Source organism: Tyto alba, unplaced genomic scaffold (genome assembly GCF_018691265.1).
Source record: "Tyto alba isolate M040663 unplaced genomic scaffold, T.alba_DEE_v4.0 Super-Scaffold_5, whole genome shotgun sequence".
Lineage (NCBI taxonomy): Eukaryota > Metazoa > Chordata > Aves > Strigiformes > Tytonidae > Tyto > Tyto alba.
In genome coordinates this window covers 13,762,895-13,833,613 of record NW_024881326.1, presented here as the reverse complement: position 1 = coordinate 13,833,613, position 70,719 = coordinate 13,762,895, and the positions used below count along the sequence as shown (strand labels likewise).

At 50.9% G+C, this 70,719-nt stretch overlaps 1 long non-coding RNA gene across 2 annotated transcripts; it reads right to left on the bottom strand.

Moving 5' to 3' along the window:
- Positions 1-29,907: 29,907 nt before the first annotated feature.
- On the bottom strand, positions 29,908-48,330 carry LOC116962428. 2 transcript variants are annotated; one of them, XR_004407594.2, is made up of 3 exons: positions 47,947-48,330; positions 43,320-43,456; positions 29,908-30,096 (listed from the first exon to the last, which is right to left on the bottom strand). It is a non-coding gene; the product is annotated as an uncharacterized LOC116962428 (long non-coding RNA). The 2 variants fall into 2 exon arrangements; XR_004407593.2 differs by lacking the exon at positions 29,908-30,096 and adding an exon at positions 37,485-38,796.
- Between the last annotated feature and the right edge of the window lie 22,389 nt (positions 48,331-70,719).

Sequence of the window (70,719 nt, the reverse complement as noted above, 5' to 3'; positions counted from 1 at the left end):
TGAAATCAAAGCCTTTGCACATATATTGAAGACAGAATCTGTCAGTTTAGTTTAAGCTCAAGTGATAGACTTGGACGTATGTTAATGCAAGGTTTAGGAATCAACTTCGCCATCAGTACGAGGAGTGTTTCCAGGAGGCTGTTTGTCTCTGAAAGAAGGAAGTTTTTGGCAGGGGGAAGATTTAAACCTTCCCCTGCAACGCTGGGAGCCTGAGCAGCAGGGCATCATGCAGGTGTGAAGAACAGGAACTGGTGCCGGCTCACTCACTGCCTCACCCGCCCAAAGAATAAGAGAAATACCAGGACAGGACTGGCCTAATATCCTTGCAGAGGCTACTGATGTTTTTTTTTTTTTTTTTTTTTTTTTTTTTACCTTCCTGGATCAGAGTTCAAGGTCTTGGTTCCCCCTCATGAAATGAAGAGACTCAGTATAGGTAAACTATGCATAAGGTCCCTGAGACAGCCTCATCTTACAAACTCAGGAACCTGATTACATGTCTCAGCAGTAAATTAGAAATAACGCCACACATACACACAGACACCACACCCCCCTAAACCCCAATTTTTCAATTACTTTGTTTTAAATCTGCTATCTAATAGTAGTCACAAATAAAGCTGGCTGCTGTGGGAGATCAGAGGCACTTTCAAAGTTTCACAGAATGTCTTTGGAGGATCAAGGTGAAGGTAAAATTGAGTATTAGGCGAGAAGTACTTACTTTTACAGACAATGAAACGAGACCAGAAAGAAAAAATCAGATTAGCTTGTCACCACATGTAACGGTAAGCGCACACTGCTCGAGCGCTCTGAGGACTGTGCAGACACTAAGGGGCAGGCTGCCTTCACCAGTGTGAAACTGCTCCACAGCTAAAGTCCAGCCCTGCCACAAGCAGGATGGCTCTGATGCAGAACACCATGTGCTTCAGGGTTTGGTTACACTCAGCCTTGCAAAGCTGGGCCAGGCGAGGAACCAGAGACCCCCTGTCCTCTGTTCCAACCACCATGTGTCCCCTTCCCCAGTTGTCCCAGCCCTCGCTGACTGGCTTGCTGGCGTTCAGCCCTGTAAACTGGTAGTTTGTGTTTGCAGGATGTGTTCTCACAGCTGCAGTTTGTGCCACCCTGGAAAGGCCAGACATGGTAAATCTCAAGACAACATTTCAGTTGGATTTTTTCTCTTGCTGGGAGCCTCAAAGCTTGTCAGCTGTGCAGCCAAACTGCAACCTTGCTGCTGTGGGGGGCCAAGCCTGTTTTTTTTGACTTGATGAAGACTGAGATGGGAGAGGATCAGAACTGAGGCAGACCTGGGCTTCCTCCTCCTGCTCCTGCTGGGAGAAGGGGAAGATGGAATGACAGTGACCAGCACCGAGCTGCAGCTCCTTCCTCTCCAGTGTGGAGAGTCACCCTGTTCCCACCTCGGAGCAGGACCCCTGACTCTGTTAGAGCACAGACCCCCAGGACTGTATTTGCCCCAGAGTTCACAGCCAAGACATGCTGATGCTGTCAGGTCCCACCACCCGCTTGCCCAGAAGCTCCATTTCACCCCAGACTGCAGCGGGGACAGGCAGGTCCCAGCCCAACCTGGTGCCATCACCACCTAAAGCCTTTGAACATGACTGCTGGTTTTCAGTCTGAAATTCTAGCTTCCAACCAAGTAAATAATTGTACATGTCATGTTTATTTACTACCAATAATTCTTTGCTGGCCCTTTTGGTTTGGACGTGACTTTTAAAAATATATTTTCTCACACTGGTGGCACATAATAAAATAATCGTGTAATTACTGCAGCCATAAATTTGTCACCTTGGTAAGTAATTTTTATGACTTAGAACAAGAAAAGAAAAGTGTGTCCTTTTCTGCAGTGATGTGGTCTGTGGTCACGGGCACTTTAAGGGCTGGGTTAGTTTGTGTCATTCTCCTAATGCAGGCACTTAGAATTTGTTTACACTTTGATCAAGTCTTTCCTCAGCTTCCTGCTCAGTGATATTAAAACGTTTTCAGATTTCAACCCCCTTGCAAATTACTAAAACCCCATCTGGGAAGTGGGCACTGAAGACCAAGGCACAGCAGAGTTGAGAGCATCCTGATCTCAGCTGGTATGCCCAGGAGCAGCGCAGGCAGGAGGGCTGGGTGCCTGGCTCTCAGCCACCGCACACCGTCATTTTCCCGGGAAAAAGGGCATCAGAGTAACCAACTAGTAAAAATCAGTATCGTAAGGGACCCCAAGCAGTCTCACCCCTGCACAGAATCACTCATTCCCTGCTATTTCTGACAAATATTTGCTCTCTCCTCGAAGAGGCACAATGATGAAAAAGCCAACATTTCTCCAGAAAATATAACCTGGAATTTCACTGTCTTCAAAGGTAAGAAGATTTCCCTTTTCTCTAGGATTTACAGTTCTTGGTGCCACTCTCCCAACCCCTCCCAAATAAATCATGCAGAGCTGTGATAACATTTTCAGGTTTCAGAAGACTCAGTGTTTGGAATTAGATTTCACAGCGATACCTCTCATTTACAAAAGTACTGCAAATAGATTGTTTTTTAAAAAGCAACTTTTCATAGTGACCTTATTTTATTACAATATTGTAACAAAATACATTCCAAATGATGAAGTTACAAATAAAAAGAGAACACTAATATTCATTTTGACAAATCAGATCGGAAATTTCCAGCTGTGCTGCACTGCTTCATCAGGAGTATTTTTGTTTGATCTGTAAATTACATTTTTCTTCTCGCAAAGGTATTATTTTGGATAAAATAATGTTTTCCAGGAGGCAAATATTTCATCAGAACTTTCTTAATCACTTGTAGCCCCATGTCAGTGGGGTTGATTTCAATGTCTTGATGCTAGGTGTATGTTTGAGCACTCCATGGCATCAGAGCAGCAGTTTTCAGTTTCCTCCTGTTCTCTTTTCCATCTCAACACAACATATCCCTCTAATTCAAGGAACTATGAACTGGATTCAATGTGCTGCCAATCTGCATCCAAATAGCTGGTAACAGTGAATTTTTCCCATTTCAAAACTCTCCACATGAAAGTCCCAAAGTATTTGAGACATGCAAGTTGTGAGTTACGCTCCAGGATGCAGATCTGTGGGCAAACTGAAGTGCAGAGCAGGTACGTGACTCACCCCAGTTTAACGCTGGAAGCCAGCAGCAGAGCTGCACTCTATAGCTAGAAACCTCTGAACTTAAAGCAGAAGCTTTCAGATCTTTTCAATTTTCAGATCTTTTCAATTTTAGTTTTCCCGGTTGGAACGAAGGATACTGCTGGTGATTCCTGTATCACATATATGAATATGCATTTCTTAGTCACCTTTTGAGGACCTCTGACAAACAGGTCATGACCCCCAGGGGGATCTAATAGCCCTCAGGGGCAAAATGCCTCTCCCCAGGGTGGGTTTTGCTACCAATTCTGGATGATTGCTGCAGAAGAGAGAAAAATCAGATAAGAACAGTCTTTCCTTGTCCAGCAGGATAAATTCCTTACTATAGCAGGAAAGGGGGTAACTGTGATTACACTGCTCCCGAAAGCCGCACAGACAGCGATGCCTTGAAAGACAGGTTCACACATTTTGCCCTGTCATAGTCGGGGGCTCTTCCTGACAAACTAGTTGCTGCTGCTACTCAAGAAGCATGTTTTATTCATGCCAAAGAGTGCTCTTTTGGCCGCGTCAACATCAAGCAAATGCAGCACAGAGTGGGCCAGTTGGGTTCATCCCAGGAAATCATTTATCTCCCTTAGGGAAGTGCTGTGCGATGCCCTTAAGCCCTCACTGATATTTAATGGTGCGATCCTGGTGCTTAAGCACCGTCCCTGCACTGAAGTTGTCTTGCTGCTGCGTTGCTTTAAGGCAACAATCACTAGCATTTGCAAAGGCTGAGGGGAAGGATTTGTTTAATGCAGCCCCAAACCCCTGCCCTAATGGGTTGTTAATCCATACCCAGTGCATCAAATTTGCCAGCTGACTCCCAGGGGTCCCCAACATGCCTCCATCCTCCAGACATTTGCTGGCAGCCTGCGGTTTCCTGGGATCCCCCAGGGAAATGGAACAGTGACTGTAATAATAACCCCCACACAGCCCCCTCCCTCCTGACCCAAAAGCAGTTGGCAGCCAAAGTGATATGCACATTACTGGATTTATATGAAGTGCTGCTGAGCAAGAAAGATTTGAGGGGGTTTAACAGCTAGATGGGACCGAGAGATGATCTCAGTGCATTGGCTTGTGCTTCGACGAAGGGCGAGAGCTTTAAAGTGACAGAACAGGAGAAGCCTGCAGAGCACGGAGGTGCCTCCTCCTGTCCCCACGGGACAGCCAGCACACCCACAGCACTGTCAGAAGCCGCAGAAGAACCATGACTGCGTGAGGCAGTTGGATATGAGCTACCCAGAAGTGGCCCTAGGTGACAAGGCTGCTGGTAAACAATGCGATCTGAAATGATGCTTATGTGCCAGGCCTACCTGGTATGGGGCAGAGAAATTCAGTTCTGTTTTCTCAGGTAGACTCCTATCGTGCTACAGTGCTGGAAAAAGCAAGGTCCTCCTGAACATGGAAGAGGGTTTTCTCCATCCACCCGGCTTGTACCTGATCAAGCCTGGATGGATGTCTTACTGCTGGAATTTACTAGCTCCTTGGTGATGCTTAGAGTGGATGCTCTGTGTTAATTTGACCTGTAATAACAGGGTGAATTTCTGTGCATCTGCAATCTCTGATAACGATGGCCAGAGAAAGACTGCACCCACGGGGACGGCATGCTTTGCCTCTACACAGACCACCAAGACGCCGATTGGGAGCACCCCCTGCTAGCAGCCAATCCCCCAATCTGCCAAAAGCCAAAAACTCACAATAGCCTGTTTCTCCCCCAGTCCTGCTGATGGGTTTTGTGCTGAAGCCCCCTCCCTGCTTCCCCAGGGCAGGGATTTCTTCTCAGGATTCAACTGGATTTCTGTCCGGATCTGCAATACCCTTCACGCCATCTCCGGGTCCCTTTTGGATAAAGTCTGTCAGTCTCATGAACCTGTAGCTCAATTCAGGGCATCTCAACAAAACAAACTAGCACCTACCAGAAGGGAAGTTAAGAGCACCCACTAAACCCCAACCAAGTGATCAAGTCTCAACAGGAGACTTAAATCACATTCATCAGGGGTGAGGAGCTGTGGAATTAACCCCTTTGGTTCCTCCTCACCCTCTTCAGACAGAAAAGCTTTTAATAGGTCAGCAGATAAAAAAGCAGCAGCAAAAACATTCCTTATCTCCCCTGCCATGCCTGGGCTCTGTAATACAACTGATTCCTGCGATGTGCAGACCTACTCAAACAAGTTTATCTTCATTCGAGGAATAGTCATACAGTGAGATTGCAATGTAATTACCTTCTCACAAACCCTAACTGGAAATCTTCACATCCAGTCATTAGCTTTAAGACAGGCAGACAGGCAATTATATCTGAATAAATGACTGAGAAATGAATCCAGGAGACTCTCAGCCCTGGTTCAACCTCCAGTTCACAATGCTAGGCACAACAGCAAGCTGTCCATCAGGCCCACCTGTAGCCAGCACAACCCTTTGCTTGCCCTGCACCAATCATCCTGGTCATCCCAAGAGTCCCACAGGTGGCACGAGACCTCCCTCCCTCTGATCCTGGTGTGGGCAAGCTACCTGCCTGCCTCCCTCATGGACCGGGAAGGGCCTGGGTAACCTTGGCAAGGCCTTGGCCCGAGGCTCCAACACCTCCCGAGTATTTCACTCTTGGCTGAACTCCTCCTTCACCTTTTCCCTTCCTCTCTTTTCTCAGTAGGTTTATAAGCCTCGATGCTGAATGTGTGAAGTCTCCCAAACAGGTGAGCAATAAAATGTCAGAGACCTCATTGCAGGGGAGGCGGCAGCACTGCAGTCTAGCGGTTAGAGCACACAGGCAGCAAGCCAGGACACTTGGGATCGATGCCTGGCTCCAGCATAAGCTTGCTCAGTGGCCCTGGGAAAGTGGCAGAGGGGAGCAGGCTTTCCACAGGAGCTGAGTTTCCCTCCCCGCAGTGCTTCAGTGGGGGTCAGCTTTTCTGAGGGGTCCAGCATCTGCTAGCACCCACAGTGACACAGAAAGTCCCCCAGATGGTTAGGAACAGCTCTCCATCCACTGTGGTCATCAGCCTTCCTCTTCCACACTCCCCTGTAAGACTGGAACTGGCCAGTTTCCAAGCCTTTCCCAACAAGGGTGGGTGAGTTGAACTGAATATATTTCCCAGCCCATGCTCTTTCTGAAAGCTATTTTATAAAGCCAAATGCAGCACTCCCCCACCGCAGACCCCTCTAAAGGCTTTGCATTGAATTGCTCTCCTGCGGGTGCCAGCGTCATCATCTACCTACAGGAGAAAGGGCAGGCGCATAATAGAACGGCCAGCCACCCCACGGTACCCATGATTTTGATTCAGGGGCTGCTGCCTGGTACTCTCCAGGTCTGCATTCTTGCTCCCCTCCCTCCATTTTACCATCAAGATGGATATTTTATCTTGTGTGATTATTTACTTAAGGCAACACAGGTATTTGCAGCCCAGAGGGTATTCCCCACTGGGAGGCTGGAATAACAGTTTTGCACTGCACAGCACATCAGGCTTTGGGAGTACTGACACCATCCTTCACAGGGGGAGATGGCGGTGTTGGGGAGGAGGAGCCGAAGCAGCTGAAGAGGTTGTTTGATTGTTTCCTGGTTGTGAAAAAAGTCAGCTGGTTATAGAGAGAGGAGGAGGGAGAAGGCAGAGAAGGTGGCGGGGGGGGGGGGGGGAAGGAGAGAGGGGTGGCCTGCTGACGATGGGAACAACACTTCTGGCACCAGCTTTGTACATATGGAAGCCTGGATTCCTGGCGAGCCTGGGCTGTGGGTGGCCAGGTCTCCCTTATCTCCCAGGGGAGGGTGCTTCCTGGATGCAGTGCCTCCTCCCACCCCCAAACGAAACAGTTACAACTCCCCCTTTGTCTTCTGCAGAAACCTCAAATTAACATCTTGTTATGATGCACAAGGGAAGGAGCCTTGCCGCATGCTCTCCCTCTCAGTGCTCCCACACCGCCGCCAAGGCAAATTCGCTTGGCTGCGGAGAGTCCCAGCAAGGCCCCTGCAGCAAGGGCTGGAGTTGTGCTCGCTGCTGGGTGACAGCAGCCAGGGCCCTTCCCTCTGCTCTTCCAGGGAGCCCCTTCCCAGCCCTGGCAGCAACCGTGCCAGAGTCCCAGGCACTCCCAAACCGCAGGGAGATCAAAACCAGATGATGGAGATACATGCCCCTCACGAGGAGTCAGTGCCAGGCCTGAGGAACTGCCGTGAACCCACTCTCTCCAAGCAGGGAGCAGCGCCCTGAGCTCCCGGCTGGCCTCCCAAAAAGCTCAACTCCCAAACCACCCGAATTCGGCACCGTGGAACAACAGAGGTGGCCCAGGCTGGGAGGGCGCGGCCCTGAGAGGAAGCGCTGAGCTTGTGCTCGGGCAGGAGGGCGGCTGCGAGCGGGGCGGCGCAGCCCCGCGACTTCCATTGCGACACCCCGATCACGAGCCCCAGCCCCGGCCCTCACGGCAGCCACCCGTTGGGCCTGTCACGTGCCTCGCGTCCTGCCCCCTGATTGGCCGGTGTGGTCTATATAAGCCGCGGAAGGCGCTAGAAGGCGCTGCCTCGCTGAGGGGGGAGCCGGGGTGAGGGGAGGGGGGGAAGGGGAGCGGGAGCTTAGTTCGGCTTTGCTTTGCCTTTTCTGGACCACACAGGCCTTCCCTCAGGCGTCGTTCCTAGCAAAATTAGACCACTGCGAGATTTATTGGCTGAGGGGAGAGCTGGAGTTCAGTTCTCTGTCATCAGGTTCATACGCTGTAACTCCAGTCAGGCGTGTGGCCTAGGGCTGCGTCCCCAGCCCCACTGTGTGAGGGGCAGGCAAGCGTGTTCAGGGCCTTCCCTCCCTCACTGTCTGACAGGGGATGTAGCTGCGTTGTGGTCACCCCCACGTGCAGGTTTTGGGGCTGCTTGTGTGCCTCAGTCAGGGCTGGGTGAGGTGAAGTGGTGGCAGAGCATGAGCAGGGGTGTTTGTAACGAGGGGTATCCGTGTAGATTTGCCAGGGAATAACTTGACCTGTGGGGAGGTGCTGCATTAGCCCACAACAACCTGCCTCTGAAAGGGCAATAAAAAACCTGCAGGGACAGAAAAGTCTATTGCCTGATTTTCTGACCAGGAAAGGGACATGGTAGCCTTGTGACTGGTAATGCTTATCCAGCTGAGTGCCTCTGAATTACCAGCATCAAGCTCCCTGACAAAGCCTGTGTCCTGTGGTTAGTGTTTGGCAGCTAGCAAAGCGTGGTCCTTCGGCATCGCCCTTCCCAGCCTCAGCAGTGGTGGCCCACAGGGCTGCTTGGGGAATGCAGAAGGTCTGCCAGAATCCAGCCATGCCTCTGGGCTTGGCTTGGGAGAAGCAGTGGAAAACAGCCCATGGGAAGATGACAGTGTTTTATATCATGAAAGGAAAGCCTTGCCATATGACCAGAGACAAGCCTGTAAAAGAAAAGTTGATCTTCACAGGCGGTGTCAGACTTTGGAAAGAATGGGGTTGCGGGCTGTGTGGTAGTCTAACCATCTACAGGGAAGAGTAAGATGATGGACTCAGTCTGGTTTTACTCAGCCTGAAAGTGGCTGGTGTTGCTTCAGAGTGGTAAGAGAGCGTGGCATCACGCTGCAGCACATCCTTTGACAGTACCTTACTACCCTGAGCTTCACCTAGCTGCTCCTCGTCTCCTGTTACCTACACTGCTGTGCTTCTGGGCTTGTAGAGTAGCCGCAGCCAGAGGGAGATACCTGTGGACCCCTCTGCATCTGAATGCAGGGGAGTGCTGGTAATGCTGTGGGGACTTTATCTGTCTCCCCTTGCCACCAGGAGCTGATAACTTCACAGCCCAGACAGGCACAGTGCCTTTCAGTCTACCCAGATCCGTGTCTGGACACGAAACGCTCCCGTGTGAAGCCCATCCTCCAGAACCGGCTCAGAAAATAAGCTGGTCTGCTGCTCCTCCATGGCAGCCTGAGCAGGAGGAGGTGGAAGACGGCTCTGTTCCCTGGGGCCTGCTTTTGCACAGGAATTGCTCAGCTCAGGAGGGTTGATTTTAGCACACTGCTGACTGACAGCTGCTTGCCGGTCTGGCCAGAGGGTTTGGGCTGGCTCATTAGGGAGCCACCCTTCTTCCCCCATCCATTAACGTTGTGTCTAGCCCTTTGCTTTCCATGCACCATGCTGCACTGCTGCCTTCCAGCATGCTCCCAGTGCAGGCGCCTGAAACATGACTTCTGTACCCTTGGGCAACTGAGAAATATGTAAATGTCAGTCTTATTTGCAATGCAGTAATGTTTCGAGACATTGAGGTCATTATGTATTAACCTGGCAATGACACTGTTTAATCTTCCCAAGAGGCTGGAATCAAAGAGAAAACATATCGAGCCCATTCCCGGGAGTGTGTCCTGCATTTGTGGTTTTATAATCAGAAGAATGTAGCCTGTGTTTGTACTTCGCTAGGTTAGGAAAGGGCCTTTCTTAGTCGTTTGTTTATTCAGAGGTTAATGCATTAGCTGTAAGGAACCTGCCAGCAAGGGCACAGAACAGGAGCTCTTTTTCTGTCCGTGATGGCTAACCTGTCAAAACAGTGGTGGTTCAGGTTAGCACCCAGAAGTGCAGTTCAGTGCTCTTTTCTGCTTACTTGAACATCCTCCACTGAATAAACAGGTTGGAAAAGCCTGGTGTGCACTCTTGTATCGCTTCTGTGTGCTCACTTCTGGATGGAATAGTAAAACACAGGTGTGGTCCTCATCCTTTAAAGTGGATGAGGCTTTGGTGGTTTCATGGTTGTTTATTCCACACTTACTCATCTGTGGTCCTCTCCGTGCCGGCTCTCGGTTGGCTACGATGGCAGTTTTTGTTTGATTCTGTCAGGTTTTGATTTGACATCTTTTTCCAATTCAACATACTTAGTATGTTATCTGGGCCCAAGCTTAAGTACAAAAGGCTTTGACTGTCCCATTACTAAGTCCCAGAGGTAACTATAACACTTTGAGGACACCCCTTGGCCTCTGCAAGAAATGTGACTGCTTTGCTCTAGCAATTTTTAGGAATTTCATGCTAATTGTTTCATAGCTTGATAATTTTGTTAGTGATGCTGTCACTGACAGTGGGCACAGGGGAGGACAGGGCTTAGAGCCTTGTCACAAAGTCACTATGGAAACAACTGTCATGTATTTAGATGTTTCCATCCACCACTGAGCTGGGATTATAGCTTGTGTGAATGCTCTTCATCAGCTCCAGTGCACAGTAAGCAAGGTTCATTTATGGGGCTGTGAATGAGCACAGTGGACTTTATACTGGGTGACGCTAGAGGTACCCCATGGTTAGGGGTTCCCCCAGCAACCTTCTCTTGAAATTCGTAGTAGAGAGTAGGTAACTTCTACAGTACCTCCAGCTAGGCAGGGGCCTGCCTGTGTTCTGAAGGGCGGAGGGTGGGTGCTGTGTGCAGGCAGGCCCTGCCGTGTGTGAACGGGACTGTATGGGTCCACCCGCTGCTTAATGAGAACAACTTGCGCTTGAAGGAAGAGAAGAACCAAGCAAGTGATGTATCCAATAGTATGCCCAGATTGGGAAAGCACAGAGATGGTAGTCACAGTCCCCTTGCAGAGGCTAAGGCCTTCTCCTCTCTGTTACCAGGCTGCCAAAGCTGCAAGTCCTCCTGTCCCTGCATTTTGCTTTGCTTTCCTCAGAAGCTGTCAAGGCATCAAACTTTCGTGCAAGAGTTGGTTACAGAGGGGCATCAAGTCCTAACACAGGTAACCTGAACTACTACCATAGACATGGCAGAAAGCAGACTGTCTTTTCTCTGTTCCTTTGTATATAATACAGTAAATAAAAGCTTGGAAATTACTGCAGAGGTAAGAAAGGCCTTCAGCATGACTCTGCCTGTGCCTGCAAATTCAAGCTAAATTAGCCAGCCCCTAAAGGAGACTGTACCAATATGAAACAGTTGTAGGGCATGATTTTTGCCAGCCCTTCCGATGCCCTTTGTTGGTTCTCCTCTGTACGTTCATGCCTGTTTTTTAAGGCACAAATGGAAATGATTCTGATCCCATCCTCTGCATAAATACCAAGAGGATTCCTCTGGCTAATGTGATTACGGAGGAGACCAAACAGGGAGATGGACTCCGAGAGACAAAGCTCTTGGTTAAACAACATGGATGTCTTAAATATTTGCCAACACTTGCGAACACAAATATTTACGCCAGCAGCAAGAGCCAAGGCATATTTTTACTTCAAGATGTATTAAATGTTTCCTTGAGTGTGCAGAATCCGGAAAGAGCTCTTATATCACTCGCCGGCTCATTTTCCAGGCCACTGAATGCACTCACTTATTTGGCAAATCTTGCCATTAACAGTTTTTTCTCATCTGATTTTACTGACTCCTGCTTTCCCTGAGAATCTTGTGCAGGGAGAGAGAACAAATGCATTTTTTTTTTTTTTCCTCCAGCAAGCAAAACAGCGTATCAGATTGCAAAACCTCACTGCCAGAGTTGATTATTTGTGGTCCTGTGTATTTCTTGCGACCTGCTCACTCTTGTTGCGGGAGGGGCAGGCTGTGAACAAGGTCACAAGTCCAAGGCGATGCAGGGACCTCGTAAAGGCATTGAGCCTGATGAGTCTGCTGGAGCCACAGCCCAGCCCTTGGCACGTTCCAGAGGCCCTGGGCTGGAGTGACATACCTGAACTTGGGAGGTGCCTGCTGCCCAGTGTGTGCAAACCAAGCTGCCTGATTTCCAGAGGGATGGCCAGCCTGTAATTGTGGCCCCGTGATAAATGGTGCCATTTTTTGGAGGTGTACCTTCACAGGTGGAAAACCACCAGCAGCGCTACTACTGCTAGTATCATTGCTCCTAGGCTTCTTCACAGTCCAAGGAATGCCTCTGATGCTAGGACGCTGCAGGAGAGAGCTCTGATCTTTCTGAGACAGCTGCATTCTCCTTATAAAACAGTATATTGTGCTAACAATAAATGTGAGGCTTATTTACAGTCTCAAACACTGGCAGACTAAAAAGGGGAAGCGGCAGGCAGTTCCCTCACAGGGAATCATGGGGGATTAACATCGGTAGCAATAAAACTTCAGTCTGTTCCCCCAGATGAAAGGGGATTAAGCCAGGCACTGGTCAGTCAAACTTCAGTTGAGGAACAAGGATGTTTGTTGAGGGTGCATGTTGCAGGCCCATCAGAACAGAAACTAAGAGGCAAATTAAGTCTTGGTGTGGTGTAATGCCATGGATGATTATGAAGGGGGGAATATTGTGAATGAATAAAAATCATAATCCTTTGCCAAGCTATTTGGCTTGTATAAACTTAAAAGCTGCACAGATGGTTTTTTTTGTGTGGGTAATGGAGGGCAGATGAGGTTGGCCTTCCTCTGCAAAGACAAAGTGAGCCAAAATGGTGCCTCCAAAGTGCAGAGATGAAGGAGTTCATCCTGTTGGTTGGGGAGCAGGAGTAGATATCCTGGGTCTGGAACAAATGGGTGCAGAAATTCTCTGCAAAGAACTACCTTAACACACAGGCAATGGGAAAAATTTTGTGCGAAATTGTCTAGAAAAGTGGGAAACATTTGGTAGGAGCGCCACGTTTCTCAGAGTGTCAGAAAACCAGAAAGCAGCTTGGACTTCTTTTGGTTTTACTGCAGGTATTTCACACTGTTCTAGCAGAAGCACAGTGGTAAAGCTCTGGTGAGCAGCCTGAGCAGGGGTTGTGGGATGGCAGGAGGCATAGAGGGACATTTTTCAGAGACACAGCAAAGCTGGTTGCGTGGCCAAGACAGAAAATGGGAAGGGGCTGTGCTGAGCCAGGGAAAGGTGAACAGAAATTTGTTGATGCTGAGCATTAGATGTGGAAAGGGTGTGGTGAGGCCTGGGACCAAAAAGTGTTAATAGGGACAGATGGAGGAAGCTTGCCTAACATCTTCCCACTCTTTGGCTGTTTCCGTCTGGCACTATCAACCCTTTGCTTAACAACATAATTCATATTGGCACTCAAATTCACACCCACATATCTACAGGGGAAAGCGCAGCCCTGACCTGTGCTTCCAGTGTGGTTCATCATGTGAGTTGTTTCTGTACCTCAAAGGGCTGGAACAAGGTACTCCCTCGGTGTCATGCATTTCCACACTATGCTCTTAATTAACCCTTTTTGTGCATGACTGAGAACCAAGATATAAATAAAGCAGTAAACAGAAGATACCAGGGTAAATTAGTGGAACATCTCTATGGTCCACTGCCTGGGAAAGGCGAGGGAGGAACGGATACACGGTGCTAGCTTTTGGGCTGTGAAGCTCCCTGGTACCATAACACCCACTGCTAAGTCAGGGTTTGGACAGCCAGTGACTCTTTTCAGACACATGGGTATTTCAGAAGCGGCTTCCCTTGATCCCAGGCATGTTGGAGTGCATTCTGATGGTGTTTCTCATCTTCATACTGTTCTGTGGTTAGGCCCAAGCTATGTTTCCTGGAGAGTGGACCTTTTCCAACCTTGGGGATGGAAGTGCGGGTCTCTATACTACGTTCCTTCTTGCATTTGGCAACAAAAAATTGAGATATTTGGAGGAAAGAATACAGACAAACATTTGACATCAGTGAGACACACACAAAGTATTTTTGGCAGCATGATGTGGGAATTTGGCGTAGACTGTTGCTCATAAGCTCTAGACTCTCTTGTCTACAGCAACAAGTGGCACCTACATCTATTACGTCTGGAGTGTTTGTGGGTCCTAAAAAGGAGGATCTCATAAGAGACTGATAAAGGAACTAACGGTGCTCCAAGATATTTTCTTTAAGGAAGGGTCCTTCTGAGTCCCTAAGAATGGTTAGCAACAGGAGATGTGGATGTTATCCATGGTTTTGTTGGCATAGCACTAGTTTCTTGTGCTTCCTGGAAAGACATGGCTATTTCACACCCAAAAGGGACTACAGCAAACCATGTGCTATCCCAGTTTGCTGAAGTGTCTGAGGAGACAGCCCTTACTGTGGCTATTGCTGCATTTGGAGATTCCTTTGCATCAGCATGGAGCAGCTTCTTGAAGCATTCTCCAGAGACCGTGATTTCCAATGAAAACAACAGCCAAAAGGAGCCAGATCTCAGTCCTGAACTGCAAGGTCCGTAAATTAACATCTCTATTGTTTTCTCCTTGATTTTGGAACTAAAACTGGAGTGTATGGACCCAACTCCTTTCCTCGCCCAGAGGAGTGATAAAGAAAGGATTATTCCCGCCAAAAACATCAGGCCTTGATGGTTCTTTTTTAATGTAGGAAAAGGGAATAAACCAAATATCCAGTTCTCTGCCTCTAGTTCAAGATACACCTTCAAATCTGAAAAGTCGGGAATCTCTGGCAGGGTTTCTTTTTTTGCTAGAAAAACAAACAAAAAATGTTGTTTTCTGGCCAAAAAGCCCAAGCTGTTCATTTCTTCTCTCTCTCTGTTTTTTCCTTTTTTTTTTTTTTTTTTTTTTTTTTTGTTCTAGGGCTGTTTCTGAGCAGCTAGGCGAGGAGGACACGCTGTATAAACATGGTACCAGCAGGGTGTTTGGAATGCTTCTTGCTCCGGACCTCCTCCCCACAGAGGAGGAGGCTGGTGGGGTGGGGGGAGTCTGGGTCATGGAGCAGGGGGCAGGGAGAAGACAGATTTTCTTTTCTGCTTGCGTGTCCAAATCTTCCCAACTGAGGAGAGGAACTGGTGTATGCTGGTCCTTTTATTTAGTGTTCTCTACTTCCCCTTTCATCCCCATGTGTCAAACAGCTTGTAGGCTTTATTTCAGGAGGCCAAGGAATTTGAACTGCAGGCCCAAATACCTCAAGCATCTTTTGAGACACAAAGTCTTGAAGCAAAGTTCAGTAGTGCCTAGAGCTAGCACCCTGGGGGCTGGTAGCTCAGGAGAGCCTGGGGCATGAGATGGTCCTCAACAATTTCTAGATGAGTGAGTAAGTTAAAAAGAGTGGGGAGCCTTACTTGGGGGATGCAGGCATCATTTCAGTCTGAACTGACACAGAGCTTCTTGGTTTCTAGAAGGCACTTGGCCAGGGAGGGAAAAACATTCTGGCAAGGTATGAGAGTCCAAGAGGAGGTACCTGTGTGTGGCCCTGCTCTGGAGATTGAGGGGGGATCATGCCAAATGGCGAGGTAGTCATTGGAGTTTGGCTTGTGAGCGGTGACTCCCTGCTTGGGACCCTCTGCTGAGTCACACTTCCCTGCAGTAAATCCATAACCAGAGCTATGGGAGTTCCAGTAGCGTCCTTCTACTAGGAGCTTTTCACTGCTTCATGCAGAAATGAACACCACATTGCTCTGCAAGGATGTGTTTTACTAATAGGGAAATCAAGGCACAGGAAATGGTGGGGGTCTGTCCAAGGCAGAGGGCACAGAAACACGAGTCCTGTTTTCCAGCCATTCCAGCCATCAGTTTCACCTTCAGGGTAATTATGGTTTCAGCATGACAGTTTGGCCATTCCTGTGAAAATTTGGCCCAGCAGTGAAGCAAAGCATGACTGTTCTGCTACGTATTTCAGACATTTTTGTTTCTGGTTAGATGAAAGAGCAGGAACCTCAGCCCTCTCTGTGGATGAACTTCAGCATGTCAAATTGCTGTTGATGGCTAAAGATGGAGTATAGCATGCTGGGAAATGCAGTCTCCATGGGCCATGCCTCAGTACTGGGCAGGACCAAGGCTACATTATGTTTTCTCTACACAAATTTAGATCCTCCCTTGGTTTCCCAGTAAGTGGCTTCTCACAGGCAATAACAGTCCCAATGAAAGCCCATTGAAGTCAATGGGAGACTTTCTGTTGACGTCAGTAAGTTTGGACCTAGTCCCATGCATACGGCCCTCCTGCTGAAGAAAAATGAGCAGCAAATCTTCTATGTCTGCATGAGGTATTCTGTTGCATCATTCATTGTCTATAACCACAATTCAGCTGTTTTTTTTCTATTGCTAAACTGACAACTGGAAGCATTTAAAAGGGAGGAAAGGAGAAAGGTTTGTCCATGCCCTCTGCTCAGGGCCTGTTATCATGACACAACCTGATCTTCTGGTAGGTGCCTTTAGCAGAGCTGAGCGCCTCATTTTCAGAAGACCTTCTCTTTTCCCCTGGGTTCAGTGGTGTTAGTGTATCTGGGGAGAAGTGGGTAAAAATACTCAGTCTTTCCACCCTTGGGGTGGAAGGCATTGCTGGGGACTCAGAGGACTGTGGGATGCAGTTGTGGCAGCTCTAAATGTTCCTTCCCAGAATGAAACTCACTGCTTCTGCAGAGTCACTATAAAATCAGTGATTGTTGTGTAAATTTTCTGTATCTTCCAAGAGCTCTGGGATTGACAGCCTTTTGGGTATGACATACCGAGTGGTGCCAGCCTTTCCCAAATTAACAAGTTCTTGAGAACCAGCCTTTGAAGAAGGCAAGATGCTGCCCATCAGCTGATCAGTGAAACCGGTCTGTGTGCGTGGCTGTGGCTCCAGGATTCTGCTGAGTTTCAAAACTCGGTGAGACCTGCCTTCTGCTGGGACCTTCCCTCCTGTGCTGTAGCTCCTGGCTGCCAGCCCTGCCTCAGCTCTGCTGGGTGCCATTCTCCATGCTCTCACGTGCCATCCTCCACACCCGTTGGTGGCTGGCTTCTGCTGCAAAGCACTGAAATCCTTCCAAAGCAAACAGAGCACAAAGGCAGAGGCTGTGCTTCAGAGAAGGGTCTTGTAGCTGGCTGAGGGCAAGCCCTCTGCAAACAGAGGAGTTGGCTTCAGGCAGTCAGGAGTTGGTGCAGGTCTGATGACAGTGAGAGTGGGGTGCTAAAACTGTGACCCAGCAGTGCTTCCACTTGGCACATCCCTTTTCAACAATCAAATGGATTTTTTGTTGTTACTTTTTTCATTACAGGGATGTGATGCCTTTCCCCTCAAGTTGACTGATGGATTGAATAGGTGAATGTCCCTTTGAATCTCCGGCAGTGGCCATGAAAAGGCAGAGGCCGGCTGTTCTAGCCCTGGCATGCCAAGTGTTATCCAATAATCCGTTATTACACTCCTGCTTCTCTCCTCTCTCAACACTTGCTTTTCTTCCTTGAACCAAGTGCTACCTTGTGGCCATCAGTGGATTTTAAGTTAACCCTGCCGTCACCTGAAAGGCAGACCCCACTATGGAATAAATATGAGTTCAGTTGGCATATAAGGCAAATAGAGAAGCTTTTGTAAGAATCAAGAACGATGTCTTTAATATATATATACATAAGTTATGTATACACACATATGTATGTATATATGCATGTATGTAGACAGATACAGTGAGTGTGTACATATGCATGTGTGTGTATAGACAAAGGGAGGGGGTACTTTGTACAAAAGGCAAAGGTGTAGAATTTGAGGGTTGCCATGGATACAGGTCAGATGCCTTTGTTCTCGCATTGTGGTGTAGCTTAGGGAGATGAGAGATGCGTGAGCTTCAGAGAAAGATGAGGGAAGAATGCTTTCTAAATTTTTTTTTTGATACGTGGAGAAAAATAACCGTACTTTTTTTATCAAAGTTTGAAACAAAAGGCAGTAAATTAAGGCGATATACAGATGCATATGTGATCGAACTCACAGAGAGTCTGGGAAACGACTCAGTTGAGTGGCATCAAGGGAAATATCATGGTATCGTCATGGTCACAGACAGCCCCTCTGTGGAGCTGCAAAGCCACTTGTCTGCGGTAACTGCACCGCTACGGAGCCTGATGTCTTCATGCACTGCCTGTGTGTACGAGTGTGCACACGTGCATGTGTGCGAGAGTATGTGTGTGCTTCTGCCTTTGTTACTCCTTTTCAAAGTCTCCTCATCGGCTTTGTATAGTCCCAGAGTATTTGATTTGGTGCTGAGGAGGAGGTTTCAAACAAGGATCCATATGGGGCCCGTCAGTTGTGACTGGATTCATTTTAAAGTCCTTGTTAAGTCCAACAAAAAGCCAAAGATTAGAGCTGATATATTGGCTTTTATCCAAATACTGATCCTTGAAAGGCTGTCTTGAGACCACCAGGTGACTCTCTTATTCCCCTTTTTCTTCTTGGTCTTCTTCGTCCTCTCTAATTGCTTCCCAAATTTGGGTTTATTACTGTGATTTTGAAGCCAGGTAATCAGAACCATATATGTTTTTCCCCATCTCTTGCTGGTACCAATCGGATCATGTCTCTTCGTTGGTTCAGAAAGTCCATTTTAGTATCTTGACCACCAACGTCAAAGCCTTGGCAAGGCTGCAGCCCTTTGGGATAATGCTTTAAAACCTGCCGTTAGCTAGCAGATACGTTACCGGCAGCCAAACAGCCATGTCTAAAAGAAAAGTGACGTGGTTCGTGTCTGTTAGCTGAGAACTTTCTTTCCTGTTCTCTAAAGCCAGGGCTAGAGCTTCCCCTTCCTTTGTCGCTGAGGCTCATTGTTCAGGGCTTGTTCTCATCATGGCCAGGGTGCCACAACAGATGGGGGCCATCTCTGCGAGAGAAAGGTCTGGGTCTGAGTACTGGGCTCCACCTGGAAAATGGATATCTCTGTCTCAGAACGTGCTGTCTGTCCTCAGAGATACTAATGCTGAGGTTATGCCTAGGTGATCAGTACAAGGACAACAGGAGCTTTCATGGTCGATTCCTGTTGTCTCCTGTGGTCTAGCTGCACTCCACTGCTGGAGATCTCTTTTCCAACCTGAGATCCTCCCTGCTTTTCATATCACAGCAAGAGCTTGTCTATTTGAGAGTAGATAGCTCTTGACAGTCTGGATTGTGAGTGAAGTAACAGTGTACCAGAAAAAGAGACCAGAGCTCTGTTAAGAACTGTGTGTAATCAGGCAAGGAGAGGGGGAATGAATATGAGAAAGGGGAATGAATATTGGTGATACTTTCTGCCAAAACTAGAAGACTGAGCAGAGGGGTATCTGGGGCCATGTAAGTCCACTCGACCAAACCTAAGCATTCATGGTGAGGACACCCAAGCAGGTACTACTGCTTTGTTCCTAAGCTGTGCTTCTTTCGGAAGACCCTCTGTAAAGCCTGTATCATCCTTGCTAGTCAGTGCATCTCATAAAGTGACAAACCTGGAGCTCTGGAGGAGGTACCAAAGCTACTGGAGGCATGAGGAGGGCAAGATGAGGAAAAGAGCCTTGCAGGGCTTTGGAGCTTTTGGAGCGTGGTCTCAAAACTGGAAGCAGAGAAGGGACTTGGTCACTAGAGAGTGAGCAGTTCACATAGTCCTGTTCCAGAAGGCGTAAAATGAGTGCCTCAAAAGTCTGCAAGGTGAGGCCCAGCCAGGTTGGCGCAGCAAATTGCTCCTCACTCTGGCATGGGAAAGGCCGTCCACATCGCACAGCGGCAGCCAGTGCCCGTGGGATTTGTTAGAAGTATTTTGAGCAGCATCTGCCACAGGGGCTATGTGCAACAAGGGACATTAAAAAGCCATCATATATTGTACTGTCCATACATTAATTTAAAATATATGCAGCCACATATAAAATATTACCTAACACGTAATATTCATGCAGTTTAAATTAGACAGTAGGCCGATATATTTTCAATATGCGCCATGCGATGTAATGCCGATATATTTTCAATATGCGCCATGCGATGTAATGCACACTATGAGCAGGCAGCGGGTAGATGTGAAATGTGTGTGTGAGATGAATCTGGACCAGGAACAGCTTGCAAAGCCATTCAGGAAAATATTTAGAGGGGTGAGGGGCGGGAATGGGCTTGTTCTGTCTTTGTTTTTGTGACTGCTTTAACTCCAGGCTTTCTGTCCTGGGAGTCCCACAGTACAAACTGGTGACCCCCTACAGGCAGCATAAAAAGGAGCGAGCCCAGCCCATTCTGTGCAGTGCTGTCATCTCGCTCCTTCAGCAGCCATTTAATGAAGAGGGCTATTAAAAGGAAACCAAGATTTCCATTCAGTCCTGCCTACATCAGCCTTACTGATAATCCTTCTATGTGGGCAGGTTTGCCGAAAGGCTCTCGGCCATCCTCCAGAACCAGCCAGCTCACGGCGTGAGCACAGGCAGCCTGAGCACGGGGGGGGGGGGGGGGGGGGGGGGACGGGACTTGCATGTATGCACTCACAGACACAGCAGCAGCCTTTGTCCTGCTCTGCACAGCCAGTGCCTCCTCTTCTCCTGCCTCCCCCACCGTACATGTGTACCAGGTCCAGCCCGCAGACCCTTTATCTCACCCCTTAGTAAAATCCTCCCTTTTCACATCCATCCCTCACTGCAGTTCCAGTCTGGGGCTCCTGACCACCAGGTAACCTCTCCCCACACTTGCAGCATCCTCTTTCAGTCCAGCTCTGACCTGTCTGGAGATTGCCAGGTGCACATCCAAATCCTAACTGGAAGCACCATCCTAAGGAGATATAATCGGTATCCATTGCATTTTCTCGCTTGGTTTATAATTTCTAGGGACTGGCTGGCTTTGGATCGGAATATCCCAGATCTGAAATACGTGCTTTTGGCTTCATTTCCTTCTAAACTCTCTGAAAGGAAAAAGCTGCTGTAACCCATGGGCATGAAATAGGAGGATACCTACAATACTTCTGCCATGAAACACTGAGAGCCAGCTGACACAAACCTCGTAGCAGAGGCAGAGGTGGCACAGCCTGGGGATGTCCTGCAGTGGGTGGGTTGGAAGGCAGGCGGTTGGGGCTGCACCACACACCTTATTCCTCTTGTCTCTGTCCTTTTGCCTCAGTCACACACCAGACTCCAAGAACAAAGCCTGTTTAGTTTCCTGCTCTGGACGGACTGTAAGGGTTTATGCTGGAAGATGTTTCTTATTTCTGGAAACACTGTCTGGGGCATTTTTCTTTGAACGTTTTAGTTTATCAATGTGGAAAATGCTGCTGAAAGTGGACATTATCCACAGCACTTCCCATTTCAACAAAAAGCCAAAGTTCATTTTTTTTGGAGGAGGGGAAAAAAAGAAACTTTCAGTGTTTGGTATGAAGCCTGTTGAGCGGCTCGGCTCTGCTCATGGCTGGCCCCCAGCATACCCTTTTCCTGCTTCAGTATAATGGGAGCTCAGAGGCCAGCACAGAGACACAAAATCAGCACGCTGGGAAATCAGCGGGATGTGTGCAAACTGGCTTGGATAAAATCCACCCCAAGCACAGCCCATACCATAACACGACCAAGAACAGCGAAGCTCTGAAGTCTGAGAAATAACATTTCATTTCTCCCCATCCCCCTGTTTCTTTTTCCACTTCTGCTCCTGCCGGCACACACCTGGGCTCCAGTTGCTGCATCCAAGGACCACAGAAAGCCTTGGTCTCACAGCACCTCTAAACCGAGAACTCCAGCTTTGCCGAGACTGGGTTTTGGCTTGCCTGGGTTATTTTAAGCTTATTTTTTCTGGTTGTGGGACTGTGACTTTACCAGACTGGATCTCCAAAACTGGCTAAGCTTGGTCCAGTGTGGGGAAACACCCATGAGCATGGACTAAGCGTCGCTCATTCCAAACTCCCCCAGTTCTGAGATTAGGCAGAAACTCAAACAAATGAAGCCAGTTGCTGGAGAGGACAGGAAGCAATTACAGACCACCCTGTAAAGGCAGGACAGCTAGCAGCTTGTGTGGCTGCTGCTGCTGTTTAAACAACAACCACCCCCAGGCCGGGAAGGGCAGGAACATCTTTGAAGAACAATGCTGGAGCGAGGTGCACTAAAAAAGTCGACAAAGGAGGATTAATACAAAATGCTTCAGTGCAACGGCCCTGGGCTCTTGCTGTGTGGGTCAGGAGGGTCCCGCTGGCAGGAGGAGGACAAACAGGATGGGTTCATGGTTCCAAAGGGAGTCAGGACCCGGGACCTCCTGGTACCACTCCAGCCAAGTGGACCCACGCAGGTCAGGAGGAGGGTGGCCTGCAGGATGCCTTTTCCATCTGCAGGGCCATTTTGCGGTGGGATTTTTTGTTCTTTGCCATGGAGGGGGAAGCGGGGGGGAGGCATTTTCAAGCTGTTTTCTCCAGGATATCCCAGCTACGCCTGACAGCTGGTTCCCATTGGGCTCCTGACCAAAGGCAGTCTCCAGCAAGGGTGGGAGTGGGCGGGAGTGGGGGAAGGGAACCTAATAACGGTGGGGACGAAGAAGAGGAAGGATGAAAGGCACTTAAATGTGGAGGGTGGAACTGAACCAGGAGGACACTCGGTGGGAGGGGCTGGTGAGTCTTTGAAGCTCCTCACTATGGGGAGCCTCTTTTAAACCCTACACCATATTGGTACAAGGTGGGGGAGGAGGGTCTTGCTGTCTTTTCCCCTCTGAAATATTACAAGAGGTTGAGACCCCCACTCAGGATGGGATGTTTCTGTCCATTAAGCATTTTAAATGCTTGTCTGTCTCATGGCCTCCTGTCCTTCTGTTCCTTGTGGGAATGGGAGGTTTCCAAAGATACCATCCTGGAAAATGAAAGGATATGGGGCATGGGGTAGGGCTGATAAGGGGTGGTGTCAGCCCCAGCCTCATGCCAGTAGGCGATCAAGTGGAGGATATGTGAAAAGGAACGGTTTGTGTCCCAAAACCCAGCATCAGATGGTCATTTTTACTCTTCTCTGTCAGAAATCTCAGCAGGCAGGTCAAGGGGAGGATGGCTGGGACTGATGCTCCAGCTCCCTCGGTCCCTGCTCTGGAAGGGATAGAGGTGGCAGCTGCCACACAGGGGGCATCATCCATCCCCATTCTCCACCACCTAGGCCCCTTCTCCGCAGCCGCTGGCTCTCCTCCAAGGCAGGCATGCAGGCTGGAAGAGGAGAGGCTGTTGCAGTGGCGGATGCTTGCAACTGGGCTTCATTCAGGCACCGGAGTGCCCTGTGATTTGGGTTACTTGGTAAGGGGTTATTTCTCCAAGAAGCACATGGTGGCACAGGTGTCGTGGGGCTGTGCACCATCATTGCCAGCGTGGCAGCTTGTTGGGAGGAATCGCTCAAGTGGAAGATGGCAGAGGGGAATTAGAGCCTGGCTGCAGCACCGGTTGAACAGTGAGACCCCTGAAGCACATGTGCAATCCAGGGAGAAATCAGACAGTGGGTTTTTTGTAACCTCAGGCCCCTGAGCTGCCTGCTGAGAACCAGGGTGAGGGTTTTCTAATAAAAGCTGGGCTAGGTCCAATCTGGGGGACTCCCTGGCCACATGCAGACATTCGTACCATTTTAAAGGCAACACTGTTGGCCAGCGAAGTTGGTCTGAGGAACTGGAGAGGGCTCTGCGCTTCCCTGGGACCAGGTTGGCACAGTTGTATTGAACAACTGAAAGTATGTTTATACAAGAACCCAAGGGTTCGTTAGAAATTAATGTCACCTCTCTTACTATTGCCCAGATCTCATCTAGTTCTGCGGTATGTGGCACTGAAGGCTTTGCTGAGGAAGTACTGGGAAGTGCCCGTGTTGAGTCCTTTGGTGGGGAGGGCAGACCTTGGAAGCAGCCTGACCTTTTGAGCTCCTGCTCTGGAGGAAAAGCACAAGGAGACAACTACCCACCTTTGCCAAAGCTGGGAGATGTGATTTGGGGGGGATAGACCTAGCTGAATACTGTGTGCTGCAAACTCGGTGTGCTAATAGCACAGTTCTCATTTGCGAAGTGCTCACACACGCATGACTGGTGTCTGCCCAAATATTTGTTACCCATAAATGTTTGCCAGGTCTCATCGACTTGATTGCACTTGCCCTTGTGCAGGCAGTGTACGGAAGAGCCGGGCCATGAGCACCTTGCTCACATTTATGGTCTGGCTGAGTTTGTGTTGGAGACCCCTGCAAGCAGAGACTCTTCTGGGAAGCACACGGACTGTTTATACGGCTCTGTGCCTTCCCCAGGCACTGTTGGGTGTCTTCTGCTGGGAGCCTCTCAGACCTCGTGGGCTTGCTGCAGGAGGCATCACCACTTACTTCCTTCTTACTGCAGCTTCAGACAGATGGGGACATTTGATGATACCAACTTTCTCTGTTGTCTTCTGTGTGTCTCATGGCACCCATCTGACTTTGGGTTTGATTTGCTTCAGAAAAAGAGCAGGAAAATCTTATTTTATAAGAGTGCTAAGAGGACATCTCTTTTTTCCCAGTCAAACCCAAACAAAACTCTCCCTGGAAAATTGGACTACAATGGTTTTTTAAGTTACATCTAACTAAATTCAGAGCATCAAGAAATATAATGTCAGCCAAAAAATAAAGGTGCAGGAACCACAAAAGAAAGTGTCCAGCAGACACCTGCCTTTGGAGCGCTGCATGTGTTCCTTCATTGGCTGCAAAGCTGTACAGCATGGCTGAGAGATTGTTCCCGTTGGGGCTGAATTACCTTGCCCTAGTCTAATAACGAATATGCTCCAAAGCAATGGAAGTAAAACTAATACTTGTTCTTCCCCCTGAAATGAGCAGACCTGTCCAGGCTGGCTGAACCTTTCATCACGGTGAAGGGTTCAGAGCTGGAGCTGGAGAGGGGCACCCTCATTCCTTGGCCCTTCTCAGTGCATGGGCTGTAAATCTTTAGAGGAAAAAATACTGTGTCAGTGCATTGTTCCTCCCAAGGTTGTCAGGAAATTGGTGGGGACAGAGGCATGAGGTGACACAGAAAAAACAATGGAAAGAGAAAGTTAACAATAACACTTTTTTTTTGGTGTATGGCAAACTATTTCTGACAGAGAACTAGTTGAAGGTTCAGTGTGGTATTTGTGCAACTAAGCCGTCTCGGCTTTGCTCTGAGTTTGTGTGCTGGGTATCCCTGAGCCTCTTCAGTGAGTGTCCACGTAGCAGCAGCCCCAGGGCCTCTGGGTGATCCAGAGGTTCCTGAGTTGCTCCCATACGGGTGTATGCAACTCAGGAACCTGGAGCTATGGCGCTCAGAGGTGCCTTTAGCCAGAACCCTTGGCCGCGTTGTCCAAAGGTGAGGCAGCTGAGCATGCAGGTCTGGCAGGGGATTTCCCAGGGCTGCCTGGCAGCTCTTGCACCTCCTGAATTTGGAGCCCATAATTACAAGGTGGTTAACTGTTCTGAAAGCAGTGAGAACAATGAGAGAAGTGCAGTTTTCCATGCCTTCTTTTCTCTTTCATCTGCTTCATGTCAGTGCTGGACTCACCCCTCTTTCCTCCCTGATGTGCCACTCCTCCTAGGGAGAAGCATCCTGCTCTGGGCTGTTTGGTCTAGTATAGCCAGGAGGAGTGGGGCAATGATATTTTTGCTTGAAGCCTTCCCTTTCTCCATCCCTGAGTAGCAGCATGGGGTGAGTGGACGGTGTGTGTTTCCTGCACTAAGCCCCAGCTATCCAGGACCCTTCTCCTTGCCGTCTGCTCAGCCTTTTCCAACAGCCTCTTGATGGCCTGCACAGCAGAGTAAAGAGGAGAGCTCGCTTTTCCTTCATGAATCCCCGGGAATGTGTCTTAAAATAAATAAATTAAAATCAAACAAATAAATGCCTTTTGGAAAGCAAACATCCCTAGGTTGGCCCAAATGAGCCCAGTGGGGAATAGTGGCTATTAGCATCTGAAAACACTTACAGGCAGCCGGGGGTGAGCAGAGGCGGGTGCGTGCAGGCAGAGCAGCAGCAGCAGCAAGTTTGAGAGCGCTTCTGCTGCCGGCCGAGGCATCTCCCTCGCGCTCTCCCCCTTCCCATGCTCCCCTTTTTTGTTTGGTTTTGTATTAAGATCTGCAGGTGTCTGGTACGCTGCGACGAATTGGAAAATTGAATGCGATATTAAGTTAATTAAAACTGCCCTCTGTGTGTTAATCTTCTTGTCAAGTTTTAATTAAGTGCTGATAAAGGCTCAGCATGGGGGGTAGGGGGGCGTTCCTGGTTTCCCCTCCTGAGATCCAGGCAGCATGCAGGCGCAGAGGTGCTTGTTAGGATAACTTTGGGGTTACAGCAGGGCCCCTAATGCCTCCCGGTGCCCATGCCAGGGCCAGAGAAGCCTGGCTGTCTAGCTAAAAGCACTGAGAGAGGAGCTCCTACGCAAGGACTGTTGCTGCTTCCCTCCCAGGAAAGCGTGAGATGTGACCATTTTCTTGATTGTCTCCCTTGCATGGCTGGAGCCCTCACTCACCAGCAGCCTGCAGGTCCTGCTCAGTGAGAGTCCCTGCCTGAACACAGCAGCTCTCCTCCCAGGACGGGTCATGCTCTCAGTGATGGCTGATTTTCTGCTCGTGAGCCAGAAAATTCAGGATAATTGTCAAGTCAGGGTAATTGCCATTTCTTGCTGCAGGGACAGGCTGGTGTGGAAACATTAGGAGTGGGGCTAGGGCTTTCTGTGCATTCCTCTACTCCTGTAGATGTGTCATCTCTTTCTACAGGTGGCTGTTGATACGTGGAGCCGGTGCCCGAGCCCTCACCTGCAGCACAGCAATGAGGGATGTTCTTTGGAGATAGAGCCAGGCAGGGCACGAGGAGCTGGGAGGAGATATGGGGCCTACAAGGAGGAGGATGCCCAAGGTCCGGATGGGTTTAGGGGTTGGTTAGGCTAGGAGTGACTGAGGGCAGGGTGAGGGAGAAGCCTGGAGAGATCCTGGGTACCCTACGGAGGGTTAGCAGCACAGAAAAGAGAGACATTGCCAGATGAGAGTGATGGAGAGGTTTGGGACAATTTGGGGGTATTTAGCCAAAGGGCAACGGGGATTAGCAATGGCAGAGCCTTGTGGGGGGGTTAATGAAGGTGGGTTCTCACATCAGCTAGTGAAACAGTGGCAAGTCCACAGCAGAGGGTGCAGGCAAGCGGTCAGTGCCAGGGCAGAAGGAGAAACCAAAGGGAAAGATACGCAAGACTCTCAAGGCAGTTAAAATAGGTATTTCCTAGCACGCAACAGTCCCTGGAGTGTATGCTCTGTTCCGAAGCCTTGTGTTGCAGTCAGTCCCCGGAGCGTGCACTCCGACCCGAAGCTTTGCCTTGATTCAGCCTGCTACTTGATCTGCTGTGGACTGCAGGGAGCCGGGCAGCCGTGGCCGAGCCAGTGCAGCCCACAGAGTGAAGCCTCCTTTCCCGGTCCCACCAGCTGCCTCCTGAAACCCTCTCTTGGAGGGGTTTAGTTGAGACTTAAGCCAAGCAGGGTTACCCGGGCTGGCTGCTGGGAGCTCTGGAAACCTGCTGGGGTTCATGGGACTGGGAGGAGGGGTGTTTCTGCTCAAAGGCAGAAGTTTTCACAGAGTTTTCTTTCCCTCCTTGGGAAATAGCGGAAGGGTTTTAGCAAAAAATGATCCGCCGTGCAGTGGAAGGTCCCTCTTGGCCCTTGCCTGGCTGAGGAGTCAGCAGGTTTAGTGAAAAAGTTCTTGTCCCAACACTGTAGGGATAATTTTTCTTCTTATAGAAAAACTGTTTTCCTGGATAATATCTCCCTAAAGTGGACAAGATGATCCCCCATTAGGGTCTAACTCTTTACTCTCCTTGTTATTTAAAAAGGGCAGGTTGGAAATCAGTGTTAGCAGCGCAGATGTCTCTTATGTCTCTTTTTTTCAATGCCAGACAATATAATTTTGCAGCAATTATCTCAATCATTGACCATAGATTGAGCTGGAATACATTTTGCCAAATAGTTCCTAGCTATAAATTTCTGTAGATATTTCCAGTGTGGAGTTGACATTTCCCTCTGAATTGACAATTAATCTATCTTTGCTCAGTTATAGCCATTATATTTAACCTCTGTTGATTCCATTTTTGACTTTTTTATAGACAGCATGTTTCCCACTCCGCATATGAGTCTCACCTAAGCTTTTCATTGTATTTTTAAGGTCCCTAGCCAAAATTAAGACATTTCCCATTTTAACTTACAGCACCTTGTAATGCCTTTAAACCATTACAAATATTCTTTGAAATATCTCAGGGCCAGATTCAGTGCACAAGTGGAATTAAAATTTTCTAGTTTAGAGCCCGAGCCATTAACTTGACTGGCCAAAGTGCTTCTCCTGCCTCAGGTTTTTCAGCTCAACACAGGTACAGCACCTGCATTTACGATCAGAAAGTTATTAAGTGATACTGCTTTTAAAATTAATTGTGACTGTTCCCAGCTCAGGGCAGCCCCGCTGTGGATTGCTGCGCCCACTCCCCAGCCCCAGGATTAGGCAGTGGGGGTTTTCTGGAAGTGTCTTTCCATTGTGCTTCAGTCTCCAGCTTAAAGGGTACAATTTTACCAGTTGTGAGCAGTACTTGTCAATCTCTCACAGTTTGTTTTGGAGCTAATGAATTTAGGAAGGTTCCCATATATCTGTCCTCCTCTTCAGCACGCCTGGGAGCGCGCTTGGCTCCGGCTGTCCGGCGTGTTTCTGAGAGGTGGTTTCTTCGCCCCAGTCACCAAGATTAATTTTGTATAGGCATTTTCATATGCTGGGAAAAAACAGAAAAAAACCACCTGGAATCAATTGTCAGCACAATAGAAGTTGGCATAGCTAACACTGGGGAGAAAGGGGTGGACAATAGTTTATTTACCAGAAATACTGCTTTGGGGACAATCAAAATTATTGGTGAATTAGTGCCAAATTGGATGAATAGAGTAGAATGGAAAAAAAATTAAGGGGGGGAAAAAAACCCTGCAAAAGTCAAAACCTTTAGTCATACTATTTTCTGAAATGAATTTGTTTTTGTTTTGAACGGACACTGAGAAATCTGCCTGAATTTGAGCTGAGATTTAAATAGACAGCCAAACAAGCTGCTCTCCTCTGGGCTGGATGTGGTGTTCGGGCTGACTGAAGCAAGCCCTTCCTCCCTTTTCTCGCTGCAGAAACCCCAGGGTAAAGCCTCTTGGAAAGCCCATCCCCAGCTGGCTGGGGAGATGCCGGGCCCCGGCCGCTGCACGGTGAGCGTGGGGAGATGCCCCCCTGCCCCGAGCTTGCACGCCAGCACTGCACAACCCTGCCCTCCGTCCTGCCTTATCTCTGTTCCTCCAACCCTTGCCCACTGTGTTTATTCACACTATAAACTTCTTTGTGACAGGGTCTGTGTCTCATTGCATTTGTTTTGAAGCCCTGTCCCCACTCATGGCTTATCTGTAGGCACAGTGATAACAACAACCAACAACCCTCTTTGCTTATATTATCGTCTCTTTTAAATGTTTTCATAATCTAAACCAGGGCTTCTATCTCCTCTTCCTTCCTCCATGTGAAAGCACCCGGTCCATGTAATGCTAATGGGCCCAGCTCACGCGGCAAGGTTATTGCCTGCACTTTCAACTTGTTTTCTGCAGCCTCTGTGGAAGCAGGGGAAATGTCAGACTGATGCCATGTTTCTGCAAGATTCCCATACAAATACAGTGGCTGTGGAAGAAAGAACGGCTCCATTTTTTGGTTCGATACAACCTTTAACATCGGGAGGACCAAGGAGTTGAGCCGACCTGGGGAGGAAGCACCATGCTCTCCCCCGGCATCTCCTCCATCCTGGCGCGGGGGCTGCCGTGTCTCCAGCTCAGCAGTACGTGGGGCCCCAGCCTTGGGAAGCCAGGTGAGGTACACATGGGAAGCAGGCTCTGCCTCCCACCCACCGGGGATCTTGCAGGGGCCGGCGGTGCCTCTGTGGGGATGGAACATCCCTGTGGCTCCACCCTGCTCCTCTGTCTCCATCCAGCATCCACACCAGTGCAATCTTGGTGCTGCTTCCCCCGGGCTTGGGTCTCCCTGCTTGCACTTGCAGTGGGAAGACGTCCCTGCAGCTATATGTTAACATACATGTGGCCACGCGTGTGCCTGGCGCTGGCCTGCATTGCCCTGCGAGTGCTGCCCTGCCTGATGCTCATGCTAGCGTGGGTGCGTGTGACAGGTTGGGTGACTGGTATGGGATTACCTGCCCGCACTGCTGGATACCGCCACATGTCTGGGGTGTTATTTTTCTCCCCCCCTTTTTTTTTTTTTACCCCCCTAGGAAAGGGGCATCCCTCACTGCATGTGTGCCTGTGTAGGTCTGGGCGGGCGCAGAGCCTGCGTGTGCCACTCGGCTGTCGTTCGCCCTGATCACCAGAAGGGAAGTGAGCGCTGCCAGGGACTGAAGGTCAGCAGAAGGACATCTCAATTATTCTGTGTCATCTGCGAGGAACTCGGCTCTTGTCGGAGTCCCAGCGGAGAGCAATGAAACAGTAACTCGGCTGGAGGAAAAAAGAAAGTGGGAAAAAAAAAAGAAAAAAAAAGGAAAGGAAAGAGGTAAAAAAAAGGCCCATGCAGTCTGCACAGAAGCTAAGGTCACTGGGATTGACAGCTGCTAGGAGATATCTCTATTTCGTGTGCCGAAAATAACACCTCTCTGGGCTACAGATCTGCGTTTTCAATTAAATATTGGGCAGTGAAGAGGGGGAAGAAAACCATAGCGATAATTTCAGAGGAGGGGTAGGAAATGGAAAACAGGCTTGTGAAGGAAGCCTGTCTCACTGCTTCCAGTAACCTTATTTCCTCGGGACTGTCCTGTGTATTTCTCCTTCTCTTGTCTCTTATATTCCCCTCCCCTTTTCAGCCCTGGGAAACTGGAGGCAGCAACTAGAGAAATAACTGGGCGGAGAGAAGCAGAGGGAGCCAGTCCCTTGCATCTCCCTTTGAGGGAGGAATAACCAAGCCCCAGCAGCACTGCAGGCAACCCCCCGCAGTCCCCCACACTTCTGATTGACTTCTGCTCATGTCATGCCAATGGGATGTCTTCGTTAATTGGCACAGTTAATTGGCAGCCAAGGGCTTCCCCTCTGTACAGGTGGGATTTCCTTGCTCAGCCTATGTTTCCATGGGCTCAGGGCCATTGGGGTTCTGGCATGGCAGAGCAGCTGCTGATGTTGGCCGTGTCTGGGCTCATGCAGTGCCCTGGGGACGCAGTTTCCAGCATTTGCCCTGATGATTCACCTGCAGCCAGTGTTTCCTTGCACTGGTCCTTGCACCAGATTCTCCTTTGCATGCATCAGAGGCTATGCCAGCAGCACTGCAAAGCTGAAACAGTGTCTGACTTTGTTGTGCTCCTACATTAGCAGCTTCTGCCACTTGTTTCCAGATCTGGTCACATCTTAGCCTCTGGACTAGGAGCAATTACCCTGTCTCCTCCTGCACAACCTTGTTCCCTGCCTGCAGGATGACAAAACTCTTTCTTCCATGTCATTCTTCAGTGCAAGAGGGATGGGAAAGTGTTTCCAGAGGGCAAAGCTCTTGAAAGGTGCATGGCCTGGAGCAACCAAGCCACTGCATGGGCTGACCTGTCTGGGAGCACTCAGCCAGAAGATGTTTCGGGACTTCCCTGCAGGTAACTGTGCTGGTACCACCAGCATCCCCTGCCAAGGAGTCTGGGACTTGGGAGTTGCAGCACAGACAACTGCTAAAACAACAACAGCAGACTCCGTAATTATTGCCATTGTTCCCAGGCACGAGCCTGCATCAACATCATCATTACAACTTACTAATATGCAGCGCTGTTGTGTGATTGTATAAAGTGCTGCTGCTGTTGATACAAAATTAATTAATAAATGGCTTCAGCCCGCTAACCATGTTCAGTCAGGCATCGGGCAGACTGCCAGGAGGCTGGGGGGAAAGTGCAGGGGCTGTGCCACAGATCCAGCCTGGGGCTGGGGCCAGGGGCTGGGGGTAGGGGGCCAGGGGAGGGCAGGGGAGGCCAGCATCCTCGCACAGGATGCCCTGGCTGCTCTGCAGAGCTCCTGGATGCTACCAAGGAGCAGCCCATGGCTGGATCATCACGCATACATTTTGAAAGCGTTCTCAGGAATTGAGTGAGGCTATTACACATCATTTAAGTCCACCAGTCATTATTGAGGCATCTGGGGCATTTGTGTGCTCCTCTCCAATATGACTCTTTGTCCTAGCCCCCCAGCAGTGGCAAAAGCTCGCGCTCAGGACTGGAAACTGAAATCCATCAGGCTGTGGTGACCCGGGGCTACCCCTCTCCATCCAGCCCCAGAGGAGATGCCAACAGGCTCCATCCTTGCACCTGGCTTGTCTGCAAGCTGCAGGTGGCATTTCACCAGCCATCAAATGCTCTCGCTCATGCTTTCCCTAATTTCCTTCTCTGGGTAACCCCATCCTGAGTCCTGCACCGAATGGCAGTTTCGGCTCCTGCACCGGACCATGTGCGGGCAGGGGGCACAGGGGGGCTGGGTCTGCAGCACCACGGCACAGCACGTCGTTTGACACACACATTAAAAAATTAGCTGATGGTGCTTGGCTGTTGGTGCCCAAGAGCGGAGCCATCGCAGAGCAACTGTTCAGTGGTGGGGGGGGTCACTAATAATGCACATGCGTGTGCAGGGAGAGGCCCATGGCAATGTCTAGCTGGTTGTTAAGAGGCATTGGGAACACACTGCACAGCCTTCACCGGTGGATCAGTCTTTCAAAACCCACTGATAACCCCACATCGTGAAAAGCCACAATGTCCCCGTGAGTTTCGGTGTTTGGGAGGACATGGACCTGCTCACATTATGGGGAAAGCACCCGCCAGCACCCTCTTCGGGATCAGGATCCCCTTTGTGTGGGAACCCCTTTGTGCTGTGAATGGGCCCTTAGAGGATGAGCGTACAACTAAGGCTGGGGGTGACTGCTGCTTTGGGGGTGCCCATATGCTGGGGATGTATGCATGGAGATGGGGAAGGTGCTGCTGTGCATCCTAGCAGCCGAGCACATCAAGGCTTTTGTCTCCCACACAGCAGCCAGCCCCAGATGTGTTTGCCTTCTAGGAGTGTAGGGGGAGATGACCTCTCCTTTGAGCTGTGTCTGTCTGCCGGAGAGGCAAATAAAGCAAGCGGCGAAGGGGTCATCTGCTCTGCAAGGAGGCTTTGCTTCCTTTTTCCCCAGTCCTGGACCCGTGCACTGGGAGTCCTGCTCACACATCATAAAGTGTACCTGCCGTTGCACTGACAGGCTTCCCTGGAACATGGGCCTATTTATTTTATATGCCGAGAAACATAAATGTTTGCACTAAGCAGCAGACATGATGAGAGCAGATGCAGGTATTTCAAGTTTGAATCCTGGCCTTGCTGGCTTGCTAGGAGCTAAGCAGGAGGCTAATGAATTGCAAACACATTAAGACCCCAACTTGCTGGCAGACCTCTTGCCTGGCTTTGTCAGCTGTTCAGCCGATGAGTTGTTTAAGTGGTCTTTTTATTGTGCTTCCTTTCCAAACATTCAGATACATTAATGGCAGGAGGCTCTTCTGAGCTCTGGACAGCCTTCTCCAACCTGTCCCTTAACCAGTGGGTTTTTCTGAGCCCTTTTGGGCTGGTGGAAAGAGAGTCTGTGTGTCACCTACCTGTTGACTCCACAGATTTTATATCGTGGACCACCTATTGTGATTTGACTTGGTCTAATTTTTATTATAGTCATGTGAACCCATTTGTGAATGTCCTGAACTGCTGCCCATAGCCTGAGCAACCATTCCTTCCCCTCAAAAAACTTTTACTGGGATGCCAAAGCATTTAACTGAAATTGATATTATTTCCTGGCCTGACATTGCTTCTCCACTTCTTTCGAGCTTTTTCCAGGAACTGCAAAGCTCACACAAGAGTGTGTTCACCTGGAGCGGGGAGCTGAGGTCTCATCTCCCAACATCTCCAGCCCATTTTTGCAGCACTTTAGGAGTTTTGCTGTTGGATGAGTTTCCCAGAAATCTCCCCGTGGATCTGCCAAGCTGCCTCCTGTGCAGAGGGGAAATGGTCCATGCTGCTTTCAGGCTGTAAGCAAGACCCGTCAGGCTTTGTAACCTCCATGGCCAGGAGCCCTTTCCAGCTGATTGCCAGAGCCCTCCCCAGCAGGGCTGGGGGCCCGTCCTGCAGTGGGTGGGAAGGGTGCCCTCTCTGAACACAAACTCCTCATGAGAAATCAATCGCAGTAAAGCTGAGTGCTGCAACCCAAAGCAATAAGTAGGTCTGATTTTTTCAGGGTTAGGAATAGCCAGCTGTTTCCAGGGCTCCCAGGATGTTGCCCCATAGGGAGGTGGAGCAGAATCTGCCTGGCGAAAGCTGAGGAGGAGCTGCCGTGGGAGGGAGAGCGGGGAGCCACACGGGAACGGCAGGATGGCGAGACACTAGCACCTGGAAAGAATTAACGCTTACCCTCGGCAAGAGCTTGTAAGGAGAAAGAACAAAGCAGGCGAGGAAAAACCAGAGCAAGAACAAAATGGTGCTAGTGGGAAAAGGCATTCCTGCTTCTCTGCAAGGGGGATGGAGATGTCTGAGCAGTACTGCTGGGCTTTTGGGGAAAAGCCGCTCCCTCTAAGAGTGTTCTGTTCACTTCTGCCTCTGATTTTTATCTCCTCTTTGTCTTTCCTTTCCCTTCTGACTTTATCCCTCCCTCTTTCTACATTCTCTCTGCTCCTTTGTATGCATCTTTCTCACACGCTCTTCCCTTTTTTTCTGTAACATTCCTGATAGTAGAAAGATAGTGTGTATTTCTGTGCCCAAAGACCATTCCCCCTTTCTCAGCAGCCTGGGCCTTAGTACCCCAGTTGTCCATTCTCCAGGATGGAGCCTCAGTGCTGATCCTTACCTGCAGCTCTTCCTCGTGAGGTGCAGAAATGGGGGTAGGCAGAGTTTGAGCATTGTTGCATATAGGTAAATGAATAGACATTCTGGGAATTGCCACTAATTTGAATTTGACCCATTTTTGCAAGGGATATTCTGCATGTGGTCCTCCAGTGGGCTGAGAGGGCTTGTCCCCTCTAGGACATGTGATAGCTGCTTCCCAAAGATCTTCTTTTGAAATGAATATTGCTAATAGCCTCCTGTCTGACTGCTATTTGCACTCTACCCAGCCTTATCACACCAACTACTCCAACAAAAGACAAAAAAAATTGCATTTCACAGAGGATTTTCCCTCTCCATGTCTCCCTGGTGTGTTGTGCCCTTGGTGGAGCTGTTCCTCACCCCACCAGTGTTGCTGAGCTGAGGGTGGGACCCTACGCCGGGCTAGTCCAATTGACAGCCCTGAATACACTTTTCAGTGGAATATGTTTCCTGAGTCTAGTATGTGTGTAGCATTAATAACATTTGCAACCCTCCTCACTCTGATTATGCCAGAGGTTTGGCCGAGCCTGACTCTGGCTCAGTTATCGTGTAAAATTCCTGGAGCAGAAGAGCAGAGCAGAGGCCGTAAACCAGAGCTCTTGGACCTAAGAAACTGCTGTGCCTTGCTGGGCAGCAGATAACATGAAACCCCTTCCAAGCCCCCAGTGATACTCAACTGCCAAACAAAGTAGTGACAAACCTTTGGGCAGCTGAGGAAGGTTTTTCTCGCCTGTTTGCCCCGTTCCCACTGTTGATTAGACCAGCTCATCTCTTGGTATTTCTGGCCTGACTGAAAGCAGAATGGAGGTGAGATCTCCAGCAAGCTCCTGCAGCCAGATTTCTAGCCAGTTTTGTTGGCTTGAGGGGTTGCACAAGTTAGGAGAAATATTCAAGCATCTGAGTGTTTTACCCAGAGTTGAACTCTAGTAGAGCTGGTGACAGAAGGGACCTATATAACTCATCCACTCTGTCTCCCTGAAATTTCCAACTTCCTGAGTTTCTCCCACCACCATCTTCTGTCCCTACAGGACCTGATGTAATAGGGTAGCAGTAAAAAGTTACTAGGTATAAATGAACTGATGGGGATTAAAGAACCAGCACATGCCTCCTGGAAGGCTTTAAAAGCATCCTGTTTAGAAACAGCTCTGTTTCTGCATCCCACATTCTTAGTCATTTTATTTCTCCTGTTTTTTTCATTTGTATGGAGGAATTGCATATCAAGCAGGCTCACCAGGTCCCATTTCATCTGTTTGCCATGGGGCAGGGGGAGTGCTATCCCACTCAGCCCCTTCCCAAGGCATTGGCTTTTCCCTAGGGTTTTTTTTAGGGGTTTTTTGAAACTAGTTTAGTTTCTGATTGTTCATGCCTTTCCCTGAGAGACTCGGAGATCCATATTACCAACGAAACGTGCACAGGCAGGCTGCAGGCTCCTGGGGCAGCGCAGCCTTTGCTGTGCACTGGGTGATGTCCATAGCGCCCATGTATCGCTGTGCAGCCAAGGAGCTTTTGAAGACAAGACAGGCTCAACCTCGCAGGGCAAGCAGGTCGTGCCCAGGGCTCCTGTGGCCTCTAATGATGCCCAGTGGATGGTTCTCCAGTTGTATCCAACTTTCAGAAGGAAAACTGAAATCCTTCCCATTTTGCAATGTAGCAAACTAAGCTGGTACAGGAAATTCTGTGCATTTTTTTTTTTTTTTCTTTAAAGATCATTTCTATTCACTTTGCACTGACAAGTACTATGATTTACTGTTTACAGCTAACAACAGATAGCTCCCTGGCAGAGGTGGGAGCCTCGCTGCTCCCGCTGCAGTTGGTATGTGTGTACCAGGCAGGAGGAGCTACCGGGCTGAGGCCAGAGCCGGGAGGAGCGGGGAGCAGGCGAGGGGATAGTTGTGCGGCAGCCTCCAAGCAGAGGTCTGAATTTCTAGCAGTCTTGTGTAGATAATTTTGGGTGCTGAGGTCACGTGGGATAATCTGTGCAGTGAGTGGCTGAGCATCTCTTGGCTGGAGGAGTGTGAAGCAGGTGGAACTGGGATGTACTGGGATATCTGGGATCATTTACAGTCTTGTCTCTTCTGGGCCACATAGCTTGGCGTTACTAGAAGAACTGTGGTGCTGCTGGACTTCACAAACTCCCAGGCACTCATGTTAAAAACATGTGCAATTACTGGCCTGCTTGGGAAGGAAATGCCAGGTCTGTGTGTTGCTCATTTGGTTCATTCTTGGAGAATTTTGGTCTTGTTCTCCTGCTGTACCAACGTATTCATCCTCAAGGATAAATAGCAGGTGCTCTGTGGCAAACTGTATGGCTAGGGGTTTTTTTAATCTTCTTTGTATGTCAGACTGTGGCAAGGGTCCCTGACATTTCTTTCGTTGGTAGCTGTGGCCAGCAGTTTTGCATCCATACCAAAACACACAGCTCTTAGCTGACCCTTGAAAACATAATGTTAGTGTAACGTCCATGTGTGAGCAGCATATGCACGAGACTGCACTGAGCTTGGCCAAGGCTGATGTCTTTGCTGCAGTTGGATGCATGTTCTGGCATTTCTGTGGTATTTAGAAAGTCTTAATGACTATGAAGAGGCCGTCTGGTGTGGTTTAAATGGAGTCGGTGGAGCTGTGCCATATTCCTCAGTCAGGAGCTGGTCCTCAGTGCCACTTCTCGCAGAATATCAGGCAAGGCTTTGGAAGAGCTGGCAATGAGTCTCAAGAGGTTAGCAAGTTTTGAGTGGTTCAGGCAGCTCATCTGGATGTATTGCACAGATCTTTGGTTTGAAGATTAGGTTGGAAAACTTTGAAAGATCTCCCTTCCCCTGAGATTTCATGTGCTTCCTGGCTCTGCTTGAACCAAAACCGCAGTGCCAGAACAAAGGCTTTTCTCATTGCACCTTGCTATTTGAGATGAAAACAAAGCTTCAGTGGGAGAGAGGCTATTGGATGTGTCTTTCTAAGCAAGAGCAAACCAAACATTTTCAGCCTGTATCAGCTGAAGTTTGAGTTGAGTTGCAGAATAAGGGCCTGAGCCAGATCATGTTTTTTCCAAGCAGCTTGGAAAAAAACAGAAGCTTGGTTCGTACCTACTTTCAGAAAATCATCCAGCTTGGACATGATTCCTCTAGCTGCCCTTGTGTGCTGCATTTGCATGTTGGGTGGCCTGAAGCTTTTTCCCATGGTCACTGAGAGAAACCAGAAATGGGATGGGTAGAAAACCAGTGACAGTGGAGTATTATTTAGGTATATTTCTCAGCTTTCGCACGCCCACTTGTAACTGAGCACAGCACCCGCCTCTCTCTGGCTGAGCTTAATGCCATATCTGTACGTTGGCATCTCTCTCCACCTGTTTAATGCATGTGTAGATAATGTTAGCAGGCACTTTTCTGAAATGAAGTGTGGGAAGACGGTTTGTTCTCTCCCTGGCAAGCTGCAGATGATGAGGTGTATGTGCTTCTGCAGCGACAACAGTGATAAGGGAGTGTTAATATCACCATGAATCCCTCATTTTGAGGAAAATGGGGCCTTTTATTCTAGAATGTTAAAGCATTTTACAGAGCTCTACACAAATGTAGCCCAGGAACGGTGCCTGTGTCCAGCTGCTTCACATGAACCTTACTGAACAATCCTGCCATCAAAACCTGGTGCCCGCCTGAAACGATGAGACATTTGTGAGGCAGAAATATTCTGCATTAAAGCAGACATTGATCCGATGCGAGGTGTCTGTTCTGTTACAGCTAGTCTCAGTCTTAATTTCTCTCCGTCATGCCTCCTGCATCTGCCTGCATCCTTCTCTCTGCATGCACATTTTAAGCACCATCAGAGTTGGCCAGTCGGAGGATCATGTGCATGGGGTTCACATTATTCTGCAAAGCCTTTTGCAGATGAGGTACCCAAACAAGACCATTGTGTGGAATTTTTTCTGGGCTTCGAGGATGCTGCGTGACTCTTCTCCCTCATTTCACCTTCGACTCGGTGGGTTCATGACTCAGACCCTTTCCCACCCGCCATCAGGGCTGCTTTGCAGATGGGCATGGGCACAGGTGCTGCTCCATGCCGGAGACAAGAGCCCTCCGGTCCCCTCCGTGGGGGTGCCCCTCGGGTGCCACTTCTGGGAGGAGGGGCTGCCAGGATCCCTTGCAGCAGTGTGTGCAGACTTCAGTGGGGGAGGCCAAGCCACACTGGGAGCATGGGGCTGGGGCTCAGAGGCTGCTCTCACTGGTGTGGTGACTCGGGCACTGTTGCAGCTGGGGTGGAGATCAGCTTTGGATGAGGTGAGGGGAATCCAGAGATGCTCTTGCAGAAGGAGGGCACCTGGAAAGATGATTGAGGCTGTGATGAGCCATGCCCAGAAGCTCTAGAGGGTGCTTAAGACTGTCCTCTGCCTCACTGATGATGTTACTTGGGAGCATGAGGAACTCCTGTGCAAAGCCCTTACTTGGCCAGCACTCCGTACCACACTATTTAATTCCCAGGACATAAGCTGCTGCAGCTTCTCACTCCAGGCAACAGGATTTATTCCAACCATGACATACCTTTGGTTTTCCTGGACTTGGTGGCTTACATCAGACATAGACCACCAGTCTCCCATTTAGCTGTTCATCTGCCTCCCAGTTCCCTCACCACACTTCTTGCTTGTAGAGCAAGACCCTCCCACCTCTGCTCTCCTTTGAAGAGCTTTCACACCGAGGTACGGAGTGGGTTTTCTAAGGCTCAGTGTACTTGTGGGCACATCCAGTGAGTGCTCCCATCCATCTGCTTAACTCTTTGGGAAAAAAAATAAAGCAGCCAAACAATGAGTGAGTACAAAAACATATGTGAAGAATTGGCAAGGAGCATTCCCTGACTCACAGCATCCATGCTTCTGCATGTCTGCTCCACGCACAGATCACTGCCTCTCCTTACCCTTGCTTTAATTAGTAAGGGCTGAGCACACTCTGGGAACACACTGAAAGAGGAGTGATGAACAAAACAGCAGCACCAGATGAGCGAAAGCATCTGAGGAGTTTAAGATGGAAAAATGGGTTGGTCTGTGTTCTCTGACCATGTGTGTGTACACCGTGCTGGTGACTGCTCCAGCTAATGAGTATCTTAGCTCCCAGGAGCAGGCAGAGATACAGTCAGGCAGAGAAACTGCCTGCACCAATTACCTGTGCAAGAGCACATTCCTGAAAGCGTCGTTTCTCTGGTACTGAGTGGTATTTAGCTCATGCTTTTCTGATGCTGGATTAGGGGTCTGGAAAGACTCTCGCCTTGGGCCTTGGCCAAGGCTGTTCTCAAATACCTCCAGCGATGTGCTGCTGCTCCTTTCTGAAGAAGCTGGCCTGCTGGGGAGGTGACCCAGTGTTCCCATTAAATTTTCCTCTGTGCTATATCCTCCAGGTGCCCCAAGCCGAACCATTTCATCCCCTCTTTGGTGGCTGGAGACCCATGATTCCTCTCCTCCTTTGCCCCACCGCAAATCCATGCGGACCATTGGTCTGTTGTCCATCTAGTCTCAGCTAGGACTTTGCTAGGCTGGAATAAATGTATTCTTTTTGGTCTTTCTGAAGAAGCCACAGACTTTTCCAAAAGTGCTCCAAGAATGCAGCCTAGTGGCATCCGCAGCCGCCTGCTCGACGTGCGCCTCACTGCCGTGGCTCTCAGGTGATGAACTGAGGGGCCGAGCGTGCCGAGAAGGGAAGGGCTTTCGCAGGCAGCGTGAGCCCCTCCTTCACCCTCTCCGGCAGTAAGATCAGGGCAGTGATAATGGCTTTGTTTAAAAGGAAGAAGAGGAAGGAAAATGGAAGTCTAGCACAACAGGAGTTGCCTCACCCAAGTATCCCAAGGTCCTTGGCTGCCAAAACTGGGTGGAAATAAACGCTCCAGACAATGCACGGCCGTATCTGGGAGCTGCAGGAGCCCGGCCAGCCCCCTCTTTCCTCACAAGATCTGATAGGGCTCTTTGCTGGCACGGGACGGGTGCACCGGCCATTGTTCCTGTGCTGGCCCGTGCTGCTGGCGGCTGGCGGTGTTGTCCTGGGATCCACGTGGGCTCACTGAGCGGAGAGAATCGCAGGAAATCGGACCAGATCATATCCGACCTTTAACTGCATCACATCTCAAGGCAGTATTTTTTTTTTTCCCACTGCCCTTATTTGCTCTTTTTGGACACGAGGGATGGTGCGACATGCAAACAGTTGGTCTCCCAAAATAACTATGAATGTGATCACTGCCGGATTGATTCATGCTCTACCTATGGCCGTATCCTCCCCCTGACACTGAAACCAGACAGTTTGAATAAAAGCAGGGTGAAACATTTGGCAAAGTTTCTGTCTCCTTCCCCTGGCCAAGTGGGGAGCATCCGTGCAGCATTTACTCATGGGAGGTCTTTACATCTGATGTCCAGGGCAGTGGTGTGCAGCGTGGTGATGGCTGCCTGGGAGATCCCCTCCTCTCCCTGCTGTGAGCGGGGCAGAGGGGAAATCTCCCGTCTTGCCATTTCTCCTCACAAACATGCCTGAATTATGAAGACAAAAGTGCCAGTTCCCTTATGGGAAAGGCAATTCTTCCTCTCCTCCCCAAATCCCCAGAGCAAGAAAACCTTGTAATTACCAAGAGCTTCAATTCAGACTTTGCTGTTGTCTCCTCAAACTGGAGGGTCTCAGCAGGCAACTTCAGGGAAGGGGTCTGCATTGGTGCAATTCCTGGCAGCATCCTGAAATCACTGAGGAGAACAGAGCGGGGATGCATGTTGAATCTTTGGACCAGTCACCAGAGCTGGGGATTCCCAGCACTTTCTTTGCATGGTAGTAAAACATCACGTCCTCCCAGAGGGCATGAGCTCTACCCGCCTCAAGCAGCCACCTCTGTGGTCAGGGCAAAACGAAGGGCGGGAGCAAGGCAGGGTAAGCCTTTGCAAGTGCCGCAGCTGCCTGGCCGAAGCGGGTCACTGGGTGGGCGAGCAGGCTTCGCCCATCCTGGGGGGGCTGCCCATCTCCCCAGCTGGCAGTGTGACCCAACAGCTTTCCATCTTTAAAATATTACCCTTAATTAATTTGTCTGTACTGATGCTCCTGGTAATACTATTATTTGTAATACCTCAGTGCATCCCTAGGGAAGGGCACAAGGCTTAATTAACATCTGTAAAGCTGCCTGAGCACCATGCCTGGAAAACGTGAGACGGAGCAAGTTACTGTCATATCAAGGTGGTTTTAACTTCCTTTTTTCCCCATTTTTTTGTAGACCCCCATCTTTTTCCCAGTGGACATGCAGACCTCCATCTACCCATGCACAGAAGGCTTGCTTTTCAGCAGTACCTCTGATACCAAAGAGCCTGCTGAACCCGGTTTTCCCAGTTTTCATGGGTTCTCCCAGGGTGTGCCCTGTACAGGGCTCACCTCTGAGTGCACACACATACACACACACTCACAGGTGCGTACATGCTCAGTGGATATCCAAGTGTTTGCCAACAATAGTTTGCAGTCCCCAGTGATTTGCAGAACCTTACAAATTGCCTTCTGCCTTCTCTGTAAAGTAGCTTAAACTTGCTTTTCCACGGGGTGTGTGCGGACAGTCACACTGAAAGCACACGTCTTCTTATACCCATTTCGGTAAACAGCTCAGAAGTCCTCGCTGCTGTCTGCTTGCTAACTGAGAAATTAGACGCAAATCGAATGTAAATCCCCCAGTTTGCAGGCAACAACAGCAAAGCCTGTGACTGGCATCCTCGTGAAGCCGTGCTGCTCCTTGGAGCGGCTCTTCGGGGCACAAGGCGAGGTGGGAGGCAAGTGCTGAGTCCCAAACTGTCTAGTGCTGAGTCCCAGCCACTCTGGACTCATTAGCGCAAGTCTGCCCTGGACTAATTAACTCTTCTGGAGAGGCAGGTGTAGGATCAGGCTGGTGAAGTGCCACAGTGCTGAAGTAAGATTGCTCTGGCCCTGGGCATGTAGCTGGACCCTGTGGTAAAGGCCTGCCTGAAGCACCACGGATGCTTCACAGCTCCTCATCACAGCCCAACCTTCACCTCACCTGCCAGAGGTGCCATGACCTAAATCCTTTCTTTCTCCATACAAACGAGTGGGAGCCTGTGTCCAGCTGGTAGCTGCCCTTCGGCTGAGCATCCGTGCAGGTTCTCCCTCTTTTCTCTGGAGGAGCCAGCCCTGCCTGTAAACTGGGTGTCCCCTTCCCCAGCACACTCCTGGCTGCACCGGGGCAGGACATTAAGCTTCCCCCTCATGCAGTCAGGTACCTGTGGCCCCAGAGCTGGAGCACTTTTGCAGGCCTAACCAGTGTGTCCTTCCAGCAAGCAGAGGCCCCCAGCTCTGTTGCTGGTTGCTGTTGAATCTTTTCAGCCAAATCTCCAATGTCTTGGCTGAGCTGTGCTCCGAAGCCAGCCAGATTTCTGATGCTTAGCAAAAATATTCATTAACGACTTAATCTGCGCACACACAGGGGAAGCTTTTAGTGTATTTGTTCTAGGCCTGTGAAAGAGTGATCTGGCCACTGCTTTAAACTCTGCCTTCATCTGTGATCTCAGACATGAAGAATTCAGAAAAATGCTGTTAGGGGAGACAGTCCAAAGTATCCCTTGTGCTCACACCGCAGTGTGTTTACCCACCGACACACACTGCTTGGCTGAAAATGCACGTGTTGCAAAATGCAGTGATTTTTCTGCAAAATTGTCACCTCAACACTGTAGGATGTGGGGGGAAATGATGCTGCCCAGCTGCTCTGGGAGGGAAGGTCTGAGGGGGCTGTAATCCTCCCTTCAGCCTAGCCCAGGATGCGGTGTTATGTGACAGAAAAGCATCATGCCTGACTGTGCAACCCACTGTAACTTTGTGGTGGTGTCTCACCTTCTGTGATCTTTGATGTGTCCCATCCTGCTTTTCAACGTCCTGGCTGGTGCAATCAGGCTAATGAACTCCGATTCTCAGCAGGGGAGGAGATGGATTGATCAGAGAAAGCTGATAAAGTCCAGTGAGAGCATCATCTGTGCACAAAGCAAGGGAGAAGGCAGGATAGTGCTGGGAACAGGGAGAGCCAGCATTTGGGGTCTGAAAGGCTTTCCTGGGGGGCTAATGTCTGTGACCCCTCTCCTCCCAAGGCACCATCATCCTGCCCAGTATGAAACACTCTCTCTAGACACTACAGGCAAGGCAGTACTGGAGTTGCCTTCAGACCTCTGCATGCCCTCCTCCACTGAAGAGCTGAACCTCCCTTCTCCCAGCTGCTGACTACATGAAGAAAGCATCTGAAAGCCCTTCACATCTGCTCTCTGGGACCTCCAGGGTAATTCGGGCTGCTGCTAAGGGGTGTCTTTGTAGGTTGCAGGTAATCTGGGCTGTTCTCATAATGCCAGGGGAGAGCCGTCCCTAGCCCTTCCCCACTGGTTTTGGGTCCGAGCACCTCAGGGATTAGCAGCTCCTGCAGATAAAACACCTCTGTTGAGAGTCCTATGGTGGGAAAAGAGTTGGTGCAGTGGGGGGGGATGAGTCTCAGCGCTCGTGGCTTGCACGGGGAAGGGGAGTGGGATGGGAAAGTGGGAAGAGCTGCCAGTGCTGGGTGGATAGACACAGAGCGGTGCGAGGGCTGGCTGGTAGGGGAGATATAAGCTTGTAATGCAGCAAGAAGGAGACACAAAATCATACGTAATGATCCCGGCTACCTCCTCAACACCATCACTTGTCCTCCCCAGCCCGGATGAGACCATCGGGTGGGTGTCTCTGAGTCACAGAAACATCTCCCAGGCGGGGGTGTGCTGGGACTCCCAAGCTCTGATGGCTGTTCCAAACTGGCTGTGTGCGGTGCAGATACAGACAGGTGGCCTGTTCTTTAGTGGGAAAATACTCCAGAGCCTTCGGGCTTACTGAGTGTCCCACCACCCCTCCAGCCTCACGTAAGCAGGGACCCATGCCTGTGCCAACTCTGGTGGCTGGAGAACTGAGGTGAGGATTCTGCTGGCCGGTGCCACCTCATCTTCTCCGTCTGCGCCGTCAGATCACTCTGCGGGACGAGGGGCTGTAGGCGCTGTGCAAATGGGAATTTTGTGCTGGCGGAGAACTTACATGAACACAGGCAAGAGGTCAGAGCATCCTGCCCTTTCCTCAGAGGGGATGTTGGGTGAGGAGAGGCACTCCTATGGGACGCCGCTGTCCCGTTGGGCTGAAACAAGGCATTGATAAATGATGCGTTTTGGTCCCCCCTCCTCCCTTCCCCTTGGCAGACGCTGTTGTGTCTAACTCTAACCTGTTACAGCTGATAACAGCCGCAAATGCTGCTGCTGCTGCTTTCATAAAAATTCGTGGGATGCCAGATTATTTCCATGCACAACAGGAGCCCTCAGGCTGCGTCTGCACAAGCTTCTCCCCTCACGTCTCCCACCATGGCCACTGCTGGGCCGGGTGTAGGAGTGAGGTGGGCAAGTTGTGATCTGGGGGGGGCCAGGCTCCCACTCTGGTGTGCCCTCTGCTTGCCTCTGCCTCTGCAGCTGGGTGGTGCGAGCTGGGGTATGGACGGACAGACGGACACGGATGGGTGGATGAACACACACACACACACACACAACTGTTACAGGAGTTTCTAAGGAACTTTGTGCATAAATCCTTTTGGAAACCAAGTTCCTAAACGTGGGAACTTCTGATCGCATCTCATGGAAGATTGGTGTGTCCCAGCCGAAGCCGCCACCGCGGCTGTGCCGGTGGCCCTGGACGGGGGGTGCTCTCGGGGGGCCACGCACGAAGGGCCCAGAGTGAGCCGCTGGCAGAAGCGCAGCTGCAGCGTGGTATGCATTTCTGGGGAGGTTTTATAGAGGGAATGCTGACGAGTAATAAACAAGGTGCTGCCTGAGTCTTGTTTGGAGGAAAGAGGGGAGGGAGCAGAGGGGCTGAGGGAAAGAAAGGAACACAAGGAAGAAGAGAAAGAAAGAAATGACCTTGGTGAGTTTTTCTGGCTGCTCTCCAGGTCGCAGGCTGATGCCAGAAAAATCTCCGAGTCCCTTTTGGCTGGAAGTCCGCTCCCCGCATTAGGTGAATCACACACACATTTCTGGAACATTACATGTTCACAGTTGCAAAGCTCGCAGTAATTAGAAAAACTACAAGACCAAGGCAGGGGGAAAAAATATGAGTCACACATGGAAGTGGTGTTATTGTACTGCAGGAGAATCAGCTTTACAGCTTTCCAAAGGTAAATGCACATCAGCCTCTCTCACTGCCAGGAAAGGCTCTTCGCTGCGACCCTCACCCAGCTGCCAGCACCACCGGGCAAGCAGAGGCTCTGGAAGAGCCCAGAAGATTTTAGGACATGTCCACACAGGAAAGCTAAACTGCATGTATGTAGGGCGTGAGATTCCTGCGGGACAACTCCAGACAGGGAACAGCTATTGTGCAGTTAACTCCCAGTGGGGATGTTCTTGCTCCATGTTGGGGGGGGACTGTCCACATTAAGCATTACCCACTTCCACCCATGAATTAACCATTTCAATATAATCTGCTCTTACTCAAGAACAAGAGCTGCCATGCCAGGAGTTGATCACTGAGTTATTTCAGCACAGGCCTCAGGGTACCAGGGTGGACCAGCTGCAGCCACACAGGTGATGCATAGGCTGGGAGCCTTCTCCCACCCTCCAGCACGTACCAGCAGCAAATGGTGACCTGTTACCACTCGTTCACTTCAACGCTGTATCTAGATGCTGCTTGTTTCTGAGAAGAGCAAGCCCCATACTAACCCCCTGTGTTCAGCAGTTTCATAAATCACGCAGACAGTCTTGTTTCCAATGAACTGATGGATGGAGCTTTCATCCCTTTCTTTGCGTGACCCTTCCACTGCTATTCATTAACAACACAAAGGGTGTTTTAACCTGGGAGAAAATCGGGCTCTTGTTTGTTTAGCTAACTCTCCTCCTGAGCCATCCCATGTGGCTCAGCCAAAACCGTGTTCCAGGCAGCTTGCTGGCTCTCCCAGCAGGGCTGTGCTCCCCGAGCACCCCAGGAGGACACATCGGCTTGGCTGATGGGCAAGCATCGCATCGCATCGCATCGCATCGCATCGCATCGCATCGCATCGCGTCACATCGTCGCATCGCGCCGTGTCTGGTCGCGCCGCACCGCAGCGCGTGTCATCACGCCTGTGGGTGACCCGGTGGGAAGAAGAGCTGCGCCCGGAGCATGGCATCACCGCGCCTTGCAGCACAACTGCCTGGTCTCCAAAAAAGTGTGAGCTCATGCAAGCCGAAGGATACGCTCTTGTCTTTAGATTTAACTACTGTCCAGCTGCCAGGGGCGGTGGGGGCTGCCAGCATCCAGTGGAGACTCCATTTGGAAAAGGCCAAAGAGCGGATTATGCATCAGACGATGAAGTGATGCTATGGACAAACCGCACCGAACACGAAATCTTCCTGCAATACTCCAAGACAGATTGTTACATCTCCCTGCCAAGAAATCAAGCATTCCTGCTAGAGTCAGGGCTTTCACAGGAGCCCCCTCTGGGACATCAAGTGAGGCTAAGACAACAGTCCATAGCTTTGCTAGCAAATCATGAGTCCCGAGTGTCTCTCCAGCTGGCAGGACCATCATTGACCTAAATGGCCTTGTCCTCCCTGAAGCAGCTCTGTCAATTTGGCCACAATCCACTTAATAATGTAGCTTGAGTATAAAGATGTATCCAGGCCCAACCACAAAACAGCTGGAGACTGTAGGGTTGACTTAATCCTGGTAGAATAAAATGGGAAAACTAGTGGGAGTCAGCTAGGATGTTGCTGGCTAGGTTTTGAGCAGTGCTGAGTAATAAAAGGGATCAAATGTGTTAGGCACAAGCTGTCTGGAGCCACAGTTGTTGTTGTTGTTTTAACTAATTGAATTTTAGTGCTGGTGAAAGGTACCAGATTGACAGCTCTGGGGAACGGTGTCTGTTACTCAGACCAGGTACAGCACAGGCAGTGAATCCCCTCTTAATCCCTGTTTTCATCCAGACATCATGCTTTCCTCTCACAGGGAGAAAACATTCGGCCCCTGACACATGGAGACCTTCCCCTCCACAGCTGGGACCTGAGCCGAGGGGTCTGCATCCCTCCCGGAGGTCCCTGGCAGACCCCTGCCTGACTTCATGGGGAGATGCTCCAAGGGTCCCTGGGGGCAGCGCCTGCGGGTCCAGGCAGGGCGGGACAAGCAACCTGTCCCATCCCTGCCACAGGGACTGTGCTGTGGGCAGGGGCTGCATCAGGACAAGCGGTGCAGCAAAGGCATCGAGGGGAGTTGCTGCTCATGGTAAGAAATCCACTTTGGCTGGGTCCCAGGAAGCCTTTGCCGGAGGAGAGCAGATGGGGATGCTGGGGAAGCTGGAGGTGGAGCTGAGCCAGGGCGGAGGGAGGAGAGTGGAGAAGAACGGAGCAGCATCCCCAAAAGGGGAGCAGTGTCTGCATCCTTCCTGGGGGTGGCCGGGCACTGGCAGCTGGGCGGAGGGTAGGGACGTGGCTGCGCTCACCTGTTGGGTGACTTCTTCCCCTGCCACGAGACAGGGATGATTCTTGCCCAGCTTTGTACAGTGCCGACGGGTCAGACCCATTGAGCAACGTTTCACCACCGAAAGTCCAAAAGCCTGGTGGCACCTGCCTTGCCCAAGCCTCTGCCAAATGTTTTGAACTGGGTCCAGTCGTTACGGGTGCAAAGGCTGGGACGAGCGTGGGGCAGGCTGTGCCGGGGGCTGGTGTTCTGCCCCTTGCACGCACGGGCAGGGATGGGCAGTGGCGCCAGGAGAGCCAGGGCAGCCGCACGCCCCGCTGATGAGCTTCGGCAAGCATGCACGGAGGCGGCTGTTTCCCAGGGGAAGGCTCTTAGCAGGGGCACCTTGTCAGCCCTGCTCTATAAATAGCTGGGAAAAAGCCCGAGCAGGAAGCAGCGGATTTTAGGAAGGGTGAGGGGAAGGGCTCGGTTTCAGCCTTGCCAAGTCTCGGTCACGCGGGAGGGTGACTCCCGCGCTGTGGAGGACACTGAAGGCAGTGCTGAGGGTGTTTCACCCAGCAAGACAGGGCTGTGCTCCACGCTGCGGCTCTTCAAGGCTCCCTTTGAACTCCTCCTGCTGTTCTCCTCACCGGGCCTGGCAGCACTCGGCAGGCAGCTCCAGGTGCTAGGGACAAGCTTTGCCTCAGTTTTTATGGGAGAGACTCACTGCTCATGTCAGTAGAGGCTATGTAAGTTGTTTAGCAGATGTTAGGAGGGATAAAAGTGCACCGGTCTGCCCATTTTCAGGCAGGCTGGGACCATCCAGGTGCAGGGTTTGGGGGTATTAAGTTAGTGATCCTGATGGGCACAGAAAATAAATTCTTCACCGTGCAGGTCCCCTTGCTGCAGTCTCTCACTTAGATTAGATTTGGTTCTGCTTACTGGGCTGAACAAAGCCCTGCTTTGCTTTGCTGTGTCAGTTCCTATACCATGACCTGTGTCTTACAGGCATTTATTGGGAGCTGGCTGTGGTGTGAGACTTGCAGGATATCAGATTTCCAGCTGGGGCGGCCGCATGGGAACAGCGGCCCTGTTAATAACAAGGTGTGCCCCATCCCTGCCAGTCCCAGGAGGAGGGAAACGAAAACAAGGAAGGATTAAAAAAAGCTATGGCTTTGCTGCATCTTGCCTTTGGATTGCTTGGATTGCTTGCGTTCAAGTTTTTGCTATGGAATCGGGCTGGCTCTTTGGTTTTTAAGTGATCCCAAAATTGCCGCTCATCACGGCACTGTGCAGTCCTGCTTTGCAGGCTGCAGCCCAGCCTGTGGCTTATCCCCAGCACAAGACACATCCCCAGCATGTTTCGTCACAGCCAATTTGGGTGCTGCCAGCACCTGACGTGCAAACGCAGGGAAGGGGAAAGTCACAACTTTCCCTTTGAGAATAGCCGTGTCGGGGACAAGTACCCAGCTCCTATATACATTTTTTTTGTAATAAAAAGATAAATGCAGCCTTTCATATCTGAGTTCCTCCTTTGGGAGGGATGTCTGGGCTGGAGGACACAGGGATCTGCTGTCTTTCAATGTCACTTCAGTAATCAAAGTCCTGCAGACGAAGCTCTCACTTCAGATGCTGAGGGCTCGGGCTGGTAGCGATGCACAGTATCATCTCTCCACTTGTGGCCAGCCGGTTCTGCTAATTACTGAGCCACTGTTCTCCGCAAACCATGCGTGTGTCAGAAGCCCAGCATCAAGGGGAGCCAGCGTGAGTCAGACTTGAAAGCCCTGGAAAAACACTGCCAGGCTCGGAGCCGGCAGTGCCTGAGCGCTTCCGAAGCCGGAGTGGTGGCCGATGTGACGATGCTGAGCTCCCTCCCTGCCTTCCGTGGGCACGATGGAGGATGGAGCCAGGCAAAGCTCTCTGGGTTAAATCTGTCCTGCACCCTCCTGCAATTTGGGGCAGAAGGAAACCTTCTGGTCCTGAGCTGATGCTGCAGCCCTGTCAGTGTTGCTGCCCCTCTGGTCTTGCTGGTCGGGGTACCCCAGTTTGGTGCTTCTCGCTGACCCCACCAGCGCCGGGTACCCCACAGCCAACAGAAGCTTCCTGCAGCGGCAGGCAGGGAGGCAGGAGCAAGGCAGCGATGGAGAGCAGAGCTGCTGGTGCAGGATCAGGCCCCTGTCCCTGACTGACCTGTGGTTTCCATCTCTGGTTTACAGAGAGGCAGTAGGATCCAGAGAGCTGAAGCAGAGATGCGAAACCCAGCGCAACCTGTGACTGGTGGGAAAAAAGGGTTAAGGTGATCCCTTCCCATACCTGACCCCAAATTACAGGAAACCTTTTATTTCTGATCCCGCCAATCAGGGGGTGCTGCCTCCCTGGGGGGGGGGGCTGCAGAGGCAGGCAGCAGGCAGCAAGCAGGCAGCAGCACTCTCCCATAAACCCGGGACTGCTGGTGCTCAGAGCCAAAAGAGAATTGAAATGCAGACAGCGGCGGTCTGACAGCAAAGCTGGGGAGAGCCGTCCCGTAGTCCGGCCTTGCATGCCACCTACGGTTCCTTCGGTGGAGGTGATGTGCACTCGTTGTCTGGCGGCAGAGCCATTTATTTGCAGTCAGGCAGAGGCATCCGTGGCAGACAGATTCCCCAACGGTGCGCTCTTTATTTGGAGTGAAACTCTAATATAAAACCCATGGTAGGTGGCACTGGCTCTCAGCCACAACCTGGCTGCACTTCAGGGTGGGATGCTCTGCCACCCTTCGTGGTGGGTACAAAGCTGGTGCTCCCCTGCCAGAAAATCACTGTAAATAGGTTATGTTTAAGGAATGAACCGTGTGTTATTAAGATACACTGGCAGAAGTTAGAGAGGTATCGTGTCGTACAGGGGCACAGGCTGAGAAGACTTTCCATACCAGCTGGAGCACCCGTGCTCTGAAAGTCAGCACCATTCGGGCTGCTGCAGGTTGGGCACCCGACACCAGAAACACCAAGAACTGGGGGTCAGCTGGTCCTGGTGGGGTGTCCCCCCATGCTCTCATCAACAGCTGTCTTGGGGACCCCGGCCCCTCACGAAGAGCATCCTCCCCTCTCCCAGCCCTACAAAGTCCTAGTCCTTCTGGGCCAGAGGTGACCTTGAGCTTCAGGGACTGAAATGCAAACCTCAGCCTTGAATTTCAGACAGCTCTGGGTTTCTAGGGTTCAGATTTGGGTTTCTGGTTCTCCTTGATAGGAAGAGAAACAGCAACTGGATGTTTCAGTCCAGTCTCTGCTGCACTCCTTCCCAGTCCGCAAGTCCCACTGCTGTCCTGGAGGAATGGGGTATCTCTCGGAGGATGTGTCCTTCTGTCCCACTGTGGTGTGGCCATTAGTGGGTGCCTGGGGGAAGAAGCAGACAAACACGCTGTGCAGAGGAAGACGCGCTTGCAGCTTGCAACCACCTGAAGATGAAGACTGCCTCGCTTCTGAACTGAGCAGTCGAGGGCCCTGTGCTGTGGGAGTTTGCCTCCCTCTCTCTTTTCAACCTCTGCAGCCACCCATGCTGGCGGGTGGGGTGGCCAGCTGGTTCAGAGAGGTCTCCCACTGGTGACTACCAGGTGGGACCAGGAATCACATTCAAGCTCACAGAGTGGAGGGAAGTAATGGCAAAGAGCAGAAGAGGATGGGAGAGACAAATGGCTCTGTCCTGTGTGCCAGCACATAGTGAGGGGAGGATGTGCTCCAAATACTAACCACGTGGCAGCAGCAGTCACCAACGGAGTGGGAGCTCCTTGCTCCCAGCAATATGGAGCGGATGGAGCAGATCTGAGAGTCCAGGTTGCATCCAAGGGAGCCATTGAGTTTGTCTGACCATCTCTCACCTTCTGACGCTCTGTGCAAAGATGCAGTGACCTGGAAATCTGGATTTTGGAGGCTGAATTTTATCATCATCACTACTTCTGCCTCATTGCACTTAAAGAGAACAGCATCCCAACGTCAGAGAGAAGCACTGCTAGTCCTCCAGCTGGGCTGACGCAGACCGATACGAATGCTGGGCCATCTGAGAAGCTCTTGCTGGAGCAATAAATATGGGAAGCGTGATTCCAAGCAGTCTCTCTTTTCTAGGAGATGAAGGACACAGGATCGACACCATGGGAGACATAGTGTTTAATATTTATCAGACCCACATCACGATGTATCAAGAGGCGCTGCTGAAGAGCAGCCAACTGGAGTGGCCACACAGCGAAGGGTCCCATCCAAAACGCTGCTCTTGGCAGGCTGGCAGGAAGGTCTGGACATGGAGCAGGGGGCAGCCCGGCTGTGTGAGGTGACACCCTCGCTGTGCCCTGGCTCTTGCCTCTGTCATCCAAATGCAAGGTTGCCTTGGAGACACTGGGACGTGATCCGTGCTGGTGGCTGCGATGGCTCCGAGGTGAGCACAGGCTCTCTCCTCCAAGGCTGTCCCCCCCGACACAGCCGTGCAGGACGTCCCTGCTGCCTCGCTGTGTGCTGCTGAGCCTGGGGCAGTGTTGTGGATTAGCCTGGGACCTGTGCTCCTTTTTGAGTGGCATCACCCAGCAAGGGGATCACCCCACTCCTTACCAGGCACTGCTGCCTCCAGGGCATGCATATCCCCTCCCTGCAGCCCCCGAGGTGTGTGGATGTCCAGAATGACACAGGACCCCTCTGTACATCTCCGCAAGTGTTGGCCCCACTCCGGTAGCCTCCCCCAGCCCCCACACTGGGGTTTGGGGCTCCTGCAGTGCCCCTGGGCAGTCCAGGCACTGCACAGCGAGGCCCTATTACTGCACTAATGCAGCTGGCAATATTGAGATGCCCCTGCACCCCATGGAGCCTCTGAAGCCATCTCTGTCCTGCATTAGAGATCTAAGCTCAAAGAATAAGGGTAATGGACAGGAAATTAGAGATAAGTAGGTGGTTTGACAGGATTAGGGATAAGCAAAAGAAACATAATTATGTGATAGCTGCTATCGGACAAGGGCTCCTACGAAAGGGAATGTAAATGACCTAAAAAAAGCACTACACCAGATCAAACAGCTACACTTTGCAGATAACAACCCAAAAACACGGGGTATAAATATTTATCACAAATGAATTCTCCAAACACTCCCTACTCACGATCACATTAACAATAGATGGGATTGAGGATAATAAAGGTTTTTCACAATCTTTTTTTTCCTTTTTTTTTTTTTTTTTTTTTTCCCTGGGGCTTTTATACACGTACAGCTGTGTGTATGTGTGTGAGAGATAGGGTGCGTGCCTGTCGGTGTGTGCAGGGTACGGGTGCTGGTGGAGGGGGTACCCGGGGGTTCTGTGCCCCTCCAGGCTCCTCGGCAGCTCCTTGCCCTCACCAGCCGCCCTGCTAATGCCTGTTCACCTCAGCCTGTGCTCGCTCCTCTGCCACCTCCCTAATTCCGAGTACCCCAGGGAAAAGGAGGACTCACCCACGCTTCTGCCCGGGAATCATTGCACCCTGACATCTTGCGCTGTATCTACGATGGTCCAAAATATTGAGGTTCGGCTTTGCCGTCCGGGTGGCCAGCAGGGAGGGCGCGATGGCTGCTCCCCAGGGCAGTGCTGGAGCCCCGAAGCCTGGCTGGGGCCCGGGCGGACGATTCCTGCTGCTTCTCTCTCTCCTGAGCAGGAAGAGGAAAGTTAATGGATGGAGGGCACGTTCCCGTGGTGCCTTCGGGAAAGCTCTGCCTCGCCTGACGGCAGGGCTGGGCCCTCTCACGTCTGCAAAGCACGATGAAGACACGCAGCTTTTTTGCACGTAGGTGCCAGGCGCGGCTGTGACCTCAGCCCAAGCCGAGAGTGATCCCCCCCCCCAGCCCCCCTGCGCCTGCCCCTGCGCAGCACCCATCCCCCGGCGCGGGGCCGAGGGTCTCCCCCCGGCACAGCCAGCCCCCACACGCTGCCCCCCAGACAGTGCCCGCTCTTCTTCGTGATTTATTCTGCTTGTTGTTATTTATTTAACAAGAGGGGACACAAAGCCTCCATAACCTGGGCTTGCAAATTACTGAATCCCAGGAAATGAAAACTCCATGGCAGCATTAATTGGAGGGCTTTTTAATTAAAATCAGCTTGTTTCCCGATCAAAGATTAAAGGAAGGAAGAAAGCTGAAAGAAAAAAAAATAATAAAACAATTCCCTCCCTGCCCCTCTCTGGCATTCACGAGGTGCAGGCTGAGCACCCTGCGTCATCCCTGCTCCTTTGCTCTCGAACCTTTTGATTTATTTTTTTTTCCTCATAAAAGTCTTTTTTGTCTCCTCTTTCTACCTGACTTCATCCTCATCTGCTTCTCTTCTGTCTGTCCATCATATCACGCTTGCACCAGCCCCTTTGGCATCGTCCCTCGGCGCTTGCCTGGGCACCGTGGGGCTGCTCGGGCGGGGGGGGTGGCTGGAGGGGGTTGGGAAGCAAGGAGTAGAAACCGCTGGGGCAGGGCCGAGCCTGGTGTTTCCCGCTCTGGTCCTCGTTAGCTAATTGCACAGAGCAGATGAACAGTGCTGACTTCTGAAGAAGCCTGCTCACAGCTTGGCCTTGCAGCTGAACCCAGGTGTGCCCTCCCTCATCCCCTGTCCCTGTCCCCACAAGCACTCCTGCTTCTGCACACATACCTGTCGCAGCAAGCAGAGGGTTTTGCCCAGGGAAGAGTTATTCTCATCTGGACTTTTTTTTTTTTTTTTTTTTTTTTTTTGAGAATTAAATTATGGCAGAGGAGTTAGCATTGCCTAAAGATTTAGCTGCTGTGACTAAATGGCATTCAATGAGGCTAAACAAAGTATATTGCTAACGAAGATGAATATTTGTTTCTTTGGAAAGGCTGTCCCTAAGGCTGCTGAGAATCACTGTGGAGGAAAATCCAGGCAGAAAAGTAAGAATGAAAACAGGAAATTCTTTAATCAAATTTTATGAATTGGCCAAAAAGCTGCTATTTCTTAAGTCGATAATTTTGGTCAAACATCCTTTTTTTTTTTTTTAATGAAGATTGGAACTGAGCACAAAACCCCAGGAACTGGAAACATCCAGCATGAAAATGGGGAATTGATAGTAACGGGGATAGATGGGAGAATCTGAAGTTTAGAAAATTGGTGAGGGAAGGTAAAGGCATCAAGGAGAAATCTGTGGCTGGCTGGGCTGTGGACGCTAAATAGTAGTTAACAGCGTTAGGCAGAGGGAGTGCTGCAGCAGTAGTGGAGGCTCGACAGTAGCTAATAGCATCAACGGGGAGAGCAGTGGCGTGGGGAGGGCAGAAGTGCTCAGTCAGCATCTCTGCGCTCCCTCGGAGCCGTGGGACGATGGTTTGCTGTCATGCAAGGCTGCCGAGGCCCACCTTGGTCTGTGGCAGCCACTGAGGATTGTCGCATGTCCTAGAAAATAAATGTTTTGGAGCAGCTTGGCCTTGGCCCCACGAGATCTGAGTCTCCCACGCGTGGGCAGAGCCCCTTCCCATCGCTGGTGGCACTGGGGATGGGGTCCTGGGACAAACGCTGCGTCCTCTGTCCTCGCAAAGAGCAAAAGGGACGACCTGGCCTCCACAGAAGAGGGGAAAAAAATGATATGGGATTTAATTGAGGAGGAATTAGTGTCAGTCAGCACAGCTTTATGGAAATAGATCTTGCCAAACAAACCTGATTTCATTCTGTAATGAGATTAGACTTTCTGTTGCAAAGGTGGCCATGCAGATGTAACCCACGGGTATCTGGCTGGCTGTGCTGGGGGCCAGGGAGGAGGTGGGGGTCCTTTTGGGAACCCCTACCTATTTCTGTCCCCCGTTGCTCCACTGCACATTGAACCTCTCAGGTGGGAACAGAGACCGGGTGCTGGAGAGCAGTGGGGATGAGGTGGAGGGGGGATCCCAGCGGGATTTCCTGGAGGTGGCTGCGGCACGGAGGGCTGCTGAGGGGACAGGAGGGGGCACTGGCCATTCAGACGTGGCGTTTGTGTGAGCCCGATCCTGTGTGTTGCCTCTGGTTCTGCTGCCTGTGTTTTTAAAAACCACTGGAAAAGGGAAAGGGTCCAGAAAAGAGCCACAAAAATGGCTGACAAAAATGCCTTTGTTGTGCAAGCCTGTATTAGTGCATCAGCGTGGGTTTAGGGAGATTACAGGGGATACTAAAAGTCTGTTTATCTAAGCAGAGGAAAGAGTAATGGAAGGACTGAACAGAGGCTGAGCCTGGACAAGGTCGCAGTGGGAATATTAGTGAAGGATGTTCCCTTCTGTCTGGAGGAAGGTGGCACTCTCCATCTCTTGGGGTCTCCTCCACTCTGCATGTCTGTGCAGCGGAGATGTTTTCTCCAGCCATTTACTGGCTGCAGCACAGGGTAAACCAGAAAGGCTTTTAAAGCAGGGGGGCTGAAGCAGGAGCATTGCCTGCGTTATGGGAGCAGCAGACGGGCACCTGGGGCAGAGATGGTGGTGCAACTCTGGCCAGGAAATTGGAAATCTGCAGCCAAAGGAGGTGCTGCTACATCTCCACGAGGCTCAGCTGTGTCCTAGCCTGGGCTGTTGCCCTGTCCTGTGGGGACCCTCCTCGCAGCCATTGGCTCCCCATTTCTCCACCACTGAGGTGCGGAGCACATCCCTACCCCCTGCACCATGGAAAACCTTTGGTAGGCATCACCAAAAGTCAGGAGAGATGGATATCCTGCGGCCAGACTGTCCTAAGACCCCTTTGGCTCTCAGTCCTACAGATAACAGTGCGAGGGGCTCATTGAATATTGAACCCAGGAAACCTGAGCAATCCAGAGCTCTCATCCGGAGGACCCTGGATGTGGCCACCGGTCTCCATGGGGGCCCTGGAGCCCAGACACGGGTGGTGGGGTGAGCAGCGAAGCCCCATCCTGCTGTTACATCTGCGGTGAGGAGGGGAGCGAGGAGTGGGAAGTGGGGATTTCTTATTAACTTCTGGGAACTGGAGCTCTTCTCTGCATCAAGGATATTATTTATGTGCGCGAGATGCAGGCTGATTATGAGAAACATATTGATTGAGGTTTCACAGCTACTGAACACAGTAGATATGTATCAGTTACACCACAGCCCAAACCTGTATCAATGTGTTTCTAATAATCAGCTGGCATCTCATTAACATAAATAGCTGTCTTCTCCCATTTGGGAGAGTGGCTCCGTGGCTTGCTAACTGCACATTACCCAAATGCCAATTGCTTATTAGAACAATCTTTCCGCAGGTCTAAATCCCAGGGAATGAGGGGTATAGTAAGACATCACTTGTTACATAGTTGTTAGACCTTGGTAAATATGTTTCTAATCAGCAATTAGTACTTAATTAACATGCCGAAAATATCATTTTCAATCTAAATTAAGCTTTTACTGGAAATCTGGAAAGAGAGGTAGGAAGATGCAAGCACGTGAAGCTCGGGTGATGAGCTGAAATCAAAATGACATATTCAGAAGAAGTCCTCACCTTGTGCTTGGGACAAATTTTTCATCTCGTGTCAATGCAGCTCCAGGGGGAACGTCGTTGGCTGGGAATTGATGCCAGCAGCAGCAGCAGACCAAAACTGGCCATGCAGCCCTGGCAGCCTGCTGTAGAGTTGCAAGGCATGAATCTGGGGCAGTGCTGTGGGCTCAGACTTGCGGGACCCCCCCGGGATGAGCCGGTCCCTCCTGTGTCCCCGTGTGCTCTGGCAGGCCCAGCAGTGGGGCCAGGCATCTGCCACGCCTGCTCAGGAAGGTGGTTTCGAGATGGCCCTCAGATGCGCCACACTAAAATAACCTCCGTGATGTGTTCCTGTTTTCCCCCAGAGGAAATGTCAGCACCCCTGCTGCCATCTCTGCCTTCCCTCCATCAGCACATTTTTGTTCTTCCTGCCTGCAGTCAACCCTTCTTCATTCTCGTTTCCCTCTTTTCCTAATGACAGAGCCAACGGTGGCCCCGTCCGTGATGCCCACAGGCCGGCACGGTGTCGCTGCCTTGCACGCAGGTGTAGGGATTCAGGGCTTTAATCTCCACCATGGCGTGTTTGTCCTTTCATTTCTCAAGTAGTTTGAGGGAATCTTGGCTCGATGGCGGGATCGTTAATGCAGAACAAACAATAGTCCCTTTAGGTCCTTTTCAGCTAATCACCATTGATCCGAGCTGACCTTTCTGTCCCTCTCCTAATCCCAGATCTGGATGCCCGCTTGCATTAAGCCACCTCTGAGAGAAGGTATCAGAGGAGATAAACCCTCGCTGCGGGGCTGCTGGCGGTGCTGCAGGGCATGGCACGGGCTGGCGGGGGGTTTCCTGCCCTTCCCGAGGAGGCTGAGCTGTGCCAGCTGGGAGTAGAGATGCTGCCGCCTGCCCGGGATGCCGGCCGGGGTGCTCCCCTCCCTGAAGAGGTGGTGGGTGTCCATCCAGTCCCATCAGACAACCCTGGAGGAGTTCCGTGATTGTAGAGTGTTAGAGCTTGACAGCTTTTAGCTCCCTGACACCAAATTTGCTAAGAAATACAGCTGTGATGTGAGGGGACAAATAAAGCCTTTTGAGAGTGTGAGTTAAATTCTAGTAGTTCTTACCCCACTGGAAGTGACAGAAGTGTTCAAATAACCAGACTGCTTTGAAATGCAGTACTGTAAGGGTTGGGGTTTTTTTCCCCCATGTTAAATCACTAGTTTTGTTTCAAACAAATGGCTCAAATTTTAGGGGGAAAAAAAGAGTAATCTGAGCAGTAAACAAAATCTATGCTGTCATGTACAAACAAGGTGGTGTGGAGGTGAGTGGAGGTGCTGGTCTTTGTTTTCCTGTGATAAATAGATAAAATAAATGTGTGGATGAACTGCCTGGGACTGGGGTGAGCAGGGCTCACATCTGTCCAGGAGCATGACTCCAGGAGAGGTGCCTTTGCTGGACAGGACACGCTGGCCTGCAGCAGCCTGGGGAAGGCTCATCCCCTTGTGACTTGCAGGCAGGTTCCCTGTGCCTCATCCAGAGCTTTTCCCTGAATTTTGGTAGGAGACAACACTCTGCCTCTCCAACATCTTCCTGCCCGTCATGCAAGGGAGACACGTGAAATACAAAGGAATCGGTGTTGGAAGTTCCCAGGAGTGTTCTGGGCGGGCTGTGCTCCTCACTGCCCAGGCATCGCATGGTCCTTGTCCCCAGTGCCACTGGAGTCACCCTGCTAAGGGGACATGTGCCCCCGCTACCCCAGCACCCTGCGTCACTCCCTGCGGGGTGCGAGCTGGTGCCAGGCCTGGGGTGCACCTCCCGCCTGCCCGGTTTATAACAGCAGGCTTGCAGCTCCTCCATCCATCCCTCTCCCCACTCTCTTCTGCTCGCCTTGGAGACAGGGTCCCCTCTCCCTGCAAGCTCCTAAGAAAATCTGCAGTTTTTTTCCCCAGGACAACTTTTGTTGCACTTTAGCCCTTCTGACTACAAAAAGGCAAACGTGCCCCCTTTTGCACCCCACTCATTTGCAATCACTTGTGTATTCACAAAGCTGTTGAACAAGCACAGCCTGCATCTGCATTCAAGGGTGCGAGTCCTCGCTGGAGTTTCAAACCAGGCTGGGCACTGCCTCTCCAATGTCTTGCTCTGTGGGGCTCCGGGTGCTGCTTAAAGCTGGGAGCCAGCCATGGAGTTATTTCAGGTTCCCTGAGAAGCTGACTGCCTCGGGCTGTTCGCCTTCCTCTGAGCCTCTGCTGGTGGCTGCAGCTGGGCACTGCCTGTTGCAGCATCTCCTCTTGGCCCTGGTGCACCCCAGCCTCCCCGGGGCACCCTACATCCTCCTGAAAGGGGTGCAGGGGGAATGGAATGGGACTGGGTGACACTTGCAATCTCTTTGTCCCTGCCTGGCTTGGCCAGGCAATGCTCTGAGCTTTGTCAGGGCTAAACCAAGCCTCTACAGCAAACTGGGTTTGGTGCTGTTGGTCACTGGGGCTGCAGGGGATGTTCCGCAGCATCCACATGAGCAGAGGGGCAGTGTCCCCACCCCAGGTTCACCCTCAACATTGCCCGTGCAGGCATGACAAGGAGGTGGCATAATGATCTTAATTAATTGACCTAATTAAGTTCCCAGCTGGTAGGAAGCTGGATCTCGCGGCAGCTGGGCTCTCCATGAGGGAGACAATAAAAACTCCAATAACCAGGAGGGGTATAAAGTGAGCAGTGTGGGTAGGTGAGCAGTGTGTGGGGCTATTTAGGCAGCGGTGATGGCTTTCCCTGTGGTCCCCTCGCACGGGTCTGCGACCTGTGGTCTGGCACAGGTGAGAGGCAGCTCTTGCCCGTGCCCTGCCTGCCACGTCCCTGTTGGGATTTGGTCCCCCTGAGTGCAAGGTGAGGTCAGTCATCACCCCACAAACCTGAGCTAGAAAAGCTTTGGCTCCTGTTCGCCCAGGCTGGTGCTGGGTCCCTGCTGAGTGGCTCTGTACAGGCACCCATCTGCCCATCACCTCTGCCAGAGCCTCTGCTTAGCACCCGTCTGTTCCTCGTCCTGCCTGCACCCCTCCGCACGCCAACATCCACAGCCCATATGCAGGGCCCTGGCTGAGGGGAAGGGTTTTTTTGGTTGTATGCAGATTTTTTATTGCTTTTTCTTTTCCAACACGCTCCCCACATGTCTTTCCCCCTTTTTCAGCTCCGAAATGGTGACAGCAATCTGTTTCGCTGGTGCTGCACAGTCCTTGTCAGTGGGTAATGCTAAAATGAGTGACTTGAGCAGGCGGGATGTGCCAGCGAATGGATGCTGGTGCCTGGCTTCCCCGGAGCGGAGGGACAGCTGCTCCCTCAGTCGAATGGATGGAGAATGACTTTCCTTTCTCTTTTTTCTAAAACTGGTCCCTGATGGACTCATCTCTCATTTCACCACTTCCCAGGAAGTGCTCTGCTTGGATGCTGCTTTAGCAATCAAAAGGCGAGCGCGGCCGGCTAATGTGCGAATGTGGTGGCTGAGGTTTGTGCGATGGAGTTATTGTTGGCTCCTGCCGTGCGGCTGGTGATGCCCGGGACGGTGTCGGGTGAGCTGTGCCTGGGGAGAGCTGTGGGGAAAGGGCTTTTTACATCTCCGAGTCCTATCTGTGCTGAAGCACATTCTTTGCTTTTTGTATCACCAGCCTGAAGTCCTACTGAGTGGGAATATTGCAGGGGGATCCAGGAGTCTCCAGGCTGGGATGGATAGGACCGTGCAGAAGGACAGGGGTGCAGGACCGAGGTTTGCTGCTTTTGGTGTTGTGGACTGAGCTAACATCCACCTCTTCTACCAGTCTTCCAGCTGCACTCCTAAAGGTATAATAAATAGCATAAGAAGAAATTCTAATTGAATATATCAAATGGCTCCTTTCAAGCCGAAGCGCGTGGGGTGTGACCCAGACATTGACATACAATCCATGATAAACAAACAGCAATTACTCAAGCATCATAAAAACAGACTGTGAAAGCTATATAAAACTCAGGAAACACCAGCAAAGTAGCTATTAGACTGTGTGGGAAGGAGAGATGAGCGTAGCTGTCCGTGTGCATCCATCTGGAAAGCGTGGCTGTGGTGTGGCTGCAGATGGGAGCATGAGAGCGAAGTGGCATTTGAGACTAGGCTGATGTGGTTGGCAGTGGGTGTAGAGGACTGTCCTGTGTCCTCCTGAGTAAAAGTACCATTGGGACCACAAGAGCAACAAACTGGTCATTGGCTGGTCCCTAGAAGGAAGACTGAACACTGGTAAGAGGGGTGGTCTGTGTCCTGTGCCACCATAGATGCTCCCAACCACTGCTTCTGCATCCTGAGCCGCTTCCTTCCCTCTGACAAGCCCCTCCTCCACTTGCAAACCCCAATTTTCATTGTTGTGCAGCCAAGACGCATGTTAGGAGTAAATAAATAAATAAGCAGGCACAGCCGAGTCAGGAGGGATAGTCTTTTGTGCATCAAGCTGGAGCTTTCTGCTGGCAGAATTAACTGGAGTGGAATTTTTATCAGATTTTAATAACTGGTGAGAGCTGCCTGGTGTGTCCTCTGCAAAAGGCTGTTGTGAGACCAGCTGGAGAATAAATATCCAAGACAGATGTGTCTTCTCCTTTACAGACCCATACTCCCAGGTCTTGTTGCCTTCTCCTTCTCTGTGAAGGGAGAAACTTCAGGCCCTCTGCCCCAGCAGCCTGTTTTGCCCCATTGTCCCCAGCTGAGCAGCAGGGACATGTCCCAGGATGCGTGTGCTCAGTCCCAGCTGGAAAGTCACTGAACTGGTCTGTCTTGTGCATTGTCTGATTCTTCTTTGGTTTGACAAAGCTGGAAGCATTTTAGGGGTTAGACTTTGTCTAATTTTTCTATCTTTTTGGTGGTTCACTGGTTCTTTCTGTGCCTTAGGAAGCCTGACGTGACAGAAGATGCGGCAGGGGAGCTGAGCTGACACCTCATGGTTTAATCTGCTCTGAGGATGCTGAAAGTGCTGAGCTGCCCCAGGGCAACAACAGGGCTGCGTTACTGGGTGCTCTCTGAACGCCCTCATAGCAGTGCAGGAACCAAAGGTCACCAGGTGGCTCCGACCAAAGGTGTCTCCTCTCTGGCAGCAGCCAGCAGTATTTGCCAAAGGAGCAGCATCAGAAATCGGGCACGCACAGCCATCCAGATCCCCTGTCCACCCTTCCAGCTGCTGGCAGTTGCTCGGGATTTCCCAAGCCAGAGGTTTTATCTGGATCGTTGTTTGTAAGAGCCCTTCACGTGCTCTGTCCCTTTGGTTTGGCTGCCCAGGTGGTGGCTTTGTCCTCGGCAGCATCCTGTGACAGGGCACTCCGCACATCTGGGCTCCGTATGATAAAAGACTTCCTTTGATTTGTTTTAAATCTGCTGCTGCGTAACTTTATTGGATGTCCTGGGGGTTTTGTGTTCTGAGAAAAAGGGAATAATTGTTTCTTATTCACCTCGTCTCAATTGTCCACAGTTTTATTGAACTCTCTCATATTTCCTCCTCTCTTTCCTCTGCAGCCATCTAGCTCCTCCTGGAATAAACTGTTCTGTTCTCCTGGTCATTCTTCTCTCCTTTCATTACTTCCAGCAATTTTATAAGCCTTCTTCACAAATCCCTGGCACTTGAGTGTCTTCCGCCCCCTCACCTGGGCTCCTGCCGTCCCCTTGCGCTCAGGGCTGGACTTTCCCTGCAATCCTCATCCAAGCCCAGAAACCGCCTCCTTTCCCAACAGGGACCTTGCTGCCCTCCTCCGTTTCCTGCTAATACAAGCCTGGAAGGTTCCCTGCTGATACCACTAAATTGTCTTTTACTCCACAGGTGACCAGAAATCTGTGAGACATGGAAACTCTTTGGAAATAAACCCGTGTATATCTTTTAGTATATTTTTTTATTTTTTTTTTTTTTCCAGTGGCAGTGATAACAAATGCAACAGAAAGAAACTCGTCTCCCACAGTGGGAGCCCACAGGGGATGCCCTGCCCAACACTTTCTTCCTTGCCATGCCCTGCCTCAGTATGAAAGCCGACAGCCTGGGAACATCTTGGGGATTGATTGGCGATGTGCTTTTCAGGCCAGTGCCATGGGACACCGGTCCAGCGCCCATCCCCAGGGTCACTGCAATTTTCCAGTCGCCGTGGCAACTTGCGGCATTTGATGCCCGTTTTGCTGAGATGAAGGGAGCGAAGCTGAGAGCAGGAAAGCAGCAGTGGAGCTGGTAAAGAGAAAACATCAGTTCAACTTTCCACCCCAGAAAAAGGAGAACAGGGACAAAAAGGGAGGAGAGGAGGCAAGGAGAGGTCTGGGAGGATTTATCACTCCCTCACATGGCTGGACCGTGAGCATCAGCTTGGGCAGCGCCAGGACTGAGCCTGTTGGGCTCCAAGAGCCGAAAACAAAGGGCGGGAGGAAGAGGAACTTGTGTCTCGATAAACACAAGGTTGAAAAGGTGATAGGTCGAGGGATTTGGGCTCCAAGAACTTTCTCAAACCATAAATTTTCAATAGCAGTGCTGAGGCCAGGAAACCTGAGCTGGCTTTTGGAGATATATTATCTCAGGAGCAGACAGGGTCAGTTCTTGGCCTCCTCCCCGATTCCCACCTTGTCTTCGCTCTGGCCGTGGTCTGTGCTTGCCCCTGCCTGAGCATGTGCCCACGCCCGGGTGCTCGGGTGGGTCTGGGACACGCCTGGACTGGGACTGCAGCCACCCGCCTTGGTCTCAGGAGACAGAGGGGTGCTCTCCTTGCAAGTCTAGTACAGCCTCTGCCTCTTGGAGCAGAGGATTCTAAACCAGAAGAGTCTTTTTTCCTGTTTTTTAAACCAGAAGAGGTAGCTGTGATCATCCAATGTGCAAATTGAGCCCTTAAAGCTTGCCTGAATCACTTGAACTGGGTTGTACTGGGATGTTAGGGGAAAGAGGTGATCTGGCTGAGGTTGCAGTAGCAGAGGTGTGTTGGGGCCCTGCAACAGTGAGGTGATAGCTGACCCCATCACTGCACCTTCCCCGCTGCAACCCCATGCAGCCTCTCTGAGGTTGGTCAGAAAAAAAGGGTAACAAGTGGAGAGACAGCAATGTGATTTTTTTTTTCCTTTTGTCATTGCGCAGCACTGGCCAGTGGCCCTGGGGCAAGACGTGATGCTTACGCCCAGTCAAGCGAGCAGGAAAAATAAACATCAGCTGATTATTTGAGTCCATCTGACTGCTCAGTAATGCGGCGCTGGGGGAGAGCACAGCCTCGGCCTCTCTCCATCCCCCGTGCTTCCAGCCTCACAGCTGGACAGGCCAGCCTCAGCATTATTTCCACCGCCTTCCTTAAACCTGCTCACAAGTTTTTTTTTGGGGGTGGGGGGGAGGGTATGACAGGGGAAGGTGACACTGGCGCACTGTGCCGAGGAGACAGCAGTTCCCATGTGCAGTGGCAAACAATTAAACCACTTGCTGTGAACAAATTGTGCCAGCTCGGCGTGCGGGAACACGGCTCCCTCGGCTGGGACACGCTCTCAGTGCTGGGGACGTGGCCAGTGGATGTGGGCTGGGCTGGGAAAAGCTCTGCTTGGCAATTTAATTGCTCTGTGTGTAAAGCCTCTCCTGGCTGTTTTGCTCAGAAGTGGTTTGAGCCGTGCCCTGCGGCCGGGTGCCCCCGGCTCCTCCAGCCCATGGTGCTGGAGCTGTGAGAGGCAGCATGGGACCGGGGCAGCTCGGGTGAGGGGGGATCTGGGGGGGTGTGCATGTGTCCAAGAGGAGCTTTTGGACAGTGAGGTGTTCTTTTCTGTCTGGGAACACCAGCTCTTGGAGGGAGGTGCAGTCCAGCAGCGGGAGCCTTTGCTGGGAGCTCACGGCGCTGGGGTATATCGTCCATTTGCCGACTCTTGGGGACCTGGGGAGGGAAGTGCTCTCATTTGTCAACCATCATCGCTGCAGCAATGACTCTGACATGAGCAACTCCTGAGAGATGCTGGGCAGGCAGCCCCATGCTGCTTGCAGGCTAAGTGTTGCTTAAACACTGAGCGGGTTGGGGTGAAAAATCCCCTTCGTGTTTCCTGCAGTTTGTTTCCCTGTGTTTTGTGTCCTTTTTTGCATTTGCTTTCTGTGGCTGCTCGACAGCAAGTTCTCTGGCAGGAGCATGCACGGAAACAGCTCATTTAAAATGTAATCTGGCCCAAGAACTGGTTATTGAAATTATTTGATGAATAATTTAGGATAACAATTAAAGTAAAAAAATTCACAAATAGCTCATGAGCAATTCATGAACTGGAAGAGAGGATAAAGTTTTTCTGATAAGTGCTTTGCTACCAATTAATCACAGATGCCCGGCCCTGTGCTGGGTTTGTCTGGAGAACGGCAGCAGCTGCACCCACGCAGCCCCCGATGCCTCTTGGTTGTGGGGCTGCTCTGTTTTGGGGACACAGAGAAGTAGGCACAGAGGACTCGCGATGTGGGGGACCTCCTGGAAGAGGGAGAACTGCTGAACTCGCTGGGAAATGTGGCTTTGGCTGTCCCGAAACTATTTGTGAGTTTGCCAAAAGCAACTTCAGCCTGGCAGAAGAGCCCCAGGGGTGCACGCAGCATCGATGGTGGTAAAGATGCTCGACCCAGCACTGGAGGATCCTGTTTGGGTCCTTCTTTCACGAAAGGACGTGGCCCACTAAGCCTGGGAGACCCCCCAAAACTGAGTGTAGATGTCAGCTGGAAGAAGAGTTGTGTGGGGGTGCTGGGTCAGGGTGATCTGGACGTGGCATTCAGGTCCTTGCTTTCTCCTGGGCTGCTTCAGCCAGGCATTCCCCGCCTTGCCGGCTCTCCTGCTGCATCCCCAGGCCCCTGGACAGCAAACACTGCAACAACAATAACAGAATTAAGTTTTATTTGAGCTGAAATGAACTGTTTCCTGGCTGCTGAAATGACCCGTTCTCCCTCTCCCAAACCCCATGCTCTTTTCAGATCAAACAAAATGCTTTGCTCAAAATGAAACAAAATGTTTCAATTCCCTTTTGGGTCATTTTTAGTGAAAGAAGCAGAGGGCCAGCGAGCTAGCAGCCTGATTAAAAGGTTTGATGTTCTTGCTTGGTGCTTTTTCCAAGGAGTTTGTGTCTCCCTTGCCGAGGCCAAGGCTAGAGCAGGTGTCCCAGTGCCACAGGGTGTGAGAAGGGGTGAGCTCTGCCCCAGCCCACCCCACTGCAAACCTCCCACTGAGGTGGCATGGCCCAAGTCTTCCCGTACCTTCACAGCAGGGCTGGATGATGTGGGATGTCCAGAGACACCCAGCAAAGATCCCATCCCAGAGGGGCATCTTAGCTCCTGCTGCCTGTCTGTTGGAGGATGCCTGTCTTGGGGCAACTTTGCTATTAAATCCGCTAATAAGCAGAAAGCTAAAGACCGGGACCATGCACGAGCAAATTTCTGCCAGATGTCTTTGTCCCAATTAAGGTGGAAGAAGAGGGAGATAATAAGCAATTAATTAGCTGGAGGTACAGCAGTGAGGGAGCGTTACAGCATCCTCAAGTGTGGGGGAGGCCTCACAGGGGTCAGGACACGCCATGACGCAGCCCCATCCCCTGCAGCCCCAGGGACTGTCCCGGGAGGGTGGGTGGCTCAAGGGCATCCCTTCTCCTCCAGTGTGGGTACCAACATCTCTGCTTGGTCCTCAGTGCTCCCCTGCAACCCCCAGCTCTGTGGATGGGACCTGTCGCAGCAGAAGGAGATGGTGTCACTGTACCTCAGTTTCCTCAGTTATGAAATGCAGTTGATAACAGACTGGTGTTCAGATTACATTGTTGATAGAGTTAACATTTGGCAGAAAGCATTGTGCCTGAAACAGGAATGTTTTCTAGGAGTATGCTGAGAGCTGGCATTTTAGCAGAAAATTTTCAGAGCTATTTAGAGTGGAAATAGAAGATGTCGCTTCAGCTTTCCTGACTTTCTCTGTTACTGCCTCACCCTTTCCAAGGTGAGGAACAAACCTTTGATGAGCTTTTTATTTTCCAAATGATTTCAAGGTTGTTTTTTTTTTTGTTTTATTTGTTTTGTTTTGGTTTGTTTTTTTTTTTTGTTTTATTTTTTGTTTTTTTTTTTCCCAATGTGGGATTAAAAAACAAAACAAAACAAAGAAAATGTGAAATGATGGAATTTCCTAGTGAAGAAAAACCCCATTTCTGGACCAGCATGCCTTGCTGGTGTTTAGAGAGCAGCATTACAGGCAGTGAAGGTACTGAGCCCAGCGAGGAGGAGGATGCCCAGCTCGGCAGTACCTCTGGAAGAGAACAGAACATTTTCCCTGGGTCATTTCCCCCGTTTATGGCACCACAATTTGCACTGCAGAGAAATTGCAGAATTCAGATGGTGACAGCCAAGAGCAAACCTCTTTGTGGTGCCCCCTTTGCAGCTGCAGTGGCATTTGGGCACGGAGATGGGGTTTGGGGGGAGGGGGGAGGTCAGCCCTGCTCCTCCCATCCCCTCACCCCTTCCTGGCCTGGTGGGGGTCTGTGGGTGGATCGTCCACCTTGGGCTCCACCACTGTCTCAGTGTTGGGCACTAGGTCCAGCCAGCAGACAGCACGTTCACAGGCATTTTCAGGATGAGGGTTTATGTAGATTTATGTTAAAATATTCCTGCGTCTTCGCTCCACGTTTATTTTTATTGATTTGCAAATGCAAACCTTTGTTCTGCATGCGGTCCATAAGCCTGACAGTATGTCAGTAACTTCAGATTGAACATTTTAATATCTTTTTTTCTTTTTTGTCTCCCACCCCCACCGCATACCCTCCCCCACCCTTCCCCCAGGCAGCTCAGCCTGACACTGGAGAAATGCGAGACAATCCCTATCTCCGTCCCCTCCATCCCCATCCCCTGTATCTCCATCCCCTCCATCCCCATCCCCATCCCCTGTATCTCCAACCTCTCCATCCCCACCCACTCCATCCCCACCCCCTGCATCCTCAGCGCTGCCTCCCAAGCACCGTCCCTCCCCAGCCTTCTCCTTCAGACCGACAGACACCTTGCTGCCTTTTCATGCCAGGGGCTGAGGACAGACAGAAAGAGAAGAGAGCAAAATTTTAATCCCCCCACCCACCCATCCCTTCCCTTGCTGCCTCCTTGATGTCAGCTCAGCCAGCTTTCCGCCTGTCAATTTAAATGGATGTATTTAAAGCAAATGCAGAAATTGCCATTCAGCGCAAGGCTTGTAATAAAGACGATGTCTCCGTTTCCAATATATATTTATATGTAGTTTGGGTTTTGTCTGGGGGGGACGTGGGGAAAGTCACAGGAAATGCCAAGCGTTGACATGTCAGTGATAGAAAATAGCTCTGTCCTTCTCCTGTGAGGTGCGTGGTATTTTCCAAAGTGACATTTAACTGAAGGGAACCTGTGGCAGCACTTTTGCTTGGGGCAGCACGACGGCAGCTGCCTCTCCCTGTGCGAGGCCAGCGGGGCGGCTGGACCTCTGCAGCCCAGAGCATCCAGGCTGGGCTGGGAAGCTATTTGCTGCGTGGGGATGCTGCTGCCCAGGGATTCTCGCTGGGCTGCATGGACCGGCCCCAGCCTTGGCCCCTGAACACACCCCATGCTTGGCCCTGGGGTCAGTCCTTGCCAGGGTGGCTTTGCTTCACCCAAAGAAGATAATCAGGAGCATTCATCCATCACACCGCAATGGATTGACTCATGAGGAAAGATGTAAAGAGTTAAATCTGCCTGGCTCGGCAAGCCACAGCTGTGAGGGAGGGGGAGATGTGAGGATGGTCCATACAGCATGGAGGGTGCAAGCACCAGACAGGGAGCAGGGGCATTTTGCAAGGCTGGGAGTGATGACCAGGAAAGGGAAAAGAGACTGGATAACGGAGAAGACAATTGCTGGCATGGAGGATCTCCCATCACAAGGAAACCTGCAAACCTCATCTCTTTCACACCTAGGGGCCCTGACCGTGGGAATGGCACTCTCCTCTTGGGAGTTCCTTCTTCCCTGCTGTCCCTCGGGCTGCTTTTGGGGACATGGGTTTACCTCCATGAGCATAAGCAGTCAACCCCACGGGTACCTACTTCCCTGTCACTGAGCTGCACCCCATCGCCCAGGTTCAGCTCTGCAGGATCACGCGTGCTGTAAATACAGCACCTAAAGCCATCACCCCTCACCTCCTGTCCCCCTGCACCCGAGCTGGAGCGTGGTTTGCGTGGCAGCTTCACCCTGCCTGAGCCCCTCGCAGGCACGTCGCACAGCACCGTTCCTCTGCAGCTCAGTTTATATTTAATCAGTCTGTTCACTGCGGCTCCGTCTGCCGAGCGCCCGAGTCATCAAAGCTCCTCCGGCAGCCTGGACGCATCCATTTAATGGACTGCTATGAGACACATCCTTACTTCATTACTTCATTATTTACAGGATGAGGCTTTTGTGCCGGGGCCAGCAGCCCAGCGCCGCTGGCTGCCCGCGTTCCCCTCGGAGGCTGGTGGAGATGCCAAGGGGAGGGCAGGCCTGGAGACAGCAGCACAAGGACCTCCACAGCCCCAGATTACAAAGCCATTAACCATCATTGTGCTTATAGAGTTAAAATGAAAGGATTTAAATCCTGAATGAGAAATTCTCACTTCTTTTTTTTTTGTTTTGTTTTTTTTTTTTTTTTTTTGTTTTTGTTTGCCCAGTTGCTCTGTTTTTTCCAGAGTCAGGCCATTGCAGTGGTCTATGCTGGCTGCACTTTTACACCATCTATGCAGAGGGAAAAAACAATGTCTGCCAGGGAGGATCAGGGAAAAAGAACAACCCTGACCTCCTGAGATGCCCATCAATTGTCAGATTTTCTGAACCTTCTCTGATGTTTGCCCAGGGCACTGGGGCCCCTCATTCAGGAGGGCATCAATTTTGTGGAAGATGTTTCATCACACGGATGCAGCCCCAGCTGGGCTGGGAACAGGCAGACCAAGCTGGGCAGGGAGGACCAGGGGCTTCTCCTTCCCCATTATCCAAAACCCAGCCTTATCCTTCTGCTGGTCCCTGGGGCTTAACTATCTTTGCAGCTCTCCTGACGGAGACGTGATACTTAGGAGAGCCCAGACAAATGGGGCTGAGAGACCAGCCTGCAGGAGATCTCGGAGACAACCAGCGTAACAGGATATTCTGAAGAACCGGATCATTTTATGACCATTAATAACATTTGCAGCTACTGAACGTTATCCAGTTTTTCGGCAATAGCAAGACCTGATGCTGCTGTTGAGGGGGGAGCCTCTTGCTCCCCATGTTGTAACACTGGGTGTTTGGCCAGGTACAGCCTGGCTGACCTCCTCCTCGGAAGCCGGAGTCACTGGGGACATGACACGCACTACGTGAACCTAAGGATGCTGCCAGAAAACCGGGCTTGCGCAGAGCAGGGCTCTGCGGTGTAATGAGAAAGGCTGCTGAAGCCTCCAGGTCTTCTCCTTACGTGTTAAAGGGGAGGGGGTGCA